This window comes from Coffea eugenioides, chromosome 9, assembly GCF_003713205.1.
Source record: "Coffea eugenioides isolate CCC68of chromosome 9, Ceug_1.0, whole genome shotgun sequence".
NCBI lineage: Eukaryota > Viridiplantae > Streptophyta > Magnoliopsida > Gentianales > Rubiaceae > Coffea > Coffea eugenioides.
Genome location: NC_040043.1, coordinates 42225523 through 42284628, shown reverse-complemented (window position 1 = coordinate 42284628; position 59106 = coordinate 42225523). Strand labels below are relative to the sequence as shown.

General features: G+C 35.0%; 3 protein-coding genes and 1 long non-coding RNA gene across 4 annotated transcripts in view; 2 read left to right on the top strand and 2 right to left on the bottom strand.

Annotated features, from left to right (window-relative positions):
• Positions 1-28392: 28392 nt before the first annotated feature.
• LOC113783691 (U-box domain-containing protein 21-like) lies at positions 28393-29888 on the bottom strand. Its single transcript, XM_027329897.1, has one exon. The coding sequence runs from the start codon at positions 29795-29797 to the stop codon at positions 28469-28471; it is 1329 nt and encodes a 442-aa protein (XP_027185698.1). The 5' UTR covers positions 29798-29888; the 3' UTR covers positions 28393-28468.
• Positions 29889-39609: 9721 nt separating this feature from the next.
• LOC113781941 (60S ribosomal protein L9-like) lies at positions 39610-41438 on the top strand. Its single transcript, XM_027327820.1, has 3 exons — positions 39610-39671; positions 41095-41217; positions 41344-41438. Exons 1-3 carry the CDS (start codon positions 39624-39626, stop codon positions 41428-41430), a joined length of 258 nt encoding a protein of 85 aa, XP_027183621.1. The 5' UTR covers positions 39610-39623; the 3' UTR covers positions 41431-41438.
• A 214-nt stretch (positions 41439-41652) lies between these two features.
• Positions 41653-42482, top strand: LOC113781962. The gene is made up of 3 exons (XR_003469779.1): positions 41653-41817; positions 42090-42156; positions 42251-42482. It is a non-coding gene; the product is annotated as an uncharacterized LOC113781962 (long non-coding RNA).
• A 15366-nt stretch (positions 42483-57848) lies between these two features.
• Positions 57849-59106, bottom strand: part of LOC113783733 (tyrosine decarboxylase 1-like) — a 1668-nt gene continuing 410 nt past the window's right edge. Inside the window, exon 1 of the mRNA XM_027329950.1 lies at positions 57849-59106. This exon is cut by the window's right edge and continues 410 nt beyond it. Within this exon, the coding sequence (XP_027185751.1) occupies positions 57990-59106 (1117 nt within the window). The 3' untranslated portion in view covers positions 57849-57989.

Sequence of the window (59106 nt, the reverse complement as noted above, 5' to 3'; positions counted from 1 at the left end):
ATTACATGGCTTAAAATATCACGCTCTCTTGTTGGAATTTTAATGTTCTGAGGCAATTTTTTTCAAGTATGTGGGGCAAATTATTAGTTCCTTTCTAAAAAGTTTGATTAAAGAAAACGTTTAAAGATTGGTAATGGGAATTGATGCGTACCGACCCAAAATAGTAATTGACGTAGTTGTACTTCATGGCTTTGGTGTTTGCTAGGGAAAGAACAAAGAAAGACAACATGAATTTTTTTTTTCATTTTTAAACCAATGTAAATAAACAAACATGTGTTTTTGTTATGTTCTTTTATAGAAATAGAACACTTGTTTTATTTTGTATATGTAAAAGAACAAAAACAAAAACTCCATCATTGGTAAATCTTACAATTATTTGTATAAACTCGTATAAATTTGTATTTGTTAACTCATATAGTGGCGATTACACTAAAAAAATACGAATTTACAGTAGATGTAATAATTACATGAATTGGTTCTAACCGGACAAAATTGAACATATGACGCTCTTAATTCGTTATTTTGGCACCTAATCACTCAACTCTCGGAAATGGCAGTGGATTTACTTATGTGGCCTTGAAGTCAATGGAAAACAGCTGCGCAGTCCATACCTAACTACTTGCGAATCAGTAGAGCCAAGAAAGAAGTTGAAACTTTGAAATGACAATAAAATATTTAGATCTTGTTTGGACAGCAATTTTTCAAAGAAAAATTACTACGTTTTCTGTAAATACATTTTCAAATCACCTTTTTATCTCACATATATCAAATCGTTACAGTAATTTTTCTACAAAAAATTTAGAAAAATGCAATCCAAAATTTAGATTCTATGAACAACTAGCATATGCTTTCTTCTTGGTTTGTTTTTTACCCACAACCTACGCATAGGCTCCAGGGGCCTTTGTGTTCGAATATTTTCAAGTTTTTAATTTAACGTGTACACATGTAACTACCCAAAATATCTTTATATGCTCCAGCACTTTGAGTTTGATGATGTCTTGTACCTGTTCTTTTATGAGCATATAATATATGATTTAATTTTTTATATACTGACAGTATATGTACTATAATAATCGAATGCATAATAACTAATCTAAAATTCAGTTTGAAATTCAAAATTTACGTATATATTATATTTCAATTGTAATAGTGTATACACTGGTAAGGTACATAAAATTAACTCATAAAGTATTGACCAGTGATTGTGAGTAGATATGCACAAAAGGCAGTTTAGTCATGCAAATGTTCAAGAAATGAATGTACATGAGTTGTTGTCTTTGCTAGTTATTTACTTGAAGTTTTTTATTAGCTTTATGTTATATACATGTTTGAACTTAGAATACATTTGTCATTTTTCATGCATTAGTATATGTAATATGACCCTCTTTCTTTTAATTGCATTTTGTTAATTCCAAATGAATAAGTTGATCAATTTTTTGAGTTTTTTATTCTGTATGTGTGATAAAGTGCTCTAATATTTGCAAGTATACCTAATAGTCATTCTATTCTTTTTGTTGTAGATTGGCAAGGGATCAATCAGTAACATGTGGAATCAAAGTGCAGTGAATTTGTTCATAAGGAGTAGCACAGCCTTTTGCTTTTTATATGCTTTTTTATAGCGATTTTTTATGTACTAGATTAGATTATTTGACCATAGTATTGAGGATGTGGATTTGACCTACTTGTTTTATTGACAAATGCTCAAGGTTATTTATAAAATGCACTTGATGTTAGGAAAATAAGTAACATGTTATTAGCTACAAGAAAATTGCTGTAAAAAGTTTCCTTGCAAGTATCCTGTAGTATTTGCAAGGCATAATTCCTCACCAATGGAGCGTTGCATTTGGCTGAGAAAATTATTTATGATGAATTTAGCTACAATGTCCATTCTCACTAATACCCATATATAGGGTACTTTTGTCAATGAAGTTACTAGCGAGAAAAACATTTTTATTCTTACTAAAGCCTGTTTGGCACCCTAGTTTTTTACCAAGTTTTTTAGCTACTAGTTTTTTAACAACTTTTGCTATTGGAACCCTAAAAAACTTCCCAAAGTTTTTTATCTACACACTTCAAAAATCTATACACAAAAAATTTTCCAAAAACTTTTTTTCCTCCCTCACCCAACCCACCACACCAGCCACCACCTCTCCCGGCGCCGGTCACCTATTCCGGCGTCGGTAACCTCAAAGATATTTCTTGCAACTGAAGCTAACTGAAGATAAATCTATTTACAGGCGACAGCATGTCTACAAAGATATTTCTTGCTAACTGAAGCTGAATCATCCTTGGTGCCATCTAACTTCGTCAGCTCCTCAACTACCCTGGGGACGCAGGCCCACTGCTCAGTTATTTGTAGGATAAGCTGAAGAACCAAGATCAGTCAGAAGAAAGCTCTACACAACATTTGCTCAAATCAGCAGTGCACCAAGATAACAACCATTTCTTGCCAGTTAGCAAATTAAATATTGCCCTCAGAAATAATTTGTTATATCTCTCATCAAAGAAAATGGAGTAACATAAAACATTGTAGTTTGACAACCAAAATTTCAAACATGATGCCATTGACGGGATAGGAGGAAAGGGAGGAACCCCAGATTCTACAGAGGGGAGGAAAGGGGGAGAGTGGGCAGAGGGGGTGGCGGGCTTAGGGGTGGCGGGCAGATGGGAGAGGAAAGGAATGGTGGAAAATTTTGGGGATGGCGGGGAGAGGGGAGGAAAGGGGTGGCGGGGAGGACAGGGAGGGGGGGAGAGGGGAGAGGAGAAAAGAAAAAAAAAAAGAACAGAGGTGGTGCTGGCGGAGGTGCTGGAGGTGGGAGGTAGAGGAGAGGTAACGAGGAAGAATGAGGGGGAAGGAAGAAGAAGAAGAAGAAGAGGAGAGGAAAGAAAAAGAAAAAGAAAGAAAAAAAAGAAAAGGAAAAAAAAGGAAAAAAAAAGTTTTTTACCCTACAAAAACTTCTACAAAATTTTTCACATTCCAAAAACTTCTACAAAAAAGTTTTTCACCTTACAAAAAACTTCTACAAAATTTTTTCAAAAACTTCTACAGCGCACTACAGTAAAGTTTTAAACAAACTCCCAAAAAATTCAGGTTCCAAATAGGCCCAACATATAGTTGCAAGGATGGGGTATCAATCGCAACAAGACTCTTCAAACTCTAGCAAGAAAATTTTACTTGCTAAAATGTCCAAAAAATTGAAGACAACTACCATTTATTGCTAAAGTTAGATCTTTTTTAGCAAGAATATGAGCCAAATCCTCACCACATACAATTTGCAGCGATCCTCTAGCTGCAATGGGGCGAGGGACCTTATTTTCTTGCTAAAGCTTTTTGGCAAGGATGTTTGATCCGTTCATGGCGAAATTCTTTCCTAACAATATTTCACCTTCATTTTTGTAGTACCCATCGATGCAATATTTTGTGTATTTTTGCTCTTGACAAATTTTTCTAATTCAATGATCCTATACTGATGACTATTAATCCTGTCTAGTTTTTTATAAGACACCAAGCGTACCATCTCTTAGTTTCGGACTAAGATTTGCCTATTCACAAATTTGATTCCAAAACCGTTTATACAATTATACTTATCAAGTCCAATGTTTTGTTTCCCAATCAACTTAGGATCCCAATTGGCTCATATGAAATCATAAATACATATTTTTTCATCTCAATTCCCAACGATCTTTCAACTTGAGGAATTTCATTAGGATCTTGTTGATTTTATTAATGGCAAAAAGTGCAGCCAAGAAAGAAGAAGATGAAGGCACATCGAAGTTGCCAGAAGAAATTATACTCTAGAATTTTCTCACACCTGAAGATAGACATTATTGTCCAAGCAAAATTATTGTCCAAGGCATGGCTAAATGCATGATAGACATGCCCAGTGTTGCATTTCGATTAAAAAAAATAAAATAAAAATGTTCTTGAATTGTGTGAACAATATTTTGCTAAATTACATTGAGAAAAACAATGCCATAGACACATTCAAGCTTCGAATGAATCTTGAGAATCACTCCTCTAATCATTGATTTATGGACAAATAGATAAAAATTGCTGCAGCTAATGGCTTGAAAATGGTTGATCTCTTAATGTTCGGCTCATATATATTCAGTCATACAGTTCTTGAGACAAAATTCCTTGAAAATTTGTTCTTGACTTGCTGCTCGTTTGAGAAGCGACTTGTGGAAGGTATTATGGGTGGCAATCTTAGGTGACTGATTCTTAATAATATCAAGTTATGAAATGAGATGCTTAGGAAGATAATAGCAAGCTGCAGGCTAGCTAATTGAAAATCTAGATATTGTTTGGTGCGGGTTTTTATGCAATATTCGTCTAAACAACCGTCTAAAACTCAAACAATTTTCTATCAAGCCTGATGATCAGTCCTACAACATTGAAATTGATGCACCAAATTTGCTAATCCTTAACTTGTGAGGCTCATAAGATGCCATATAAGCTTCTATTGGTCACTTTCTCAAAATCTTGAGGGTTTGAGTTTCTCTTGTATTGGCATCACGAACAGTTTTTCGACTATCTTAGGATTAAGTTTCCAAACATTGAGGAGAAAATCAGTAGTTGTGGTCTTTTAAATAGTATCAAGATTTCAATTCAGTCTCTCAGAATCCTGGAGTTCAGGTTTAATAAAGAACTGAAGGAGATGTAAGTTGATGCTCCAAAGATTGGTAGGTTGAATATGAGGGCTACCGAATTCTCCATCTGTTCTTTTCCATTACCACGAGCAACCGGGAATCCAGCATTAATCTAGCTGATTTCAGTCACGCCTACATGAATCTAATTGGTTCCTCTGATCACTACAAGATTGACAATTCATAGTTCATCAGATTGAAACAAATGTTGACAAGTTTGATCCATTCTAGAATTTATCTCAAAATATGGTACCTTGATTCAGTAACCATCAATTTGGATGAGATTAAAGATGGAGATGTAGGGCTGGGACCTGAAGATGAAGTGTTATACATGGTGGAACCTCCATCAAGCAGAAAAAAGCTGGTGTTGCTTCGGCTCTTGCACATGGATGCTTTTGGAGTTGTCATCATAAAGTTATCTAACAAATGTGGTATGATGGTGCAATTAATCAGTTCGCAGTGGTTTTCCACCAAATGCTATTGGAAAGGCAAATTATTCTACAGATGCAAAAGATGTCGAAATTGAGATCTTGAAGTGGATAGAAAGAGATCAGTTGCATGCAATGTTTTAAAACTCGGACTGTTAAATGAACCGATGAGGTGTTCGAGTCGAGGTTCAATCGGTCGGACCGATTCAACCCTGTTGCAATGAATTTTTTTTTAAAATAATTTATATAAATATATATGCACAAAATAAGACATGCATTGGACTAATTTAAGACTTTATATGAGGAAAATTTTAATATTTTCAAAGAAGTTGGATTTTCACAAATAAATTTTTTAAATTATAAGTTGAAACAAATAAATTTCATCTCAATCTTAATTGAATTTACCAAAAAAAATGTAAAATCCAATTCAAAATACCACAATATTTTGAAATTATACAAAATTCACGTCTATAAGAATTAGACATTGTGAGTTTAAATTTTAATTCAAAATTTTGATATTTAGATATTGCAACTTTAAAAAAAAAAGAAGTTTTGAGTTTGGAGGAAGTCAAGAAAATATAAAATAAAAATACAAACTTGATAAGAGGCAAAAAAATGAGAAGAAAGTGAGTGAATGTGGCATTTAATAATTAGTTTTTAGGGTTAAGGAAAACATATTCTTTTTTTTAAAATTTTTTTTTCAATTTAATAGACAAAAACAAAAAATCGCCGGTTCAACGGCTCAATCCGGTTCACATGGTTCAATTTGATTTTTAAGTATAATCAATCCAAAACATGAATCGGATTGGAGCCAAGGCCGGTTCGCAGTCAGATCAGTTGAACCGGCCGATCCGGTCCGATTTTAAAACACTGGTTGCATGATCTGAGATTAAAGATTGGAAGCGTTTATCAAAGGTAGAATCTTATAATGAGAGTGTTGAAAAAGTAATTGTCTTAAAGTTGGAATGTTGTTGAGCATCTGCAAAATAAATGAAACCTTGATAATGATTAAGAATCTTAGGAAAAAATAAATAAAAGAGGAGCTTTTATTATATATGATTTTTAAGCTATTTTTGAAGGTATATTTTGTGTCTTTAGTTTGGAATAGTCTAAGTCATTGATTTGAGTACCGGGATTGATTTTTGCTTAACAAAGACATGCAGTAAATCTTAAGCTCCATTCAAATATGTAGAGACACAAACACGATTCATGAAATGGTCTTCTAAGTTGTCTAAATATTGCATCTAATTTTCCTTTGCTATGAAATCTTGCTTATAGATTATTCTTCCTATCAAATATATTAGAACTTAAAAGGCAATTCGTTCTACTGTCTTAAACATCAATGACTAAACTATGTTAGCTATCGAGTCATTATTGCTCGTATATCCACAACTTCTTTTGATCGTTATCTGCCAAAATTCTTTTATTGATTTTGTGTCTCAGATAATACATCTTTACTCTAATTTGTCCAGATTGACTTTGAAAATCCTTGATTTCCAACTATTATATAGCATACTGATCAAAAAGCTCACATATATCACTTACAAGTCATAAATCAGATTAAATTTCTACTCCAGATTACTATAAGAAAGTGTGAAAACAGAAATCTTGTATTCCATTTTGCAGTTCCTGCAAATTCACTAGTAATTGTTACATTTCCTTCATGAGTTATTTTGGCTGGATTTTTTTTGTTTTTCATTCATTTCTTGATAAATAGTCTGGCTCTTGATTCTTTCTCGAATTTTGGCATTTGTGTGTTTCTTCTATTTCATGTATTGCAATTTATTAGCATAAAAAATAACGCAGCAAAAGTTATAGTATTACCGCTGGTTGTTATTGATTTCCTATCTGTATGTCAGCTAACGATTGAAGTCATAATTGTGCTAGGGTTTAGTTTCCTTAAGTCCAATAGCTGAAGTCCAGATCTAAATTGTTTTTGGTTCTTATGTGTAGCGATTATTAGTCTATATAAACTACTGGTAATGCTGCATTGTTTCTCGAAGAATTGAGTAGTGAGATAGAAAAAAGGCTCTAAAATTGTTATTGATGAATTTTATTGTTCAGAGTTAAGTCAATAAAATCGTTGAGTATTTATTTATGTTTATTCTCTTCTTTTTCACACATATTCTTTTTTACGTGCTGAAAATTACTTTTGCCATGTGTGTGTGTGTGTTTTTTTTGTTTCAACACAATTCAAGGATCATCAAAAATATTCCACAAGTACCCATGCAGATGACCTGATTACTTTTTCTAATTTTACAAGCATTATTGCAGATGACCTGTTCAGTCACATCCCTGATATTTATTCAAATAATGAGAGCATATTGTATGCAAAGAGATTAGTTTTGAATTTGAATAACAATTTGAGAATTGAGACAGCTAGGATAAAAAAAGTATAATATCAAATTGTTTCTTGTTTACTTGATCTAAGCGAATACTTTTAGTAGTTTAAAAAAAAAGAATAATTTCAGTTTATCAAATATTCTCTATATAAGGTTTGAAATTGAGGTGTAAAAACAAAATGAGATATGTACTTTGGCAATTCTATATCATAATAAAGACGTCAAATGCGCTTCATAATTTTTTTTAGTTTTTTTTTTTACCCTTCCACCTTTTCTGCAGTCTTCCTATCCCCTACCGTCAACCCAACTCATACAGTGCGGAGAAATATTCCTATCCCATAATGTCAGCCCAACTCATACGGTGTGGAGAATAGTCCCACTTGGTGACTTATTGTTCAAATGAAAATTTTAAGTTTCACAAGAACATTAAATAACTAGTTTTGTACAAATAGGAATCGTCGAAAAATAATAAACTTTAGTTAATTTATAAAAATGTCGATATAAAATACATATTTAATGTATAATCTATTATAATTTGTCTTAAGTATATTACTATGTGCGCATTGTAATGTAAAGTATTCTTATAATATAAATTTGAACATCTAATTCAGTGAATAATAATTCAAAATAGAAAAAATAACATTCAACAATACCATAACATTCAAAAACTTGAAAAAAATTTTAGCAAGAGTACAAGTATTCATCATCACATGTTTGACTCAGCATCAAATTATTTGTCATTGTGAAGGTATTGACACAAAAAAACAAACTGGGTTTCCAAATATAGCTAAATTTTCATTGGAACCTTAAAATCATATGCATAGGGACACTCAAAACAGACAGCTTTGTTGAAGTTTCTTCTTTGCATTAAAAAATCCAGGCAATCAGGTACAAAGATATTCATATACTCACTTCTATTCAAGCAATGAGGTTGCATACCACAGCTTATTATAACTTTGCTACAATCAAAGTGTCGGCAACTCGAACTAAGTATAGACTAAAACCTTAAAATTTTATCAATCTTATCATGATAACTAGCTCAAAATACTCTACACAGATAATAAGAATTTTTACCCTTCATCTTTGCTTGAATTAGCCAGGAAAGCATTACCTGATGAATTTTATGGCAAGTGTTTTGCACTTTCAAGTTTCAACCAATTTCATTTCATGTACACTGACAAATGAATTGCATTTCTCACTTATCTAGACTTGCAATGTTCTCATTACTAAATTCAGCCAGAAGTCAATTGACAGGTGCCGAACATGTGCAATAATAATAAATAAAACCTAACTACCACCTAAAGCAGTCAATAATCAATTCGAGTACTGGAGCAGGGACTCTAGGTGTGCAATGGGTTACTTGATTCACCCTGTTCCCGAAGAGTTTGCTTAATCCGATATACCTGAATTAATTATTTAACTGAATTCACTAACTAGTAGACAGTGGTAAGCATGGTCGTCTCCTCAGGGATTGGAGAGAAATTTATTCCTTTTCGAATCAAGACAAATGGGGGGGGGTTTCCACGATTAAATGCTAAAAATAAAGTAACTGCAGAAAATAATTAATTTAAAGAAATAATTGGAGAAACTCTAGCCAAGGGTACACTTCAGAAACGGTTCATGCACTGATCATTGATGCAGAAATAATTCCAACATTTATTAATAGATCAGTTATAGTTGTTATACACGCGATAAACAACCAACCCTTCCTTAATTTATCGATAGTCAAGATACGACCGTTAACTATTTCCCTAACCCAAAAACAACCCTAGGTACGACCGTAGGATTTAATTTCTGGTTTGCATTAATAATTAGAAAGGCCCAATCCTAATTAACAAACACGCTACGAGGGTTTGTTTAAATTAGATCGTATGTTTCCCTGACATAAACCCAATTACGCCAGTTGCTACTGGGATAGAGGTAACGAACAATTACGGATTCAGTTACCTCTATTTAGCAGAATAGCCTATATGAATAATCAATTATTGCGCACTAATCAATCATACACACGAGTTATAACGGTTAAAAGCAGGAAACATATGAATACCAATAAATGGAGGAAGCAATTAAAATAAATTAGATCTCACAGAAATTGTTGAACCAAATCTTCAGTTGTCCCTTTGACTAGAAGTAGGAGATTAGTCCTCCATTAACGGAGAACAACCATGCGAGATTGCAGAAGTCATTTTCTAAAACAAAGTTATGTTTCCGTCGTCCTCCTAGAAGAGACGGCAAAAAAGAAAAAAGGACAAACTAGACTATGCTAAAAAGCTAACTCCCTAAAACTAGTGATCAGAGCTTCTCTGTACGTTTGTTGCTCTTTTAAAGCCAAATGACTAATGCCTTCCCTATTCTCCGCGGTCCCCGCCGCATAAGTCAACAAAGGGTACCAAAGGGCCAGGCCCTACTCAATGTTTCCTCTTTTCCCGTTTGCTATTGCTAGTAGAGCCCTTAGTACCAATTAATTCTTCATCAGGCATTCCGTTTCTTCCTCTCCTTGTGGGCCAAGTCCATGGAGCCTTTTTGAAGTCTCCCACTTATGGAGCAAGTCCCTCATTTTTTTGTAGTTTCTTGCTTCAATCCCTGAAATTAAGTCCAAATACCAAATATAAGTAAATATTACTAATTAAAACAATATTTGACAAGGACAAAGGGGAAATTAACAATAAAATTACTAACAATTAACACCCTATCATCAATCTCTATTACATCTCACTTAAGTACTTGCTGATAAACATTTAGATAATAACACATGAAAGAACTTTAATAGGATGTGGGATTAGAGGAGTATAAGCAAAATTATTAATTCCACAAAAACTTTGTACACAGCTAGAAAGGCTAATTGCTCCATCAGATGTTCAAAAAATTTGGCATGACATTATAAATAATATAATAATAATTGTCATTTAATGTACATGTAAAGCAAACCACAAAAAGATAACCATTTCAGGTTGCACTTACTTGTTCAGGACTATGAAATATCTCAATAAATGGATATTCTATCTTCTGGAGAGATGTACAAAAACCAGAATACTTTGGGCACTCAACCTGTTATAGCAAAGATATTTCCAACACAGAACCAAATTAGTGAGATGGCCGAATATTCTCATCACAGGGAATTCTTCCTATATGTAAATTCAATGATCAGCGACATGCATTGGCAAAATTTTTTTCAGTTATACAGCTATTAGCACTTTGATAGTTATAAACCATGTAAGCATCCAGGTGTAGGCACACTAATATATATGCCTGTGGTGAAGCATTCTCCTATGAAAACCGACATAATGAACGTTCAATAACCTTCATATGCATGAAAAGAAGGTGGCTTCAGCTATATTCCATAAACAGCAGAAATCATGAAATGTTGTGCAGCCATAGCATTGAGGAAAGTGAAATGCGGAAACTAACAACTTCTATGGACTGCTACTTCTGGAAAACAAAAATTTTGCTCTTAAGAAACATGAAGAATTGTTTGTGGTCCTATTGTTCCCCTTTTAAATGTTTAATTGGGCAATAAGGAGTAGCATCACATTCTCGATTCATCACATTATACAGCTTATATTTCTATCAAGCACCCAAAAAACATGTGTCATGTCTAACCAAACATCCTAATTAGGAAGACGATGAGTACAAAATAAAGCATCTAGAAGTGACTTACACGCATAAATTTTACATGAGGATAAAATTTGACTGCTGCTTCCTCGAGAACTCGAGTATATAAAATCAAGAAAACAGGGTTTGACCATGAAGTAAGACTCTAAACTCTAAGACTTGCAATTTACCAGAATAGATCAAATGGACAAGAATAAGTAATGGTAGCAAATATTTCTAGGGATAAAATAAAAAATGCATTCATTGTGCTAAACAAAACAGCGTTAGAGTCGTTAAGAACAAACATTTGATCAGAGAATAGCTTTGACAGAAAAGAAAAGAAAAACTTACCACAAAATACAACTTTAAAGTCAGGTTTCAAGGACTTAACTCCTCAAACATAGCATTGTGGTAAACCTTTAGGAGATAAGAACCCCCAAAATGACGTGCAAGAGCTAAATTCCTTTCTGGCAAAGATGGCTATTATAGCCAAAAAGAGTAAAAGAAAAAACAATAAATGAAAGATTAATCATGCGATAAACATGGCTGTTACATGTAACAAAGAAAGATTAATTATGACATGTGAGGATGTGATGAGGTGGTGGTTCACTTAATAGAGAAATAGAATTAGAAGCATTACGATATTTGCACTAGAGTCTTGTAGTATCCACCGATAGTTATTGAGCGTGTCCGCTTCCTCAATGTGAGCACTAAAATTTCTTAGATAATCTATATAAGAACAGAAGTCATTAGTGTAATCTTCTGGGTAATACACATGTGGTTCAGTAACCAAACTTAGTTGCCTTTTTAGTTCCGCTGCTTGTTTTTGCCGCTGAATGAAAGGATAATAAAAGACAGCAGTACAGATGCTAGGTTGCTTAGCATGTTCAATCCAAGATGTCCAATTTCCAACATTGATTGTTAAAGTCTGTATTCTCGCTTTCATCTTTCGTTGAGCACAAATGACAATTTCCTCACGCTCTTCATGCGTCAAGAGGAAAAGATGGTACTTCAGTTTTGGCCTAGAGAAATGAAATAAAACAAATTTAGTAAAAGAATAAAGCACACTAAATTTCAAAAACATTACCAAAAGTCAGAAATAAATCTCTTTGCACTGCTCAAAATGAAATAAAACAAATTTAGTGGAAGAGCGAAACACTACATTAAACTCCAGAAACATTACAGAAAGTTAGAAACTCACTCCAGAAAATCTTTCACACTACAAAAATAATCATACTCCGCTCGTAAAAGCCTCGGATAAGGTTGTGGAAGCGTGTCTTTGAACATTTGATGGAGAGAGTTCATATCAAGCACATTGCGCCTTTCCCACTCTTTTTTGTCCTTTCTGCAATCAAATTTAATCAAGAACAGCTTTACTTTTCCTCCAGCCAAAAAAATTTTGTTCCCCGTTATGTCGCCGTGGCAAATTCTATAACATAATAAAGACGTCAAATGCACTTCATAATTTTTTTTAGTTTTTTTTTTACCCTTCCACCTTTTCTGCAGTCTTCCTATCCCCTACCGTCAACCCAACTCATATAGTGCGGAGAAGTCTTCCTATCCTATAATGTCAGCCCAACTCATACGGTGTGGAGAATAATCCCACTTGGTGACTTATTGTTCAAATGAAAATTTTAAGTTTCACAAGAACATTAAATAATTGCCACCCAACTTAAGCAATTTTTTCAAAATGTCACACTTAAGGACTTATCGACAATTGACTTTGCATTTAATTGGATATTTGACGATTCATTTAAAGAAAGGATTAACTTTTTATACACTGACAGAGTATAATTTATTTATATTAGCAGTTGTGAATGTATGTCACATGTGCATAATTTGAATTTTAAATTTGAATTTATGCTCTGTAGTATGATCTAAACTTGTGTAAAAAAAAATTATACACTGATAGTGCATAAAAAAACTTACTAATTTAAAAAGTGGATACAAAATTCGGAAAAACTAATAGAATTAGATAAGGATTATATGTAACTGAAAAAAATTAAGCACAAAAAATAAGAAAAATTAGGATATTTTGCTGTCTGCACTTTGCATCATAAATGATCAATGTCCAGCCTTCTATTGAACGATATTTTGTCAATTACTAATTCTTGAATTACCAGTTAATAATTGAATTATTACGATCATTATTATGATCATGGTTTTGATGAAACCAAGATATATGATAGTAGCTCAACAAACAAAAAACTAACTGTCCCTAAATAAAAACTTTCTGTACCTTCTCCTTGCCTTTTAAATTCAACACTTCAAAAAAAAAAAAGAAATTCAACGTCTTTTTGTTCAAGAAATTTTTTTTTTTTAAAAATGAACTTCAGCTTACTCTTCAATGGCTATGCACACACTCCTGATCACGATCAATTTCAAAAATTAAAACCTCCAACTCTTGATAATCAAATGTGAATATTGAGAGGGGGATTTGACTATCAACAAGACTAAATTTGAGTCAATAACATATTTTAGAAAAAAACATTCAAGACTTCATATACAAATGGGACAAATAACAATGAAAAATTGTCATTGCTAACATCTCTCTGTATTGTTTACGTGTGTTTAGACCAACATTGATCTAGTTTTGACTTTATATTCTTGAAGAAATTGTATGGAAGACATCTCGTGATCCATTTTGCTATCACTGTGGACTCATTGGTAATTTTTTTCTCAGCTCATTGTTCATAAATTCTTTCTATACGACTCTCCTATTTTTTTAATGTCTCCTTAGATTAATAGTTAAGTTATTAATGTATTTTCCTACTTCGATTTTCTTGACAGTTATGGGGAATGCTCAAATAGAATCTTGGTGATTTTACTCATTTGCTTAATTAATGTTTTTGATTATAATGCTTTTTTCATTTGTTTGATGAAATTGGATTTTGATTAATATCAGAATATATTAAAATATAGTGCTTTTCAAATTGTATCGATGCAATTTGACCCATTATTGCAGGATGCAATTAACTTACCATTTTGTCTCTAAGACAAGATATCATTTTATATGTTTGGAACATGATCAATGGAATGGAGATTTGGAAGATGATTGCTTTGACGAAATCACATTTTATATAGTTTGTGATCGAAGATTTCTATAAGTGTACAGATTAGATCATAGTAATAAATCATCTAGAGTATTTTAGGGGTTGAATCTACAAGAACAAGTTAATTTTATCTACTTTAATTATTCTAAAAAAAAATTTTAATTCACAAGATTTAATTGATAATTAAAAAGAAATTAAATAATCAAGTCAAATAGAATAAAGTTGAGAAAACAATTGGCAAGAGACCAAGATTTTAGATTCTGATTTAAATTTTGAATTAAATTATCTAATTATTTTCTTAACAGACCAAGAACATATCAGTCAAAATTACTTTAAATTATCTCTCGATACATCTAAATTGTACCCAATTAAATTTCACGTTTCTCTTGACACCACAAACCCTTTAAGATCTTAGGTGATTTCAATTACAAAATGCACACCCTAAATTGCTCTCATGTTTAAACTAAATATGTTAATCTATATAGTAGTCAATTGTATATCTCTTCTCAATTTAATACGAACCTTAAGAGATTGTCTATGGTGATCAAGCATAAACATGTAATTAAAACAAGATAGATAAATCAAATCAAGAATGATGAATTTAACTAGGATAAATAATCAATACTCTTTCATAAAACCCTAACCCTGGAATTAAATTAGTTCAATATAGATATAGTAAAATCATTAATAAATTGAAGAATTCAAGCAACAAATACAATATTGGAAAATAAAGAAAAAAAAACTTCTCAATCTTTGATGCTATAGTCTCTATGTTGATTGCTTATTGATTCTTGCTTGCACGCCTCTTGATCTTGATTTCTCAAGAGCAAATTATAAAAGATACACTAAAACTAGCCTAACGTTTTCTTCCCTAAAAACATCATAAATAATACTTATTTATAGCTTTCTAAACAAGGAAGGGAACATGTAGAGCTAATTGTGAATATCCTTTGGTAAATCTGGAAAAGAAGAAATGAATGGAAGTTCAATGCCAAATGAAGGCATCCTTGAGAAACAATTAAAAAGGCCCAACAGGAATGGCAAGAGCAAGCATCAGCTTGGAGTGGGGAGAAAATGACCCCTGCGGAAGCTGAAAGAGGTGGAGAGATTACAGAAACAGATGAGGTTGGAAGGGATGAAATGTAGATCAGAATATCAACTCATGTGCAAGAACAAACCAATAGAGTTGATACTGGGATTATAACAACTAATTTCAACCATCAGTTAGTGTCTGCTTGGGCACTAACTGATAGGTACGTAGGGAACCAATTGCAGACTAGTGCAGAAGTTGTAAAGATGGCCATCATAAAGGCCAGACAACAGGAATGGCAGAAAATTACAATCCATCTCCTCAGCCCTCAGCTGTTGAAAATGATAACGAATGGGTTGGCCAAGGATATCAAAATGGCAACTTTGATTGATGATATTAATAGTCTCAGAGCTTTATTCCAGAAATGCTCCTTTTGTTTAGATAGAAAATTAGATTCTAGATGTGAATGGATTAGTGATTATGCTTTAGGCATATCTCAAGATGAGGAATGGATTAATCCTCAGTGTGTCTAACACTTTTTGTATAGAACTAGTTGAGTCTTTGCTCATATAAGTGTATATTTTTGCCAATTAATACAAAATCTACCGTTGCGGAAAAAAATATAACTTTCTAAACTTGTACGCCAAGTATGGTAGGATTTAGTTTTGAAAAGCTGCTAAAATTCGAGTTCGAATAGGTATCCACCAATGTCCGACCCCTATCATTGCATTTATGTTTGTTTGATGAATAATATAAGATTGTCAACGGACTTGGACCCGGTAGTTTTTCCGGATACGGGTTGACAAATAATCCCGGTGGTGTTTGGATAGTGTGTTATTTGAAATATTATTTGAAATATTCAAAGTTGACTTTTGTGAATAATGGAACTTCCAAATAATCGTTTGGACAGCGAAAATATTACTTGAAATAATTGTTTGGACAACTACAACTTTTATTTATCCTTTTATTAACCAAGATAATACAAGAGTCCATGATTATGAGATAAATGCTAGACATTGAAGTTCCTCTGCCACGATTCTCAACACACTAATTCTGGTTATTGACCTTTATTCCATCTACGATGGCAACAGTTGATCAAAAACTATGTGATAGTTTGACTACTACAGAAACTTGTTATCTATCGCCTGCAGTGCCCTTGGGCTGCATACATTTAGTCCGCCGTTGCATCGCGTGCTACTTTCCACGCTTCTACCTCTGTCCGAGAAACGTTTAGCGTCTGCATACGTACCCTTTCTCCGAGGTCGGGTTACACCTCTAATTGGACATTTTCATCCTCGAACCTTTGAAAATGGGCATCTCCGGGTTGGAACATTCTCAAAAAATTATGTAGCCTACAACATGCAATTACCACACTAATTTGTGTGGTCATATAAAAATTCGGTACTGGGCCCTTGAGGAATTTAAATCTCGTTTTCAATACTTCAAATGTGCGCTCTATAACATTTCTAAGACTCGAATGTCGAGTGTTAAACAACCGCTTGGCTGGGTCTCGTTTCCGAACATTCTTGTAGGGTGGTAAGAAACCCGGAGTGTTTCTATACGCTCCATCTACCAAGTAGTACTTCCCTATATTTCTCAAAACATGCAGGGGAGCATGGATGCAGAATTAGTAACAAGGCTTTGTGTATATTACGTGTGTGTGTGCCAAATATTAACTAATTATTACCTGAAGGTGGAATTGGAAAATCTGATGGCGGCATCAACGCAGATTCTAGCACTCGTGCATCGTGGGCACTGTCTTCCCATCCAGCGTAGACGTAGTTGAATCGCATATCAAAATCGCACACCGCTAGGACATTTTGCGAGTGTATCCCGTATCGATTGGTATATGCCATTTGCTCTCCACTTGGCGGGCAAACTAGAATATGTGTGTCATCTAGAGCTCCAACAACACCCTACCAAGAATGAAAAATTGACTGCAAATTGTGCGATTTGTAAGGACAGCAAATTTTTCACTTTATTCACTAGACTAAATTATAGAATTTTACCTGAAACCATGGATAGAAGTGTTTTGAGTTTGCAATTCTTGGGTGAACATTATCGTGGTCATACGGCCTTATTATTGTGGTGGCAAATCTGCATAGCTCAAGGAGAACTTTGTGCACGTTTCGATTAATTGTCTCCGTTGACCGGTTGAATCGTTCCGCTAGCATGCGCTGAGTATGATGATGACTTACCGTGACTAGAGTCATTGTTAAGGCTTCCTCTATTTCGACCCTTTATTAATAGGATTGAGACACATAACCTTTATTCTGGAATATTTCACATAATCGAAGGAAATTGTCAACTGTGATATGCATGTTTTTCATACTGCGTCGATAATGCCCATTGATCACCTCTTCAACCCACTGCCGTCCGGTTAGAGAGCCGTCATGGTCAGGTATTTTATCTCTAGTCCTGTCACGATGCAGCATCATTAATTCTGCTACCAAAACCAACATTGTCTCATCCCTTTCATCTTCCTCAATTGTTGCCTCTCTCCGTCCTCTGTCCGTCCTCCTATTATTGACCGCCATAGTACAATTGTCTCTAGAGAAAAAAGGGAGTAACTGTAAATTGCTAAATAAGAATCAAACTTGACAGATAAGAAGCAAGGGAAACGATTACCTTCAAATACTCGGTGGCAGAGAGGTATCTTTATCGTCAGAAAGAATGTTAGTTTGAACCGGTAGACGAGAAAAGCTAGAGTTTTGTGACAATTGCAAGACTCCAAGAACAAGGAGAACTAAATTTAAGGTGCAATAAAAATACGAGTAATACTACGCACCGACATAACTCACATGCAAAAATGAATGTCTTTTTCAAAAAGGCTACCATCTTTTTCGAAAGCCTACCATCTTTTTGAAAAGCCTGATCAACTATGATCGACTCTTGTACAATATCAAAAGAAATAATTCGGTGGACACAGCTACCCTCTATCAAATAAGAGAGCAAACAGTTGCTGTGGCAAGCAACCGAAAGTGGACTGGCATGTTGCTGGAGTTGTGTGTCATAATACGCAGCTACTAATAGCTGCATGAATGGAGCAAACAGAAATGATGCACGAGAATTATGGCAGGGGCCCATTTCACAATTCTTTTTGTCTTTGTTTCGTTGTTGTTGGGGTAAGTGAAAATGTAAAAATAGTACAGGATTAGATATGGGAAAGGGGAAGGGAAGGAGGAAATAGGGGAGAGGGGAATGTTAAAATGAAAAAAAAAATAACGGTGAATTTATTTGACGTACGACATTCTGCGTTCCTATGGCTCAAACTGGACACAGTTTCTCATTTAGCTTTCTTCTTTGGACAATGACAAGCATATTAATGTTGGGAAGAAATATTGGGCCCCTCCAATATGTATGTTTTTTTTAGAAAGGATCCGCAAGCATTTGTTAAGGAAATTGCTCCCAACTACTTGTGCGTCATGCTACTTTATGTTATGCTTCTTCTGTATGCTGACTTAAAGAAATTTGAGACCTCCGCAAGCATCCATCCTTGAACCATTAGAATTGCTTAATGATCATGGTTCATTAATTGATGTCACTGCCACATTCAATCCCACAGCAAATGAATAGTGTGCTTGTGATCAGCTCGTTGGAGCAGGCAGCAAGTTTAAGTTTGGCATTGCCTGTTGCCATACTCCAAGTATCCGTAACAAACCGCAGTTACTTCCCTATATTGGTAATGCATAGCTACACATCACAGGCTGAAAGTCTAACTCTGGAAATATCAAGCACTTTCCAAGGAAAAAGATAATCAGAATGTGTAAGTAGCACTGGGGTCTGGAGATAACAGGAGAACCAAAGTAATAGCCCGTGAACCCTTTCTATTGCATGGAGTAGAATGAAGTGTACGATCCTCCAGAGAGATAATTGAGAAAGCCTATGTCCAAATCAACTAAGGCACGAGCCACGGTCGTTCACGGGCGTTCATGCAAAAAAAGTCAAGAATGCCTCCAATGAGCCATGGATTCTTTTGCGGCTTTAGCTAGAAAGAACAGCATTTAGCTTATCATAATTGGTGGAGTGCTGTCGGCTGGTCCCAGGTGAACAAACAATTTCCTAAAGTGGAGTGATATTGGCTGGTCCCAAGTGAACATTCAATAGAGTGAATTTTGCTACTATCTCTGTTCAGTATAAAAATAGAAAAGCACACTTAATCTATTTAGGGAAGGTCCAAATCGAGTTTGTAAATTACATAAACAGGACATGGTGTAGCTGCAAGTGGCTAAAGAACTTATATTAAGAAACTCATCTGCGGCTAATTTTTTTGTCTTTCGTTACCTTCTACTAGCAAAAATTAATCACAAGGCTTGAATGACTTTCATCCACTGTCGTAATTACTCAAATTCCGTACTAGTACCCTTACAAACCAGTAGGTTAAACAGGTGAGAAAGTAAATTTTCATCTACGAATGATGAACTTCCTGAGTAAAAATGACCAACTTTGACAATAAATAGCTCCCCTAAATGATGAAGTACAATAGCAACCAAATGGAGTAATGAACTAGAAAATGATGAACTATAAATGATGAACTTCCTTAGTAAAAATAGCTGTTAAGAATTCACTTAGAAGAATTAGAGAGTAACTGGCTACTCTTAGAAGAATTAGATGAGTAACTCAGAACTCTTGCACACAAACTACTTGCTAAAAAATTCTGCAAAACTGAGAGCTATGAACACTTAGCCAACAATGAAGCAATGATGAAACAAATGCCTTCACTTATTTCTTTCCGCAACTCCGTAAGAAACAGAGAGCTATGACAATTCAAGCTAACAATGAGCTTCATACATACACCAATCTCATACTGCACATATCCATTACGCAATAAAAGTAACAATTAAGAACTAGCAACAAAATCTCACACACCAAAATGAAACAAAAATTTGACAAGCAAACTCCACCCACATATTAAACATACAAGGTACAACAACAGTTTTGTAAAAAGAAAAACAACTCCAGCTCATAGTTCTTAACGGATATAGGCAAGTCCTGAAGGTTGGGAAAAAATACAACTCCACCTAATTGGAAAAAAAAGGAGCAACTCCACACGCATCATACCAAACTTACACAAACCAAAGTTGACAGCGACTAGGGATATTACATTCCCCTATAACAGAACCATTGCCGGAGTGAATATCAGAAACAGATTTGAGACGGCAACTCTTCTGTTTTGGTGGAATATGCTACTTCAAATTATGCCTCACCTTTCTTCCTCATATGCCTTGCGACATATGCATATCTTCCAACAGCATCATAGCGCATGAAGATAATCCGTTGGCCTAAATTCGTATTTTCGGCGAGATACGAGTCTATTTCTACCTTCTAATCAACGGGGATATCCATGGCTGACACAATGTCTTGACAATTTTCAACTTTGTATGTCTCATCTCTGTCTATACAGTCCTTTCGATCAATGATCGCCACCTCTATGAAGTTCCTGATCTTGCTTAAAGCGTCTTCAAGTCTATCCGCAGATGACCGGCTAGATTTTGTGCCTCTGGAACCCTCTCGCTCACCGGAGTTACCCAAACTGGATGATGGTCGCTTCTCACTACTGCCTCCCGGAATAGAGGACACGTAGTACACATCCTCTCCTTTCCAAGGAGAGGTGGCTGAAGGCGGTTGCGACGACGATGAGGCTTTGGCCTTGCCTTTCCGACTCCTCCTAAAGGTGGTCTGGCCATCAGACTGTGCTTGTATCCCTGTAGCCGCTTCTCCAATCATGACAGGAGTGAAACGCTCGTATAAGCCGCAACTGAAGGACTTAGAGAAGTTTTCGTACTCGCTGTTTGACTGTTGGTTAAAAGACACAATGATAGATAATTTTTCACGTTTCTAGCTTCTATATATGCATAAGCAAAGTGGTCAGGTTCGGTAGACAAAAAATGCAAAAACTAACCGAAATGAGAGCAGCCCAATGGTCCTTGTCAGCAGTGAAATTCTGGGTGTCCTCTTCCCATCTGATGCCAGTTTCGGCCTTGTTGCTGAGCCTCCGAAGTTGGCAAAAAAGTTGTCATTTCTTCTTGAACTGGTAGAATCTAGATTGGTACTGGGCAGCACTGACTTCATCTTCATGGTTTTCACGCAAATGCTCGGCTATCTGACCATAATTCCATTCTAGCGATTTACGCCGGTCCCATTTTTTTAATATCTTGAAGGCGATATACGTATCAATAAAGTGCTCATCCATTTCAGGAGTCCACTCGAACTTATCTCCCATCTCCTATTGTAAAATTGGAACTTCAAGTTAGTAGGCATGCAAATAAGTATGGTAATTAAAAATATTTTGAGGTGAGGCAAATGTATACCATACGGTTTGCTTCAAAGTTACTGATGCACTCTTCAATATCGTTGGAGTCAGTGGATGATTAGACAGTGCAATTGGAGGCGCAGCTGATGGGAGGAGCTAAAGACAGAAAACATGCAAAAAATTGACGTGAGTCACATAATCACACAATTCAGTAGTGTTTTCATGAGGAAAAATTGAAGTACGCCTTACATTGACTATTACACTGTTGCTGTGTCTTGAGGGGCATCTCTATCAGTCTCCGTCATGGCCTTATTCAAAACGTAGGGAAAGTTTTTGGAAGGCAGTTCTCAAAAGAAACGTTTAAACTTTTTCTGGGTTAATTCACGCTGATTTGTGAACTCTACAAATACAACAAATAACAGGAAATAAAGTGGCACTAAGTTGAGTCCAACTACTACTACCATGTGGAGAATAAGAACTGCTTTGAGTGATAAACAAAGATTGTACAATAATGGCTGCCATGGTACACGAATAGATACTGTAAGGTTAGAATAAAACACCTTTTCTGCTTTCGCCTAAAAACTCACTAGCATCTGGTGACAAAGGCTGAGTGCCAGCATAACAACCAAGATTTTTTCCCCTAACTCATACAGTACAGATGCGAAGCTGAATGACCATTACAGTGGGAAGTTATTGGGCTAAAAAGAATTTTTTTTTCTAAAAAAAATTGAATGTTATAGGAATAGTTTAAGTCGCAGCATGGTTGTCAAATGTGGCCATAACCACAGATATTTAGTGCACATAGAGCCCCAAATTTTTCAAATCATTCTAGCACAGTAGGCCAATATTAGCCGCAAAACAAGTCCACAATCAAACAAGAAACCAAATCCCTAAAAATTGGTACTACGGAAATTCATGGCAAATGGGAGGATGTTTCTCAAATTAATTTTGACAACGGTGGCCATTTTCGTATTTCTCCTCAATCCGAAGGCCGGCCACACAGAAAACTCTCTCCAAATACGAATCAAAATAGGTGGTTTTAAGCACAAACAGGTATAAAAAAGTTCAATAAGTGCTCAGATCATATTTGCCACAAAAAATTGCTGCTATTCATCCAGACACATACAAATCCAGATTTATGTTAAACGGTAAGCTGGGTTGAAAATTTTCAACCGCTTTGATGGTACCTGATAAAAGCTCCTGGATCGGATTTTGTTGGCACTTCGAAGACGGGGGTTGAACTACGCCACTACTAATAGGGACTCACAGCCGCTTGTGTTGCCGGAAGAATGGTAGCTACTATGTGACGGGTTAAACGAAAAAAAGGAAGTAGGCGGTTAAGGAGTTCCTGGAGTTGTGCTTGAGGAAGTGGGAATAAAGAGATGAGATCGGCTTCAAATGAAGAAACGCACAGTGGTGTTTCAGTAAATGCTGAGCAGCAAGGAAATGACCGAAGGTAAATTCCGTAGATGGGTAAAGTAATGAGGACCCAACGGCTAAAAAATCTGAATTATGAAACCGGTGCGCCACGCATCGTAATGCATGGACAGCCTGCACAGGACAAGACCCAGGCCTTGCTGATAAGGCTAAGTACAAAATAACATGTGGGATTCTAAATTGTGAAAAATATTCAGTCAGTCCAAACACCATTTCTCCAAATTATTCCAACACCACTCAGATAATTCAGTCCAAACAAAGCCCCCATTAACCAAACCCGTTTATTTTAACAAAAAAAGCAGGTCGGATACGAAATATAGGATTTCAATCCGTAGCTAATCCGAGCCTGTTTAATACATTAATAATTATAAAATATAAATACTGCTTAATACAATAATAATTCTTTTACCAAATTACCAAACTCTAATCTTACAATCCACCCGCACATCTCTCTCTCTTGGCTTCCGTGTAAACCAATTCATACCACAGAGAACTGCTTGAGGTATTGCCAAATCGATGCATTGTCATTCCTTATGGCTCCATAAGCCAATTCATACACAAATTATGTCGGGTCTTATCTTTTTTTGAGTAAATTCGGACCTAACTCATCCGGACCTAATCCGGGACCCATCGGACCTGATTCAGGGATTAAAAGCACAAGACCCATCGGGTAGACGGGTCAGGTCTGGAACTGGTACATTATAACGGGTTCGGGCTCAAAATTTTTAATTTCGGCCCATGTCCAACCCGTTGACAGGCCTAGAATAGTAACAAAAATTTTTTTTAGAATGTCAACCCGGACTTTATTCAAAGCCAATTTCTACAATTTCCTGACAACATCCAACGTAGAGTCCCCCGCTCGCCTTCATCGGATTCCTTTCCATTTCGTCATTGCATTTTCGATCCATTTTCTACTCGATCATATATTTTTCCTACAAAAACTAATAAATACTCAAATTAGGCAGCTTCCATTCAAATTAGACACAAATATCTCAATTGACTAACAATTCATGCAAATAAAACTACTCTAATTAATACCCTATTAGTTTGATCCACTGTAACGGTTTTGGCCATCTTAGTCGTATCAACGGAATTGATGAGACAAAATTGAATGTTGGATTTGCATAATTCTTAAAACTAGGTGAAGTTCGAGATTGATTGTTTAGTATGATTTGGTAGTTAATTCATGTCTGCAATGAATCTGTTCTTAGAATAGTTAATTTATGTCTTGTATAAATCTAATTTTAGATTACATCCAGGGCAATCTCGGTTCAAGATGTGACGGGGAGTAAATTACTTCATCTTCTTACTTTTGGGAAGTCTTGGTATGGAAAATGAGGTGATGAAATCAGGGACGAAGAATAAGAGAGAGCAATTGAGATCAATTCGCCCTTACAACATTGCCACTAATTTCGGAAATATAAATAGCAAAAGAGTAGTGAGAAAAGTTATGGATAAACATAGAAACACTTGTAGCAACCTTAATTCGGACTCCATTGTTGAATTTTTGAATTCCATTCTTTCTTTTGAATCCAGAGCTAGACTGAATTATAATTCCTTTGTACATTCACTAGCAAGAAAATGGCCTCTAGCGACGGTTAAAAAAGTTCTTAATGCGATTTTGAAATTTGTGAAACAAAATAGAGGTGAGATCGTTGATGCCAGAAAGGTTGTTGTTACCAAGGAAGAACTTTAGGTTAGAGCTTTAAACGAATCGAGCCGCTTGCGAACTTATCGCCAGTGGCTCTAGTCCGAGCTCAACTCGAGTTCGATTAAGATCGAGCTTAACTCAAGTTTTGACCAAGTTGAATCGTATAAAATGGTTCTTTGATCGACCCATCCAAACAGGAATATTGATTGATTTTTCTATTAAAGATATTGTTAAACAACATATTTTTAAGATCATGGAAGTAGGAGAGAATCTAAATAAAGATGTTCTGCTTTTTCATGAAAATCTATTTTCTTGTTATATCGACGAACATGATGTACATTAGGCGATTCATTATCTCTTGGAATGCAAGCATTATGTGAAAGAATGGCTACTTGATGCACAAAGATCAAATCAATTGAGGGAATTATCATGCAATGTCATTATTGGAGAAACCGAGTTAAATCGAGTTTTGGCTGGGCGTTTTTCACCAGGTGGAGTGGTAGCAATTTTTCTTGGTACAACCAAAGGATTACTCAAAGCCATGATTCAATCCTCACTGAGGCAATTATATTGCGCCATGGAAACAATTAGGGCAAATTACATTTTACCTTCCTATAGTTTAGCATTTTTTACATAACTCCCATATGGTTCCAAGAGTTATACATAATCCCCTCATGATTTGGATTAAAGTGTCAAAGTGAAGGTAATAATCATTCGTAACAGAACTTCTAAAAATGTCGAAATTACCCTTATAAATATATGACATATTAACCCCGTATGATTTTTATATTTTACCATATAACCCCCTTATGGTTTAATACTTTACCATATAACTCCCTTATGATTTTCAAAATATACACATAACCCCCCTTGATTAATAAATAATTTTCAACTTTACATAAGAGTATTTTTGACATTTTAGGTGTCTCCGTTAAAAATGATCATTCCCGTCACTTTGATATTTTAATCCAAACCATGAGGGGTTATGTACAGCTTTTGAAATCATAAGGGGGTTATGTAAAAAAACGTTAAACCACAAGGGGGTAAAGTGGAATTTGTCCAAACAATTAAGGTGCAAGAAATTAAAGAATTGGAGAATATAGGGGATGATGAGCTCATTGGAAACATCTTGCCTACTGATACTAAAGATGCTTCGGTGTAAGTGTCAGGTGTGGACTTTACTACAGCACTGATATCTGCAGATTGGAAAAATTATTAGAATGAGCAGAGTTTAAGTTGCACTGATTACAAAGACGCAATGTATAGATATCTATGTCGCAGATGCGAATTTGACCAGCAAAGGCCTGAGGTGTAGATGAACAGCAACTTTATCAGATGCACAAGGAAAGCTGAAGAAAATGTAGATACTGAAACCAGAAAAAGAAAGAAAGAAGGAAGAGAAGATTACAGGTTATGAATGATGCGTTGTGAGTTGTTGCACAGGATCTTTTTCTGCTTGTTATGGTATATTGTCCAGTAGAGGTTTCATGCAAAGATGTAGTAGATTCATTAGGTGAAGCTTGTTCAGATTATGAACATCCAGCATTAAGTACCTAAAATGTTACTTGCTGAGTTGCTGTCACCTCCTGTGCAGCTATGTCGATATGTTTCTCTTCTTCCATTGTTTAGAAAACAAAAGATTTTAGTTCCTTCTTTCATGTGGTGCAATTCTAGTATCTCCAGAGATACTTTTCCAGGCATATGATCAGCTTGTATGTACTTGGCCTTCAGTCACATCAGAATCCCTCTCTGGTCAAACAGAGGAATTTGGTACTTTTCCAGTTAAATAGCGTTGGAGACTTTGGAGTCCCGACTTTCATATATCTGCAGTGGAGCAGAGTTAGCCAAATTTTGTACCTTTCATCTCAGATCTTTCTTGGTCTTAGGCATTAATTCTACTACTTTTTTTTTTTTGTTTTTTCTGCATCTGAATTTTCTTAAATTTCATGGTCTGGTTTAAATTTCAATTGTTTTTCTGATTTTATTGGTTTTCTTTGTCAGAGACCCCGGGTGGGGTGATCATTAAATCTTTAATTGTTCTTAGTTGATAAATTTGTTCCTATACTTTCATCACATTAGGATGACATTTTCTCTAAAATTTGCTGTAAGCATGCTTTATCATATTAACGGCTGCTTGTAATATTTTTCAATAAGAAGGCTTAGCCTTTATCCAAGTCATTACTCCAATTTCTGGCTTTTTTTTTTGGCTGTGAAAAATCTGTAGCCCTTTTAAAAATTGATCCTCATGCTTTTATAAGTCTAGGATTAATATTTGCTTATACACATTGGCTCAGTTGATAAAGAGGAACCATTGCGTCATACAAAATAATGTGTTTAAATTCTGCTACTGATGTGACTTATATTGTTGTGATGGAAACCGTATCAAACCTAATTAAATTTATTACTACTTTAAAAGAAATTAATCTTTTTTATTGTGATGGCGTATACACAAATAACCTAAAATAACATATGGTTCAAACAAAGAATAATGATTCCTCCACTCCCGTGCACCAACCCGGAGCCTTTTCTTTTTCTCTTTCTTTTTTTGGTTCAAATTTCTAGTTTCTACATAAATCGATTTCCTCAGCAATTAATTTTCACAAAATCAACATTATTTGCCTTCCTCACTTTTGAATAACAAATTAAAGATTCTATACTTTTTAAATTTATGATAAAAAAAAGGCTATAGTGAGTGAAATAAGCCAAGTAAATCAACTGACTTTCTTATTTTCTTGGAAAAGTTAAGTAATGTCAGATATTTTCAACTTAGATTCAGCATAATTGCAATTTGCACCCTTGAACTAATACTTCTATGCTATTTATACTCTAAATTAGAAACCTTATCATTGAACTGCTTTATAATACCAAATTCTACTTAAATTGATTAATTGATAAAAATCAATCATTGACTTTTGGTAGCGACTGTTGAAAGTAGACTTTAGTACCCCTTAAAGAAAAGGAGAGTATTTTATTGAATATATATGTAAACTAAGAAATAACAGTATAAGATACAAAGGTTTACAATACAAATTGCAAAATAACATCTTTTGAAGAGACATTTTTTTGTTTGACTTTTCACAATTGAAGACGAAAAAAAAATACTTTTGAATAAAATCTTGAGACTTTGAATTGTAAATGTTTTTTGTTCAAAGACATAAAATTAAATGAAAAAAGTACTGATTTCTTATTTGGGCAATTTCGCGTCCTTCTCTAGAAGAGCCACCCACAAAAGAAATCCCATATGATAATAGAAAACTTTCTTCTAGATAAATTCGAGATTGAGGTCTGAAAATGCAGCTAGCATTTCTTTCAATTTTCTTTTCTTGCTTGTTCCTGTTCCTTTTCATGAATTTATCTAGAAGCTTTCTTTCATTATATTTCATTATTTAGGACGGCAGGATCATGACTAATAAACTATTAGCTTAAAATTCAAATCAAACACCTTAATACCACCTTCCATGACAATTATCTAGAAATCAACCAAATGGTCAATGGCATTGGTAATTTGGCATCAATTTGCTAGAAGTTCTGATTAAGAAACTCAGAAATTCATCCCCATGACTAATTCTTTTCCTAAGGTACTACTACCACAGTCAAAAACACGAAAGCAGTAGAGTGTCAAATTCTTGATTCAATGCATTTGAATTTGACTACAAGATTGTCCTTAAAAAAAAAAATCATCAAAATTCAGCATTTACATTATGGTTACCTCCTGGATTTTCGTCTCAAATCACCAACATGAAAGAGTAGCTAGGAAGAATCATGGTCATATGCTCCTTGTATTTTCTTCCCTCACCAAGAAAGGAGCTATTGATGAATAATAAACTTATTTTAATTTCAATAATCATGTTAATAGACCCACAAAAAAAAAAGAAAAAATGTGTAAAAATTTTCTTCCAAGGACAACATGAGGGAAAATGATGGAGTGGTTGTAAGTGAAATTAAAGCATATTGTAGCACTATCTTTTGTACATTGAAATTTAAAGTATTGCCAAATAAATATGCATTGTAGCACTATCTAGTCCAGTCTCAAAATTCAGTAAGACCTCTTCAGATTCTTGAAGTCTAAAGAATCTGTACATTCTGCTCTATCCCTATACACATTCATCAACTTCATTAGCTCAGTTGTCTTCTCTTTTGTTCCGTCTGTAGAACCAACTTGTAGGAGCAACAAGAGCTTTTGGAAAGCACCCAATTGAAGTGCTTCAACAAGAACATCTCCTCCTTCAGATTTGTCATTCTTACAAAGCTTCCAGAGGATCGAAACTGAAAACTGAGTAGCCAAATCTGAAATTCGCAATAGTTTCTTCACCAAAACAGGCACAGTTAAAGCATTGCCATAGGCTTTTTCCATCCCTTCATCGTAGCTGCAAACCTCATCCAAAACTCCCAATGCCTTCTCACATATGCTCTTTTCACAATCCACCAGCATTTCTAACAGAATTTTGACCAATTCCATTTCAGTAAGCCTTGCAATGACTTTAGAATTGGCAGAGGATGGTGGATTTGAGACTATATGGTACATGAGCAATAGTGAAGCTTTTGTAGTACTAGGACTAATAGGCTCTTTGATCAGCTTAACCAAAGCTTCAATAGCTCCCCCAATCTCTAATAGCTCGTCGATCTTCTGCTGATCAGATGAAACAATCTCAATCAATGCCAAAACAGAATTTCTTCGTCCTGACAGATTTCCATTTTTCAAAAACCATACCATGCAATGTAAAGAAGAATCAGATCCAAGATAAGACTTTGCCTCTCCATCAAGAGGTGATATTGTTATCAAAGCTGACAAAATTTCCTCCAAAAGCGCAACGTTTTGTTCAAAAGGCACCTTTGAGAATGTCTTGAATGCAGCAGCTAAGACTCCACCAGTGCCATTAGCCGAAATGCATCGCTTGTTTCGCTCACTGTCCTTTGCCAACTCCTTGATCTTCAGCACCATTTCTCTGCACCTTTCTGCATCCTGTTGATCCTTTGCAGTCTGAATTCCTGAAAGAATCTCTGAAACCTCGTACGAGCTTATCGGGATTCTCGGAGTTGGAATCCTCTCAATCCCATAAGACCTTTTCTCCACACACCAATCCTGTATCATCATCCTTAACGTATGATTAGGTACAGGCTCAAAACTCCTCAAGACTTGGTTAGTGACAGGACAGATACTATTACCAGCCTCAATCCACTTCTCAATGCTATCGCGATCGTATGTTATACCTGTCGATAAGGTCACTGGATCCTTCATCAATTCTAACGATATTGGACAACGGAAATGGCTAGGAATTGTTAACTCCATGTTGGAAGTTACCTCCAAATTTTGCTTCTTTGCAGCACGCCTTGCAGCCCTTTTCTTCCTCCATGACAATATCATTGTTTTCCAACAAAAATTTCAAGAACAAGAACCCTGAACAGATCAAAAATTTTTTTGATGCGAAGGTGTTTCTGGCAACTAGTTATATATCTTATAATCTAGGCTGTGTAAGTTTGGATTGTGGAACAGAATTGGAGAGGTGTAGGGGATATATATATGTTGGTTTATGACATTTTTTAAAAGGGTTAATTACGCGGTCCAATTTTCAAAACTTAGAAGATTATATTTTTGGGTTAGGACTAAGGACTATACAATAAAGAAACGTTCAAGACAGCGTGTTTGAGAGGAGGAAGAGAAGAGAGGGAATAGAAAGATGGGAATTGAACATTGACCATTGACACTTGACAGTTTGAAATGGTAAAAGAAGCCAAACCAGCAGAAGGGGCAATTTGTGCGTGCTATGGGTTTGATGGGAATAAATCAAACATTCATTTGAATCAAAGATTTGACACAAATAAGGAAGAAAAGTAGCTTTCAAAGGGTCGGTGGATTGACTAATAAATCTGAAAACGCCTAATAGTGTAAAACGTAGTGCAAAGGGAAAATAGTTGTGGTATGAGAGCAAGAAATACGTGTAACAAATCATGATATTTTCAAGCTTTATCTAACTAATTATTCTTTTTGCATAGGAGACCTCGGTCTAATTATTTTTTTTGATGCAGATCTCACAAGTCTGTGAATTAGCAAACTTTGCATCATCACACAAAACAAGAAAAGAACTCGTGTATTACATACATTTTCTAAATATTTTGAGATATATTGATTATTTTTTTTATTAAGTATATAAAAGACGTAATGAATTTTTTCTCATATTATATCTCATGAATAATACTTTAATCTCGACTTCTTGTAAATAATACTACTATATCTTGCACGAGCTTTCTTAGTAAACCTTTTCTTTCTATTACATCCCATGAATAATATTTTGATTTTGACAAATTCTTTTGAACAATATATCTTACGCGAAATTTGTTGGAATTGTGAAAATGTATAGGCAAGTACGTAATATTACAATATGGTTGGGGACTAAAAATGAAAAAAAAAAACACACGGAGACCGTCAAAGTTGTTTTTATTTGCTCCGCCACATGGGCTCCTTAACGCGAATCAAACGCGCAAGGCTTTAGCCGGAGCGGGCTGTGAGGGGGCTTGCCGCTTAGTATGTGAAATAGAAGATGTTGAACTGCGTCAAACTTTTCCAGGAAAACTCACTCAATTTTTAGTTATTTACTATGGGCTTTTTTAACTTGAGTGTTTATACGGCACTCGTTACCACACATAATATTAATATTTATTTAACTTATCATATATATTTACATTGTAACAATTATTATCCTCCCTTGCATTTACATATTTTTCCTATTTAATCTTGGATATCCTCCTTTGTATTTATTTACTTTTCCATATTAATCTTATATTTTAAAAATATAACACCTAAAATATATTTTAACTATAGCACAAAAAGATATTGAAAAACCTAAAAAGGATGTATGCATACTTAGTAATTAGCATATTACAAAAAAAATTGTTCCCAAGACTCAATTTAACTAGTAGAGATATTGGCTTAGTGACTATAAGTCATTGCACAAGGTCTCTGGTTCAACTTTCAAGCAAAAATAATTCGAAGACAAAAAGTACAAATAAAGAAGTCATCAAATTTTGGCAAAACTTAGAGAATGTGGTAGCAGCAAAATTCTCATCCTAAGATTCTTTGTTATTTTCTAATGGCCCACCCCCTTTCGTGATGGAAGTAATGTGTTTCAATAAGAAAAATGGAAAATAAAATTAGCGAATTGAATAATGATACAAAAATAGGGACCAAGGGCATGAACAATTATTAGTAACAATCGTTTTGAACGATGAAACATTTTTTAAATAAGACGTAACTTTACGTGAACTATTTGTAAAATTTAACAACAGAGACACAATTATTACATATGGGAGCCGTATGAACAGTAACAAAATATTACACTTTTGTTGTAAGAATGTATAAATATTTACATAAAGTTGCAAAATATTAAAAAAATATTATATTATTCAGGATGGTTAACAGCCGTCCTGCCTCTCAAAAGTAGTGTGCCCACGAGATGGGCTAAATCAAAACAAAGGTCATTGGGCTAGGCTTTAAAGTATAGCGTTGTTTGTGGCTAAGTCCAGACAGTGCCAAGGCCCAATAACAGCTTTACAGTACTGTTCATTGTGATAGTTGCCCATCAACGCAGTAGTGGCATTCCTCCACTGCAAACTAGGATAACCTTCTACTCCTCTAAACTTTTTTTTCTTTAAAAAAACAAAAAAAAAAAAAAAACCGAAAAGGAGAAAATGAAGAGAACAAGACAGCATATAAATAACAAAACTACATGCGACCGTTGCTAAAAGGTTAATGGCCTTGATTGCCAAAAAAAAAAAAAAAAAGGTGCAGATCAGATTATAAGATCTATATTGATTTTAATACCATATGTGGGACTGACAAAAAAAAAATTAAATTTACATTATGTTAAAATTCATTCATATTATGAATAAAACAGTTTAATATTGTGTTCAAATGCACGAAACCGTTTCAGCACAGTTGCACTACAATCCGTCCACTAGGTGTTGGTATACGAGTTTTTTCTTATTTGACGTATATTGCATCTCGTGAATTATGTCGCTGCATTCACTAAGTCACCGGATCGCCATGGTACTAACTCATCATCCTTTTTTGATAGCTGACATGGTGTTATTAAGGAGTAAACTATGATAGATTTCATACTTAAGAGGGTAAAGTGTCCGAAATTGAAGTTTAAGAACTAAAGTGATACTGCTTTATGGTTTAAGGGTCTAAAGTAGGGTTTACCTAAATCAATTCTACCCTAATCTAATTTCAGAATGAAAAACATTACTTGATAGATTTAGTTGCAATACATCTTATCACCTAAAATCATCTGATAGATTAGTATGTTGTGACTCCAGTCCCAACATACTAATTTTAGCCCAATGTTCTCTTATAGAACAAACATTTCTCCTTGAACCACATGATGTTTGAAGCATGTATGAGCATACTAAAGGGTCAAAATTGAAAAAAAGCCTCAGATTTGAGATTGGAGAATGACCCAAATTTTTAAGAACAAAACTGTTTTGGTAAAATTAATGTAAAAGGGTAAAGTAATCGATTGCCCTTGGATTGTTATTTATGTCTCATTTTGTATTACTTAAGTGCGAATCTGAATTGTCAACTTCCAGTTATTGATGAAGTGGCATATCAAATTACTTTTTCCAAAATTTACATTAAAGTTACATGTTTTATATGTAAAATTTTTTCTTAATATCTATATTAGATATGATTAAATCGCTGCAGCCTCCTTTAAGAATAAAAGTATTGTGGTGATTTATACCACTGCATTTTTTATCATTAGCAAACATTATACCCGTGCATCGCACGGATAAAATAAGAATGTTTCTGTACAGTGCACGAGCCATTGTAGCCTATTCGATATTTTCCAATATTCTCGATCTATTGTCATTGTCTTGATATTCAAGATACTTATATTTATATAACCAACGGGGTTGGTTCAATATTAGTGAAGGGCGCTTACAATCTTTCTTACTGTCAAGTTCAAAGCTGAGAAGGATATAGGGAAGGGGTAAGAGGAGTTTAAAAAATGTTATTTAAAAAAATAAAATATAATAAAAAGATATTTATGTTTATGTGAGAAATTATAAATTTAGGATCACTTGATCTATAAATTGGATCCTGAGTCACTTATTATTATCATTTGTACAGCATTTAGAGTACTTAATTGATTATAGTATGATACATCGAAAGTCATGACTCATGGTAGCCATGAAAACATAATCATTGTGATTAGTGTATCAACATTTTCTACTTAAGCTAATTTAAAATCTGTTGATTTTTTTGAACGATAATAAAAACTTTTGACCATTTTAATTATCTTGTCACTTATACCATAACCTAATTCATTAGTTGACATCTTATCAATTACTTAATGGATTTTTCTTATGCGTGCCCTTGTGGCACTCATTAAGGTATTTAAATTACATTTTACTTACCATGCGAATGCACACATTCATATTTGTTGATGCCCTTACATTTAAATATTTTCAAATTAGTTTTACTCTTCCTAGACAATTAACATAGGAAACTATCTTAATGTGCAGAGGAACTCTCAATAAGCCAAATCGATACTTAATTAGTATATCTATTTATTAACATGCTCAATCAATTGAGTCAGAATATATGCTAAGATATCATTTTGAACTACCCTTTATGGTGATTTTCTTGATGATAGGAAGCCATAGAAATTTTGGCTCAATTTGGATTAATTGTTTTTGGGAGTGTTTTTAAAATATTTTACTGTAACAATGTATATGAAAATCTTTTTCTGTAAATGTCTGTGGGGGTATTTTTAAAGGTGTTTTGGAATATATTTTGGGGCATTTTTAAAGTTTAAAACTTTTTGGGGTATTTTTTAAAAATTAATGCCACCACTCCCTCCTCCCTCTTCCTCCTCTCTCCCATTTCTTGCCACACCCCACCTCTCCCCAATCTAGCCTTGACTAGATCACGAACAAAATGGTCGCGCGACTTTTCATGATTTGGTTAAGGCTAGATTGGAGGGGAGAGGGGAAGGGCTGGGTGTGTGACCTTCCATGATCTGGTTGAGACTAGATCCAGGGGGGAGGGAAATCGCTGGATGTGGTAGGAAAGGAGAGGGAATGAGAGGAGGAGGAAGGAGGAGGGAGAGGAAGGAGAGGGAGGAGGAAGAGGGAGAGAGAGGAAAGAAGAGGGAGAGAGAGGAAAGAGGAGGAAGGATGGGATGGTGATGGTGATAGGTAGGGCGTGGTGGTGATAGTAGAAAAAGTTGGTATAGATTTTATTTTTTTAATTTGTTTTGTATATTTGGAGTTATTTTTAATATATTGTATAGATGTAGTATTTTTTGAGTTGTTTTTGTTTTGATTTGTGTGCTACTATAACATTATTTCTCCTACCATCCCATTTTATTAGTCTTGATTTCTATTTTAGATTGTTTTAAATTATTTGTCATGGTTTTAAAAGGGAAATGAAAAAAAGACTAGCCTTCCAATGTTACCCTTCATTCAATTTTCAAAAAGAGTATTAAAATTATGTTTCAATATTAAATGCTCTAACGAACTAATGTAAAATTCAAAAATTCAAAAATAACTAACAAATTTCATGGTAGGTCAAAGTGCAAAGTTGACCATGACAAGTAAAACGGGACGGATGGAGTATTTTATAAGGGTCTGTAGCCTAACTTATAAATAATCTATTGTACTCCTTCTAATTTCATTTTTGTTTTAGTCAGATATAGATTAGAAACTCATTTACATAAAAACATATCTAGCAATATTTGTGTCATTGGTGTGAGAAAAGCAAGCATACGGGAGTCAAGTCAAAAATTCTTGACAACAATAGTTAGAGGTAATCCTGCTTAATCTTTTGCTACTTAGTACACAAGTGTATATTGTTTGTGTAACATAAAATTCCAAAAAATAAAGATAAAAAATCAACACACAAAAAATTAGACAACACAAGGTTGAAAGGGTATCTTTTACCTCTACCACCCCTCTAACCCCTCTTTTTATCACCTGTCCACTACCATCAATCTCGACAGCCTATTCTCTATTCTTCCACTATTGCTTTTACCCCATAAATTTGCCTCCAATCCCGCACATCTCTCACCAACCACTATTCTTCTCTCTTGCGTTTCCTTCCTGCTCTATCCCCTTCCTTAAATCTAACCAAAATTGGTCAAATCTGAACACATGAGACCAAATCTAAGGAAGGGCAAGTAGCGTGAGTGCAAGGGAAGAGAGGGGAAAGAAAGAAAGCATAGTTATTAAACCCGACCCGGAGCTCAACCAGGAAGGGGGACCGGGTCACCGGGTTAGTGTTTCAACCGAGGGTCGACTGGTTGAACCGTCGGGTCCTAAAAATAATATAATTAAATATTTATAATTTTATATTACTAATAATTAAAATTATACAAAATAGAAAAAATATAAATTACATCCAACTTCAAACTTCAAAGTTGCATTACATCATCTTAAAACATTATAGTACCTAATTACATATCCCAAAAGTTCCAAACGGTTTCATCCATTAACAATAACATAAAACAAGTGTTCCAAACTTGTAACTTTCAAGCTTCCAATCATTAAAAAAAAAAAAACAAGTTTAAGCCTTGAAGCAATGACAACATATCTTCTGAACTATTCATCTCCACAGTTCCCAACTACTACCAAATTTATAACCCCCTCGAGTTGGATCATCTATGCAGTTTTGATTAAGTTCATTTCCTTCAGCATTTTCACAAATACCTAATAGGTTCCAAAAAAAGAACCCATTTAAGTAGATACATATAAAGTTATGAGTTAAGGAATAATTCAACAACCCACCGAAAAAAGAATCACATAAATATAAGATGAAATTAGCTAGAGAAAATTAGAACTTACGTATAAAAAATGTGATGAACAGCAGCTGCATAATTAATTCTTGCCAAAGTTGATAAGACTTAGGAGAATGAGAAAGAAAAAGATTAAGAAAGAATTTTGAAGTCTATCTGTCTATGTTTGCAAGCTTGAAAATGGCAAAAGCATTAAGCATAAGATGGAGAAGAGAAGTTAGAAAGGAATTTGCGGCTTGAGTCTCTGTGGCTCTGTTTTCAGATGTTAAGCATTTGCTGCCCTATTTTCCTTGAGTTATAGTCAACGGTCAAGAGTCTCAGGAGTCAAGACTCAATACTCAGACAAGAATCCAAAGATAAATTGCTTAAGCCAAGTAGCCAACGGTCAATTTGACTATTTGAGTCAGTTGACTCTTTTTTTTTCTAACCTACCGAGTTTTGATAAATTCGGCCGGGTCTCCAGTTTTCCTGTTCAACCGCGGGTACTAACGGTTTCTAGCGGGTTAATTCCTTGTCTGGTCATTTTAGAAACCGGGCCCGGTCTGATGGCCGAGTCACCGATTCGACCGCCGGGCCAGGTTGGGTTTAATAACTATGAAAGAAAGGGATGGTGTTTGAGGGAAGAAAGATGAGCAGATAAGGAGGATCTAACGATAGTGGAAGAGAGAAGAGGCACACCCTTTCCTACATCTAACTGCAATTGATCAGATTTGGTTGCTTACAACCAACTCCAAGAAAGAGTGAGTAATATGAGTGTTGGAGAAGAGGGGAAAGAGAGGAACAAATGGTATTTGGAAGAGAGAGAGAGAGAGAGAGAGCAGATGAGGAGGATTTGAGTGATGGTGGAAGAGAGAAAAGGTGCCCTCTTCTGTAGATCTAATGGCAATTGGTCAAATATGGTCATGCACAACCAAATCCAAGGAAGGGAAAGCAATGTAAGTGCTGGAAGAAGAGAAAAAGAGAGGAAGGGATGGTGTTTGGAAAAGTAAAAAGGAGCGAATGAGAAGAATTTGGGGGATAGTGAAAGAGAGAAAAGGGAGGAAAAAGATGGCAAGCTGGGGGAAAGAATGGGTTGCTTGGATAAGAATGATGCTGATGGAGTCAATGAGAGGCAGTGGGGAAGGATGGGGAAGGTGGCAATAGTAGTATAGAAGATGATGGTAGACAGTGATTCATTTTTCTTTTTTTGATAAGTAGGAGGTGTCGACTGTCAAATTCAAAACCTATCACTTTATACTTTCTCTCATCCCAATAGTGGTTGATTGGTATTAAGAGAAAGGGGAGACAAATGCGACCCAAAAAACTCTAAACAAAATATGCTCCAATGAACAAAATCTATAGTGGAAATATATATCTATATAAATTTGAGAAGGGATTTTTAGCAACAAGCCTTCACAAACCTTCCCACTCTCAACTCTATTTTTTTATCATTTTACATTTAATTTATTTCGTAAAAAACATCATGGGCACATTACACCCCCACATTTCCCTCAAATAAGAAGTTAACTCTAACTAACACTTCCACATTTCTCTCAAATAAAAAGTTAACTCCAACTAACACTCCTTACACACCTTACTCCAACTAACATTCCTCACACACCTTCCTACTACAATTAAAACTCTTCCAATCAAGAATTTCAACCAATTCCCACTACCAATTCCATTTTTCTAACATTTGATATTTAATTTAATTTATAAAATATATTTCTCTCAACTTCCACATCTACTCTTCACATTTGAAATTGTTGGTTACTTTTTAAAATCATTTCATTTCAAATTGTTGGTTAATATGCATGTTATCCTATTTGAATTTCAACCTATCACGTTTCCGATTGTCTTGCATTATTTATGATTCTACAACAATTAAAACATCTATAAGACCTAAGAAGAGATAACAAATATAACATCCTTTCATGCTTTCTTATTAATTTAAATAAGAGAGATTATTTATACTCCATTTTTGTTATTCACACTTCAATAATCATTTTGATCATATAATTTTCATTAATTAGACTATATATAAGAAGTTAACTCTAACTAACACTCCCACATTTCCCTCAAATAAAAAGTTAACTCCAACTAACACTCCTTACACACCTTACTCCAACTAACATTCCTTACACACCTTCCCACTACAATTAAAACTCTTCCAATCAAGAATTTCAACCAATTCCCACTACCAATTCCATTTTTCTAACATTTGATATTTAATTTAATTTATAAAATATATTTCTCTCAACTTCCACATCTACTCTTCACATTTGAAATTGTTGGTTACTTTTTAAAATCATTTCATTTCAAATTGGTTAATATGCATGTTATCCTATTTGAACTTCAACCTATCACGTTTTCAATTGTCTTGCATTATTTATGATTCTACAACAATTAAAACATCTATAAAACCATAAGAAGAGATAACAAATATAATATCCTTTCATGCTTTCTTATTAATTTAAATAAGAGAGATTATTTATACTCCATTTTTGTTATTCACACTTCAATAATCATTTTGATCATATAATTTTCATTAATTAGACTATATGATAAAACAAATGGTGGAATTGCAAATAATAAAAAATTGAATGCAAATAACATTTTCTTAAGTAAGAAATGGCCCCCATGCCTTTCTAATTTAAAAAGTAGTGGCTCCGCTTATACAGGAATTTGGCTTGAAGTTTATTAGTGGGAGTGTAAATAAAAAAAAATATTGCCAAACTTAGTAAAAGTAAAAAAGTAACTGATAATATTTTATCTTAAGCTTAGTAATCCTAATCACTACAACAAAAATGGCATTTTCTGACATGTCTATAAGGACACTTACTGGTTTATGTCATTATAGCATTTCTATTATGACACTTATTATCAACTTAATAATATATGCTCTAATTTTTTTTATTTTATCTGATATAAAAATAATAATGTATCTTTAGGCTCTCTATCATAACACTTGTGAAAATGTGAGATACATCAAGAAAAATTAAAACACAAAACGACGTGGTTTAATTTTGGCGGAAGATTCTTTGCCAAAACACTTAAGTGAAATCTCAAAACTTCATTTTGCCTCCTCGTGAAATTTTGCTTCTTCTTATCTCTCTCACAAACTCTCTCTCTCTCTCTCGGCAAACTCTCTCTCAAAACTCTTGGCCAAAATTTTGCTTTCCCCGTAGAATTTCCTTACCAATTTATGCCCTCTGCCTCTCTCGACCACTCTCCTGTCCTCTGCCTTACTGAATAATGCAGAAGCTAGGAGAAGCCCTGGCCGATCTCCCCAACATTTCTAATTTCCAAACTGGTGTCTGACAAAAATTAGGGTTCTGAGTCTGAGAGAGACCTTAGATTTAGGGTGGTATTCGCAGCATCTGCACTTATTCTTTCTTGGATTTCAGCGATCAGCGGCAAATGTCGCCTCCTCCTGGACCCTACTCCGGCACCAGCACTCTCGCCTTGGTAAACCATCCGCTAATTTTTCTCTAATTTTTTGAAAATTTCATTTTGTTTACTTTTGTCTGATTTTGAGTTCTTTTTGGGTAATTATTTTGTGTCAGTTGGTGATTTGGGGGTTAAGGGTGGATGTTAGGGGTTGAGGGTTTTGGGAAGGAGAAGGTAAAGAAGGTAGAAGAGGTGATATGGTTGTGGAAGGGAGTGAAGAGATGGAGGTGGTGGCGGTGATGGGTGGTGGAAGAGCGGCGGACGATGAGGCGGTGGAAGCTGTGGTTGTTGGCATAGGAGGAGAGGATGATGGTGGTGGTTGCTGCAGAAGTTCCGGTGGTTGAGGAGTGGATGCCGGTGGTGTTGGCATCTGAAAAAAGATTCCAAAGTAAAAGATAGTATTGATGCTGTAAAAGATTCCAAAGTGCACACGACTAAGACAACGTCGGTCCTTAATGGTAGTTTGTTAATGTTATCCTGATGAGTGACGAGAAGCCATTGGGAAGTTTGCATCTATATTATGTACTCCTAACATCTAGCAGCGGACAAGGTATTTTTCTATTCGTGTCAACGATAATCTATAGGCTTAAAAGAAGAATTAAAGCCAATATATGAAAGGTCTTCCTACAATGATGATGCATGACAATGACATGATCACGAATTAAATTTGTTATCAAATCGAAGTGGATAAGAAATGTAGGGAAAGAATGTTGCAATTGAGACAATGTTTGACAGAGAGAAGGCATTAAAATAAAGAAAGAGATAAGCCTCTGTTATCAAGGCAAGGACTCTTTTGTAGTCTTGTTAAGTGGCTATTTGTACAAGTGTTACTAAGGTATTGGTAGGCTCTTGGATATTTTTCCTTTAGTTATGGAAGGGGTAGTTATCAAAACCTGCTTCAATCATTTTGTGACAGCTTCAATTCAACTGATTGCTGCTACCATTGGAACTCTTTAATTTAATTTATTAGCCAGCCAAAGTCAGGAGTTGGCTAATAAATTGGTTGTAAGTTTAGTTATGTGTTTGGTATGCACAAAAGTCCGCTGCTTAAATCACAGCAGACGGAGACAGAGACAGAGAGAGAGAGGATTATACATATACATATATCTTTCTTGCGTATAATGTAAGTTTAATAATACCTAAAGGATGATCAAACTTAAAGCTGAAGGAGTTGTTAGAAACCTTAAAGAGAGATTTCTGAAATTATCTCTAAAATGGAAGATAAACTAACCGTGTTGGATTTGTCAAGAAAGCATGAGAATTGATTTCGACGTCAAATTGCAATATTTGAGCGATATACTCTATTTGTTTTCATATGTTAGTCATGAATTATAATTAATTACTTGCAGTCAGTCCCTTAAATGTTAGATCAGAACCAAAAAAATATGTGATGTTTTCTGATAGGGAAACATTTTGTAATGTGTGATGTTTTCTGCATCAGGTGAGGAAGGTGGATATGCTTGAAGAAGTCACTGTTATCTGGTCTGAGAAGGTTAAGGACGAATTGGTGTTGGATGGCAATGACATTGAGCTTGTTTCCCGATCTGCTGCCCTGATAAACCAAGTAAGAGACACTCTGTGCCATATTTATGATATTTGAATCTACAAGTTTTGTTCCTTGTCACTTGTCTTTAAAATGTAGTTCATCTGGCTGAATAGCTAATATACAACCTTTTCTTATTGTGGACAGAAATGCCATGTGAAGAACAAAGATATCCGGAAGTTCCTTGATGGTATCTATGTCAGTGAGAAGGGGCAAATAGCCGAGGAGGAGTGAGAGTTAGTGGCCTACATTTCTTGATCATTTTCTTGGATTGATTCCTTTTTATCATATCAAGATGCTTGTGGGGATTTCTTAGAGATGACTTCTATTTTGAACTTAAAATAGAAGTCATGTTTTTTGGAGTATATATGCTTGCTTTTAGTGGTCTACTTTAGTGTTTTCTTATCTGTATTTAGAATGTATCAGCAGTGTTTTCAACCACTTGCTTGACGATAGCCCATTGCCTGCTAACAATTTAGTTCATCAGTGCTTGTTGCAACCTTTTCCAGTACACACTCACTAAATGGAAAAGGATCTACAGGAGGTGGAAAGCTGAGTCGAATTGGTGAAGTAGAGAAGGGGCTGTTGACGCTAATTTCCTCAGATGCTCCTGGACTTCAGGTGTTGTAACCTATATTTGGACTTTTTTTTTTAATGATCAGTAGGTAGGTTGCAACAATATATACTAATTTCCTGGATTCCTTTTTAACTGCTTATACATTTTTTCTACATTTCAACTAGATCATTTTTGGAATTGTAATGCTTCAACACTTTGTTTTTCTTGATTAATTATCCACCAGTTCTTTCCTATTATTTCCAGGTTTGTGACCCCCATGGCCGCTGGTACCTGGCTGATAGTGGCTTTGTTCTTGGGGACCTTTTATTTCTCACAGGCAAGGCTCTCATCCATGCTACAGCTGGTCTGAGGCCTGCGGTTTCACATCGTTCTAGTGGCGGAAGGTAGATATTGGTGCTTAAGTGTAATTTGATAGTTGCCCAAGAATGTCATAGGTTGAAGAAATTTCTCAACTGATCAGTACACTTTGCCCTGCAGGACATCTCTCGTCTTTAGGCTCATGCCACAAGGCAATGCAATACGTGATTGTTCACCAATTGCAGCAGCTGGTCATGTCATTCCTCAGAGTTATGTGCCAATCTCTGTAACCCAGTTTATTGATGCTATAATAGTACTTGTTATGTGCCAATCTTTGTAACCCAGTTTATGGGTGCTATAATAGTACTTGTTATGTGCCAATCTCTGTAACCCAGTTATGTGCCAATCTCTGTAACCCAGTTTCGATTAGCTATGTTAGTACTTGTTACTGACACTTAGTTCAATAAATGATATTTGAGCATTAGCTTTTGCTTTTGCTTTTAAATTACGACAATATTCTATTCTTTGGGATAATTTTACAAGTCCTTTGGGTATATGGTTGACGGAATGTATAGCAGGAAGCACAATCAGGTTGCTTCTTTATTTAAAAAAAAAAAATCCGGGCAGTTAAAAGTGTCAGCATAGCTCAACAACTTCGACAATATTCTGATACTTTCCATTGTTAAGAAAATGGATTTTTGTTGGCAGATGAGATGCTATAATAGCATAGTTTTCCTAACACCTTGAATAGTACGAACCTATCCCCACATTAGAAGGGACAACACTTGTCCGAGGTGTGAGGAAAAGTAAAGTGTCAGCTTAGATTATCTTTACTGACACTTTTAAATGCCGTTAAAGGTCATTTTTGTTGTAGTGTAAGTAAAAAGGCAAAATTAAATAGAAAACAAAAAGGAAATAATGTTGTGGATTTAAAAAAATCAAGAATGGTACCATTCATGAAATCCAAATTATGAAATCACTAAATAAAAAATAAAGTACTACTAGCCCTTTAACGTGGAAATTTTTTTTTTGAAATATTCATTTTTGATAAAAAAATAATGATAATAACAACACAAATTCTACCAAAAATTTTTAAAAAGGTAATATTATAGTTTAAGAGAAAGATATAGAACATTCAACCCTAAAATACTACTTAATTTATATATATCTGGCCCAAATTTGACATTAGAATTGAATAAGAGTGCAAAACCCAAACACTAAGGATAACTTTTGGTATCATTAATTATTTTATGTATTCTTATTGCTGTCTTCATATGTAAATATGTATTTGCTATGTTAATACATATATATATATATATTGATTGTAGTACTTAAGGATATTATAGATATTATCAGTTTTTCATTTTCACTTTTAGATACTAATAATTGCAACCATTGTAATTAATTTTTAATTTTATATTTTCATTATGATAGGTAAAGTTAAATATATTGGGTCACAGGGATATGAATTTAGAGGTTAGATATAAGGGGAGGAGGGAGGGAAGAAAATGGTGAGGTGTTAAAAAGTAGCAGGAAAGGTTGAAAAAAAAATATGAGTTACAAGAAATATGAGTTACAAGGATAGGCAGAGAAGGTAGAGACAAAAAAAGAGGATTACAGGGATATGACAGAAATGACAAAAAAAAAAATAATAATAGAGGGAGTGGTACCATGATAGAAGATATGAAAGTCGTAGGAGGCATTTAATGACTAGCTGGCGTATAAGAGAAGAGGGAAATGATGGTGATTTTTAATAATTTTGAGAACTCTAAAAACACATATTACGGAGAATTTCTTTTAAAATATACGTTAAAGTTTATGAAAAATGCTAATCTAAATGCAATCAATAATTTTAGGGGCACAAGATAGGAGAAAGATTTTTTTTTTGCTAAAAATGGAAGAAAATAAATTGGTTATAATCTATTTTTTTTTATATTATAAGTTTTGATATATGGGTATAACATAATATGTTTTGTCGGATATTGATAAATTGACTTTTTTTTAGAAAACTCTTTTTACCTTACTACCCAACCTAATCCTTTCCTTAAATGCATTAACAATTCTTTTATCATGTAAATCATTATAAATTAATTTTTTTAAATATTAAGCATACACTTCTTTAAAATTTTTAATCTATATATATATTTATTATTTTATACCACAATATATAAATATATAAAATATTATTTTGATTTGAAATATAACCCCGTGCATAGCACGGGTCAAAATACTAGTTTTTAGAAACACTGCAAAATACATTAGTTTAAATGGACCTTACATTTTCCGTTGTTCCTATAGTGAAAGAAGTCCCACTATATATTTGTAGATGTTTCATAGATGAATTTTTTTCTAAATATCTAAACTAGATATTTTTCAATGAAATTAAGTTACCATAACATACTTCAAGAATAAAAGGATTGTGATGGTTTATACCATGTCAATTTCTATGAATACAAAACCTAACCCCTTATTTTGCAATAGTAAAAGTAAAACACTATTCCCATTCAATGTAGGAGCTCAAAACTAGCTATTAATGAAAGACTAATGTTATTTATGTTGTCACGTATACGCTATTACCATTAGGTAGATAACACATATGCAAATTTTCATGTATCATCTATCCAACCATAATAGTATAAACACTGACAGTATATATAAAATTTACTCTTTAATGAAATATAAATTTCTATCTCAATTACGTGAAATATAAATTAAATCTCCTATGTTGCAACAATTTAATGAATAAGATTAGATAATGATTACCTATATTATTTTCTCAATCTCGTTATGTTTATTATATCTTGAATTAGTTTGCTCTTTCAATGCTCACAGTTTGAGTGATATATTATAAGATTCTATTCGGTTTCTTTGAAACACACTAAGACGCAGAGTTGGAACTTTCGTACAACAATGCCTTTCTCACTGCCTAGGTCACCTTGCATATCTACATATCCATGTCGTCCAGGAGGTGAACAAACATCTAGACGTTCTTTCATTCATTTTCTCACTTACACCCATCTTTTTAAACTTAGACCGGACCGGCTTGTCCGATCGGTTGAACCTGAAATCGGCTAAGTGCCCAGTCCGAACTATCTTAAAAACTTGGATTGGTCAAGACTTAGTCAAATCCGGTCAAAACCGGGTTTGATAAAAAACCTGAAGAACCGGTAAAAATTAGGTTTTTCTTATTCTCTTTTTTTTTTTTAAATTTTTTTCCCTTCCTGACCTCTAACTCCAAATCCTTGTGAGCTCTCCAGTCTCTGCAAATCCATTTTCGCTCTTTGACTTCAATTCAAGTATCAAAAATGAATGTTTTAACCTTTTTTAGAATAAGATATACTTAGATCTTGTATTCAAAATAAGAAAAGACCCAAAAATGTAAAAAAATGAGTGGACAAGAGAAAAGTTTGAAGAAAATAGATAAAAGCATGATATTTCAAGGGTTTGAAAACAAATAACTAATAAAATAAGAATGAAAATGAAATTAAAAAAAGAAGAAGAAGAAGAAGAAGAAAGGAGTTGCAGAATGGCAAAGAAGGAGGAAGATGAAATACTCTATGGAATGCGTCAACCATTAGGAGTAGAGGAAGAAATGGGAAGTGTGATGTGGGGTCAAAGCACTTTCATCTGATATAGGGTCAAAGCATTTTCAATATTATGTTTTGACCCTTAGGTTGTTAAAAGCTATTAATATACCTCAAATATTTCATACTTTATAAATGTTGTCCTAAAGTTTGGTGTTATTTTTCAATCAAATCCATAATTTTAATTCAAAACTTGTTACTATTCATTGAATAATAGAATTGCTCCTTGATTATTCTAATTTCTTTTTATTTTATTATTAAATACATTTGAAACATTAAATATATATATGAATATACCTTGATTAATGTTAACATGATCTTAGGTATTTTAAATATAATATTTTAATTTTTAAATAATTTTTATTTTATGATGTCATCCGATTTAACCCTCAATCGAATCCGATTGAACCTAATGACCCCCGACCCTTGATTCTGACCAAGTCGATACCCGGTCCAAGTCTGAAAGTATAGATATATACACTTGCCTTTCCACCTTCCCCTCCTCAATTTTTTTCCATAACATAGATCTTCATATTTCTAAATGTGTATAACACTAACATTTATGCCAAAATAACTCGATGGAGTTTAAATAATATGCCAAATGCAGTACTCGAGAAAGATTGGCTAAATTTGGTTGGGGTGAATGAAGAAGTTGCTCGGGCCATCATCCAACAAGATAGCCCGTTGGTCAAGGTACAAATTTTAGCTTGGGGTTTTCGACCAATCATGAGATATTGTGGTGACCGAACCGTAAGACTACACCTTGATAGGGATGGCAATGTTCGAAGTACCTGTAGCATTGGTTAGAATGAACTACAAATAGCTCCAAATAGAAAAAATCAAGTTTTTTTGTTAGTCCATGACTATTTATTCATTTCCTTTTATGTAGTCTTTAAAGTATAAATGAGTGACATTGTTTATCTCTATCCATGACTACTAAGGGCTGCCTTTGTTGGGGTAAGAACAAAAGACCAAGTGCAAGCATTTGAATTGGTTCCATTTTGGTTAAAGACCAATTGAACACTACATTTTTTTTCCCTTTTTCATTGGATAAATTGCTTATAAACCCTTGTAATTTTACATAATGCCAGATGACCTCCCTTAAAGTTTCAAAATATCCATTTAACCCTCTATGATTTATATAAAGTGAAAAATAAACAGAGCGCACAATTAGTTACGGCGTTTATATCAAAAACACTCTAAAAGCAAGTGTAATAAAAACTTAATCTTCATGTAACCCCTTTATGATTTATATAAATATCTATTTTACTCCCCTTTGATTTTTATATTTATTCACATAATCCTCCTATACTTTTATACAAGGTAGTTAAGTCGTTTATTGATTTAGCATTTAAGTAAGGACGCTATTAATATTTCAGTAAACGACATTATAGACTATTTTTATCAAATTTTCACTTTACATAAAATTGTGGGGGTGAAATGAATATTTTAAAACATTAGAGGGGTCATGTGGCAATAAACAAAATCACAAGAGGGTCATATGTTATTTAACCTCTTTTATTTTAAAAGAGGATCAATAATACTTTTTTACTTATTCTCTTGATGACTCAAATTTGTGACTGTGAAATGCCTTACAAACTAAACTACATTTTGTTGTCCAATTGAACAACATTAAACATGAGCATTTTGCAAATTGATAAGGATACCACTTAGCTACCCCTAGAAGAACTAGAAGGAAAACTACTTTGGCAAATCCACAGATATTCCAATGCTCTTGGATTGTTTTTAATGTCTCCTTTCATATTACTCGAATGGGAATCTAGATTGTCAACTCCTCATAATTGACGGAATAGCGTATCAATAATGTTTTCCCAATTCACGTTCTATACTGTTGCTTTAATTTCTTGTAAAATAGTAAAATCTCTATAAAGTAATATTCAATAAATTAATAGTCTTTATTAAATAATAATTTTTCTTGATTTTGACTTGGACTAACGAGATAAACTAATAATTTCAGTAAAAGAATAAGATAATAATATTTGTTGAAAGCCTTATAAAACTCTTTGGTCCATTTATATCATAAATTAATAATTTACTAAAATTACATATCATATTTCCTTAAATATGATTCTATTATTGTTATTTTTCTTAAAATTTAAATTTACTTGAATCTCATTCCCAATTTTTCTGATCCCATCTAAAAATTTTGGACTTCAATTCTCTTATTGCAACAAGAAATTATGAAAATTTATTAATGCTTTATTAATGAAAATTTACATATCTATTGTATCATCCTCAACTTCATCATTAGTAGAATTTTCAGTGATGCTAGCAAAATTTATTCTAAACTTGAATATATTAGAATTATACTTGCAAATCAAGTAGATATAGATTGATTTATGTTCTTAGAGGTTTAGCTTCCTTTAATTAATTGAATAATTCATATTTTTATAAAATAAAATAAAACTTTAGTTAATTATATGAGTATTTCTTTGAATTGCAAGTCTCGATAAATTAATAAATTATTAATTTATTAATTAATACCACTTTAAATTAATAGAATCTATATGATCCCAAGATTATTAATTTATAAAGGTTTTTCTGTACTCCTCTCAATAAGCTCATTGTACAATGTTTAGATGCTTAACATGAACATTTTTTAAATTTATTTATTTTATGTAAGTGGGGGGTTATGAATTCAAAATTTCTTACTTACAATCTCTTTCACTTTATCACATAATCTAACCCTCCCTCCTGTGCTTAATATGAACATAGTGTACATGAATCCAATAATTATGAGTATCATATAAAAGTTCTCTAGTTAATTTTTTCTCCTCCCATCAGATTTTCATATTTTTCCCAATTCAAGCCTTTGCCAGCAAGCACATCTACGCATGTTCTGGATAGAGTCGACGTAAATTCTGTTAGGGAGAAACACATTGAGAGAGTCTACCAAAGAATCCAATATGTAAGTTAGGAACCCAATCATGATCCAAAAGTTTGAGCTATTAGGTCTTGAGCCTTTACTTACATTTATTAACCGTCTTTCTCATCTCTCGGACGATGTGGACACAACACCCTTACTCATGAACCTAACAAATCTCCCCCTTCCAGATGATAACCCCACATTAAAACCCAAATTTACAACTCTTATTTTTGGCAGCACACTTTTAATATCAACACAAGCCCACCTTATCGCTTTAAGGTCATCTCTTCTTCCCAAACATGGACCCACTCTTCTTTAGTCATACCAAAATATATTCTTGGACCCCTGCACCTTGACTTTCATTGTCTAAATCAACCGAACCCTTGCCAAATCCATGGTACACCTGGTCCAACATCAACCAAACTTCTTGGCACTTCGGTCTACCATCAAGAAGAGAATTTTTTATCGGTCCAACTCCGAGAAGAATCCACTTACCCATGAGTAACCCAGTTTTTGCAACATGAAACTCTGATACCAATTTGTTAGGGAGAAACACGTCGAGAGAGTCTACCAAAGAGCCCAATATGTAAGTTAGGAACCCAATTCTAATCCAAAAACTTAAGCTATTAGGTCTTGAGCCTTTACTTACATATTAACCGCTCTTATTCCATCTCTCGGACCGATGTGGGACACAACACCTTACTCATGAACCTAACAAATTGGTATCAGAGCACTTGATGTCTCAATAGTTGTTGGTTCCGCACCTGAATCCTAACAAATAGTATTAGAGCCTGGTTACGAGACTGGGTAATAGAGCAAAGTTCATGGTTGGATCCTAGTTAGTTATTGAGATCAAGTGGATTGGTAGTTGTCACCAATTGAACAATTCAATGGGTGGTATCCTTGTTTCAATGGCTTGACAAAAAGCATTGATGGTGAAGGATGAAAAGTCGAAAAGTATGAAGATGTTTGACGGTGAATCTAGGCAGGTGATTCAAGGGTCAAGGAAAAGATGAAATCCAATATTGATTTTGGACATGAATCGGTGGAGGCTTTCTCACACCTCCAATGGTTGATATTTCATTCCGGTGGATTTTAGATTTTGGTTATGTTTTTTGGGTGGTGTGGCACGTGTCCCAAAGAATTAAGGAGATCTAATTTCTATGCGCCAGAAAACTCTGATAGTTACGAGTTTTTCGTTTTAGGTAGAGTCTTGGAAACCACACGTGACGAGACAATCCTGAGGATGGGAAGAAGTATGGTGATTTTATCACTTGGTTACCTCAATGGTTAGGATTAGAGATCATAAAAGGGGATCCCGGATTGCAAGTGGTGGTGAGAAGAAATTCTGTAAAGGGAGACGGTGAATTGAGGCACCTTCTTGCCAGTCAATAGGAGGTTAGACTCGGGGCAACTACACATGTTCATTTGCCGATTGAATCAATTTGGTGTCAGGGCTGTATTGATTCGGGTATGTAGTTTGGTACAGTATTATTTGGTAGTTGAAGGCAAATGGTTGCTAAAAGAAATTTTCGCCAAGGTGGAGATTTGTTAGGAAATTGGTTTAATTTCTTTTAGGTAGAATTCTTGTTTTGTGTGGAAGTAACTAGTTTCCTAAGTGGTTTTAGTTACTTGAAGTAGTAGTCAAGTAAAATCCTTTTCTGACAGTAATGTTCTCTATAAATAGGTGGGTTAGCCTACTACACGTGTGACACACAAGCAGACACAAGGGACATCATGTAGCCTTATACATGGGGTGTGAGAGAGGGTTCTTGGGAGATGAGAGATGATATACAAGGGTTGGGCTTGAGTTCAAGTTGTATTCTTGTATAGGTTTTCCTCTCATAATAAAGAACAGGTTTTTCTTCCGTGGACGTAGACTCAATGGTGGAGCCGAACGACGTTAAATATTGTGTGTCGTTTATCTTTCATGCTTGTGGCTTATTTGCCATTAAATTATTGTGCACTTGATGTCTCAATAGTTGTTGGTTCCGCGCCTGGATCCTAACAAATTCATGCAAATAAACATAATTTTAAGTCCCAAACAAACATCTTTACCGCCTTAACCACAAAAAGCGTTGTAATTAAGGACACTACTCCTTTGCGCATTCGAGTTTCCAAATGTCTAATAGGTTTTTCCTGCTACCAGTATATATAATCATGCAGATTAATGCCGTAACCCTAAATATTTTCTTCCAGCAGTCAAGACTTCAGATATTGATCTAGGTACTCTCATTGTTTTTCTTGCAAATCTTTAGCAAACTCATAAACTAGTAGCTACTAGATTCAATAAATTTCTATATTTTATCGATTGGTAAAGTTTAGAGATACATTGGATTTGCAGAAATTTACTAGTAGCAGTTGTTGATATATGGATCAAGATTGTCCGATAGGGTTTCATTTTAGGCCAACAGAGGAAGAAATAATCACCCTCCTCTGGTTAAAGGATACAAACCAGCAAAAGCATATAACGGATGTTGTCCCGGAGAAGATACTCTACGGCGCTGATGCTTCTCCCTGTAAGCTTTTTGGAGCTGAAGATGTTTATTGGGAATTGTGTGATGACAGTGGAAAGAAGCGTACGAAAAGAATGGCATATGTGTTTACTAAGCTGTCCAAGATGAGTGCCAATAGAATTGCAAGAACCGCTGGTTGCGGGACGTGGGAGGGATAAGCTAAGGCCCAAGACATTCCCAACTCTAGAGGAGAGATCATTGGTTTGAGGAAGATGTTGAGCTATGTCTTGAATTCTGGTTCGCCCCAAGGTGGTGGATGGATCATGCATGAATATTCACTCGCTGGTTCTTTGTTGGATCGCATAGGCCCTACAGATTATGTTGTTTGCCGGATCACAATAGATGATGAAAAATATACTGAGGTGAAAAAAGTGGCAGAAGCCAAACAAGGAGTTAATCAATCTGGTTCCATGAGATGTACCGAGAATCCTAAAGTTTTAGGCAAGAGATCGGAGCCAAGTTTTGTGCAACAAAGATGAGACCCAAGTAAGATGCCAAGAAGCGGAGTAGTAGAAGAAGAAACATCAGGGAACGCTCCTGCTAACTTGGCCATGGGAGCTAGTACGGATGGAGCAATTGAGACGCCTAATTCTTTGAATAATCATGAGGGATTTGTTATCAATCCTCAAGCAATTATGTCTGATAAGTTATTTGGTATGGACGCCCAAACTTCTGACAGACATGTGTGAGACCCCACTTCTCCCAAGGGCGAACCCAAGGGTATCGGCGGGCTGCCTGCCTAGCTCGCGCCAGGACTCAAAACCTAAAGTAATAAAACTAGATAAATCGAAAGAGCACTGTATACAATATATACAATCCCCAAAAGTGTTCTAATTACATTCTTCAAAAGTACCTGCTCATACTATTACATCCTTATAATTATAACCAAAACCAAAGAGTAGACCCTAAGGAGGGTCCTTATACAAACCACCACAACAAAAACAAACATCCTAATTGTCCAACTATTACAAGCAAACCTAACCATACTAGTGTATGTGCCAAAAGTCCCCGCATCGGCCCCTGCTAAGGAAAACAAAAGGAAAGGGGTAAGCTATATGCTTAGTAAGTAAACAGGGGCAAAAGCGTAAATTTCACGTAACAACAGTTACATAGTAAGAGTAAAGGAAAAGCAGAAAAGTAACATCACATAATAAGGATACAGGTGGCTCCAAAGCCAGATCGTTTGCCATGTGTGACCTCCTGCCGACACTCCGTCGACCACAAATAATGGTCTGTAGAACTTCACTTGTACTCCCACCGTACACCTTATCACCCTCTCTGGTCAGACACCTCACAAACTTGCTCGAGCGAATGAAATTGAGCTTGGTTCACAAGCTCGGGTCACAAACTTGGTCCACATAATCGGTGAACCGGATTCACAAACTTGGTGACCTCAAACCAGGTTGGACTGACTTCGACCAAACCCTAACCGACTCGAATAGTCCATCTAGGTCATGAGATCGGGCGCCAAACTCACAAACTTCACAAAATTTACTCAAAAGTCACCCCGAGCCACAAGCTCAAGGGGTTTAGTTACAAAATGATTCATATACATATGCCATGTACAAATATGTGCGTAAATTAGGGTTTAGGTCGAGTGCGATAAAGTACACCCTCGCCTAGGTACCATTTTCATACATATCGAAACACATAAGCAACTAACACATAAGAGCGGCCTGAATACTTACTCAACGAACAAAAGAACAAAAGTTCGAAATTTGTGCCGCGAGGAGTAGTTAGTAGGCCCCACCGGCTCCACCTAACTCACCACCGTCTGAAATAGAAGATTACGTCACATAATATCATAAACGGCTACTAATATGCCTAAAACAAGAAAAACGGCAAAATCGGCACATACGAGTGCGGAAACGGCATACGGAAACGGGAATGGTAACCTAATCGCTTTGCCGTCAAAACTGTTTTGAGCCTAATTGAAGCTACGAGTGTCGGATCAAGGTATATGAGGTACCGTTACGAAGCTAAGAGGAAGGGTTACAGTTTTCATGAAGACACCTCAATCCGGATCTAAACGGAAAGTATAGAAAACCGTTCCAGGAATTCGCACTCTAGAGTAACGAACAGGGTATGTTTGCTGGACCATAACTCCCAACTCACAAATCCAAATCAGGAAATTCCAAAGGCATTAGAAAGCTGAGACATAAGGCTAAAAGTTTGATGTTTTGGCCAAGACCTGAATCCATTCAGAACAGAACGAAAGTTGAGTGTCAAAGTACCCATCAGAACTGTCCAGATTCAAGGCAGTTCTGACGATCGATCTTGTTTTGGTCATAACAGGAGCTACGGAACTCGGATTTCGACGCACTTTATACCATTTCGAAACCAAAACCAAGATATACATTTCTTATGAAGGAGTTGACACCCAGATCGTACGGAATCAAAACGGAAAAATGCACGGTCAGAGGCTGACTTCAAAACGCAGCACAAACCAATGTTCAAAACAGGCATGAGTGTTTTGTCTATAACTCAGGATACACTAATCCGTTTGACCTGAAATTTTATAGTCATATTCAAGACTTATGAGGCTACAACTTTCATGTTTTGAGGAACTTCTGAATCCATACGTAACATCAATAAAAATGAAGCCAAAGTTCGGATGCTGAACTGCCCAAGTTTTCCAGATTTGCCGGTTTTTACGCGCCGCAACCGCACGGTCCGTTTCTATGGTTCTTATACAAGTTTCCAACCAAATTCCTACCAATGAAACACACATATACCAGCTTCTAAAAGGTCTATTAATGGTCCGAAATTCTCTCCTACCAATGAAACACACAATACCAGCTTCTAAAAGGTCTATTAATGGTCCGAAATTCTCTCCTTATTTTACCACAAAATTGCCAAACACGAACCATAATCCCTAACCTAACTTCATTTGCACTAAGGAACTTGATCTAACACCCAACTAACCAAACCCTAATCAACTAAACATTACCCAAGCTAAACTAACCTAAGAAAGCCTAGGGTTTCTTAACCCAAATCAGTTTTTGTACCACCAACTCATCAACCCAAAGAAACCAATCATCAAACACAACCACTACAATCTTCATAGCACAAAATTAAAGCTAATTAACTTATTTAGCATGAAACCCTAATTCTTTCATAAGCTTAATCAAAATTTCAGCAACATCATCATCATAATTAAACCATGAAATTTCAATATAAACATCAATTCCACCATACAAATCCATAATCACAACAAAATACATCACTTTCATAGCTTAAAGATTAGAAACCCCAAAATTTTTCTTTCAAAGAAGATGGCATACCTTCAAATGAGTTTGGTAGATGATCAAACTTCAACAATCAAGCTTCTAAGTTGTTCCCTCAAGCTTCAAAGGCAAGATGAAAGGCTAGAAAATGAAGAACTTGAAGAGTTTCTTTCCTTTCTTCACTCTCTAAATCTCGGCTCTCCTCTCTCTCTTTCTCTCCAAGTTTTGTTTTGTTTTGTCTTGTGATTATCCTACAATTCTAAGGTAATAAATAGTCAAAGACACTAGAAGATATTTGTTAGGCTAACCAATCACATAAAAGTGCTTTATTTGCTTTGTAACCCTTGCACTTCAACTTAGCTTTTATTCTACTCTTGCCCTCAAACATTTGATAATGTTTCAATTAACTCCATAGGTCATAACTTAATCTAGTCTAAAACATATAATCACACTTCATTACTTCACTAATCACTTTCTTATTTTAATCACCTATACTTAAACATTCTTTCTCCATAATACAACAATCAAACAACAACTTTTATAACATTGGCAAAATTAGGATTTTTAAACCCAACTTAAGCTTTTTAATAAATTATAACACTAAAGGTTTACTAATCTAAAGTTTGCTAACCAATTCAAACTTGCTAAACCTTTGTAAACTAAAACGAATCCTATTTTTATTTGTGCCAAAACACACACTAGAATACCAAACATGAACTATAACTTGAACCTACAAATAACACATAAACTAGGGTTTAATCATAAGCAAAGTTAGGGTTTTCAATCTTAACCGAGATTAGAGTTTCCTTCTTAACCCTAAAACCCCAATCAACCGCACAAAATAATGAAAAACCCTAATATCAAACTTAAGAATTGACTGGGGCCTCACAACATGCGTCCCTTGAGGGTGCTCAATCCGCGAATTTGATGGGTGGGATTGGTGATGGTTTTGGATTGGAAGATGAGATGGTACAATTTACCGCTCTATTGAATGGGATATTGCAAGAAGATGATGGATCAGTCCAACCGGAAGTAGCATTACAATATGTATGCACAACCAATTTCAGTGACAAATGAATGGTTCCAAGATGCCCTGCAATCTTGCAGACTTGTGGTTTGATCAGGACCTGGGGGACAAAATGAAGAATTGATGGGGACTCGCGAGATAACAGGAAGAACTAATAGTAGACTAATGATAGAACGAATTAATGTTTTGAAAATACATTGTTTCTGCAATTTTGGATTAATTTTTCCTGTTATTTATAGTGCCACAATTCCTTCCTAGTTAATGCTATAACTGCAAATCATAGCTCTTGAATTGGCAGCAGAAATCTGGAATTGCTAGCTTAATCTTTGCTGTTATTTGAGCAATTTTAGCATAGTGAGAGAATTTTCATAACCATTGGTTTAATAACTGTGAATAGCTAGATTGTATTGTTGGCAATAGCAAGCATAAATGTCGTTGAGATTCCTTGTGTCCTCACATTGGCCGCTAAGGACATAAAATATATGCTAGTATCCGATTCATAATATGAAAAATACCACCAGCAAATCAGTAAAAAGAGTTTGGGACCAAATAAAGGAAGATTAATCTATATACTATGTTATGGACCAGGAACCAGAGAAGCCAGAACTAATGCAGAAAGCAGTAGGACAAGCTCGGATGATGGAAACCAATTAATAATGAATCAATGAAATAGTAAACATATGAACTGTAACTTTCATTAATTGAATCTGGAAACAAATTACAAGAACAGAAATAATGGATTTAGCTAAGAGGGGGAAAGATTGAAGGAAAATTTGGGAGGGAAAAATGAGGATTGCTCCTCAAGCCAATTCTGATGAATCTGGACAAAATGAATTCAAATGCTGATTACAACGAAGCAGAGATGCCTGCTTATAAAGGTATCAATTTCTAACAAACTCCTAACTACACCAATAAGAATCAAACACGTGGCCTTCTTTTATTTAGCTCGCTCCATGACAAAGCCTCCCCCTTAAACAATCCTTGTCCTCAAGGATGTCAAACAAAGTTCCAGGCTTCCAAACAAAGTCTTTAGATTGATATTTGGCAGTTCGCAGCAAGCAAGTAGTATAAGAAAATGGCAAAGCTTGCTGATTCTTCTGAGATTGATCTTCCATAAGCACGTGCAAAAGAAGTTCAGCCGCCAATTTTTTGCATAGCAGGGCTTTGAGCATTTCGAACTTCTCCAGGTAGTCAGCTACTGAACCTGTCTGCATCAGTTTGTTCCTCTATAGCTTCTTCAGGGGAGCCATCTCCAAATCTCTCACAAAGTGCATTGCAGAGTTCTTCCCAATGAATAACCTTCCTGCCAGAAAACGTGCCGTGGAACCATATATCTGCTTTGTCTCTGAGATAAAGTTCTGCAACTTCAGCTCTCGTTTCTTCCTCTATTCCATTGATTTTGAAATACTTGTTGGCTTTGCTGATCCACTCCTTTGGGTTCTCTCCAGTGAAGGTTGGTAGATCCACCTTAGGAAATCTGGTGAATATTTTGCTCTCCTTAGCCTCAGACTTATCCATAACTCCCTTCTGCGCCTCCCTTCTCCTGCCATCTTCCTTATATCCTGAATCAGACTCTGAGCTGCTGCTCTCTACCTCCCTTCCTTTGTCATTCAGCTTTGCTAACATTTGTGCCATCATGTTCATCATACCTTCGTATTTCTGATCCAGGTTTTTGAGAGCCTTTTCAGTGTTCTCCTGCCTGTGTTCCATGATCCTCACAGCTTGATCCAGTCCATCACTTCTGTTAGCAAAAGTTCTAACTACACTCCCTAGTTCAGTTATCTCTTTCCTCATCTCATCTTGATTTTTAGTCATTTCTCCCAATGGCTCGTAGCTAGCTCTGATACCACTGTTATGGACCAGGAACCAGAGAAGCCAGAACTAATGCAGAAAGCAGTAGGACAAGCTCGGATGATGGAAACCAATTAATAATGAATCAATGAAATAGTAAACATATGAACTGTAACTTTCATTAATTGAATCTGGAAACAAATTACAAGAACAGAAATAATGGATTTAGCTAAGAGGGGGAAAGATTGAAGGAAAATTTGGGAGGGAAAAATGAGGATTGCTCCTCAAGCCAATTCTGATGAATCTGGACAAAATGAATTCAAATGCTGATTACAACGAAGCAGAGATGCCTGCTTATAAAGGTATCAATTTCTAACAAACTCCTAACTACACCAATAAGAATCAAACACGTGGCCTTCTTTTATTTAGCTCGCTCCATGACATACTAGATCAATTTACTTCTTTTCTATATCATAATTTTAAGGTACGCACTTTTACTATTAATCCATTATTAGTTGTAGAGGGTTGCGAGGCTTCATAAGATGCTTGCTCTATTTATGTCTGACGTGTTTGGGAACTGGTCTAGAAGGGCATACACTAGAAAGATGTGATATAGCTAGTTCCGTATGGTTCTTGGTGGCAAATATGATGTCATATATATATACACTAAACAAAGTTACATATATTAATTTTTCTATATTGAAATTATGCACTGCATACTTCAAATTGTTCAAATCTGGCTTAAAGAGAGATTCACTCAAATCCTAATTAATGCGTACAATATGAAACTTAACATATATTTTCCCTTTTTTTTCTAACAAAAAAGGAAATTCAAACAGTCTCTAGTGCTATAATAAGAGAAATAGTGATGCTAAAGCACAAAATATTCAGAAGGCCTTCAGCAAGGCATCTGCATGGTCCTTTATTAAAGTCCATGCCATGTCCACATGCCTATAGTCCGTAAGGGGACCCCCAATAGCAAACCTGATAAAATAGATTCCTCCAATTACACCATGAGTCATGTAAACATGGCCAGAAGCGTTCAAGGACTCAACAAGTTTTTGATTAATTAGGTTCACATCTTCTTCAGTACTCAATATCTTGCAATTCTGATTCATTGCTGATGGAGAAATCCTGAAGCAAACCAGAGAAAATTTCCTAGGGACAACAATTTCAAACCTTTTGTTCATGGCCACTAGCTGTTCAAAATGTTCAGCCATATTGACATGGCCCCTTATGAATTTTTGAAGATTAACCACGCCATAACTTCTTAGTACAAGCCAAAGTTTCAAGGCTCTGAATCTCCTGCTCAAACTTATCTGCCAATCTTTGTAATCCACAACTTGCTTGGAATCGGTCGCCTGGTTCCTCAATATTTCAGGCTTTGTGGACAAAGCCTTTATAAGTGCACTCGGGTCCTTCACCCAAAGGCAGCAGCAATCCAGGGAAGAAAAGAACCATTTGTGTGCATTAAGGCTAAAGGAATTTGCACCCTCAACTCCATCAAGAAAATGGCGAAATTCTGGGCAAATACAAGCACTTCCTGCATATGCAGCATCAACATGAACCCACATGTCATATTCCTCAGCAATGTTGCATATTGGTCCCAGTGGATCAACAGCAGTTGATAAAGTAGTCCCAACTGTAGCACACAAGTACAAGGGGACTAGTCCACCTTCAACATCCGCAATAATTGCAGAACGTACAGAATTTGGACAAAGGCTAAACTCATCATCCTTTGTGGTGGAAATGACTCGGAAATTACTGGGATTTATGCCAGCAATTTGGGCCGCTTTTTGGAAAGAAAAATGTGTTTGATCAGACAGATAAACAACCAACTTTCCAATATTATTCCTCCCAATTTTTCTCAACATTTGATCTCTAGCAGCAGCAAGGGTGGATAACATGGCTTCACAGGTTGTTCCCTGTAGAACTCCTCCACCACCACCACTAAATAGGAAGGAACCTGGAAGCTTTAGCAATTTTCCAAACCAATCCATGACA

Coding starts and splice junctions, on each gene's coding strand:
- LOC113783691 (XM_027329897.1), bottom strand. CDS start 29,797: ATGATATTGTCATGGAGGAAGAAAAGGGCTGCAAGGCGTGCTGCAAAG.
- LOC113781941 (XM_027327820.1), top strand. CDS start 39,624: ATGTCGCCTCCTCCTGGACCCTACTCCGGCACCAGCACTCTCGCCTTG. Junction 39,672..41,094: donor GCACCAGCACTCTCGCCTTG/GTAAACCATCCG, acceptor TTTCTGCATCAG/GTGAGGAAGGTGGATATGCT. Junction 41,218..41,343: donor CTGCTGCCCTGATAAACCAA/GTAAGAGACACT, acceptor TATTGTGGACAG/AAATGCCATGTGAAGAACAA.